Source organism: Cottoperca gobio, chromosome 4 (genome assembly GCF_900634415.1).
Source record: "Cottoperca gobio chromosome 4, fCotGob3.1, whole genome shotgun sequence".
In the NCBI taxonomy this organism is placed as follows: Eukaryota; Metazoa; Chordata; class Actinopteri; order Perciformes; family Bovichtidae; genus Cottoperca; species Cottoperca gobio.
In genome coordinates, this window is record NC_041358.1 from 24,692,287 (window position 1) to 24,757,882 (window position 65,596).

The following is a 65,596-nucleotide window of genomic DNA, read 5'->3' on the forward strand; positions in this document are numbered from 1 at the left end:
GAGGAGCGCTTCAAGCTTACTTGTGATGGAAGTCCTTGGCAGTCTGAAAAGCATCCTAGGCACTCTGATTGTAATGTAAAAACCTTTTATTAACACGTGGATAAAGACTTTGTATCCTGAAGAAGACTCGTTCGTCACCCATGTGTTAGTAAAGTTTTTTAACTCACAATCACAGTTCTTGCAAACCACGACCGAGGACTTTTATTAAAAGTCAGAAATCATTTTAACTATAAAATAATCTTGTATTCACTTGTACATCACCACATATGTCTCAATGTAGCCATCTGATTGTCTAAGTGCTTGTTTTCTTTTATTAAATATGTTTTCTCATAAACGAAAAACTAAACAAGTGAAGCATCACTGTACCTCGGTGCCACTCTGACGTGAAGCTGCTCTAATGTCCGCTCTCTGTCCTCGCGGCGGTCAGCAGAGGATATGAACTTCGACTGAACATCGTTTCATCCACGGAGAAAGTGCTGAGCCGGTCTTTACTGAGCGTGTGTTTGATGTCGTGGATCAGCTGCACGTCTCTTTTGTCTCCGTTGACGCTCGCGTTTGACGGTTTGAGTTGGATGTCTCCACGGTGGGACTCCTCCTGGCTCCCATCGTCCGACTTGGACGTCGTGAAATCAGTTATTTCCGTCACTTCTCGACTTTGTTCGGCACTTTGTTCCCATGTTTCTTCTGCGGAGAGCCCTTCTGGACTCGTCGAATGCTTGCGCTGCTCTTCTGTGTTGGATGAAGGTCGAAGATCTTTCTCCTCAGAGACACTGTCAGCTCTGCCGCTGGTTACTGAATGAGGAGTACCTGCAATGCTTTCCACTTCAGTTTTGGAAATGTCGGTTTGCTCAGAGTTCTCCTGCATTAAACCTTCTTGTCCTTCGTCCAGAGAGCCGCTGCTTCCTATGTGTTCCTCTGACCTCGTGTCTTGCCCTTTCACGGACTCTTTATCATTTTGTTCACTCTCTGGTTTTGCGATCAAGTCTTTCACCTCGGTCTCCTGCTCCGCTTGTGTGTCTTCCTCCTGCGCATCATCGGAGTGAGCTGAAGACGGAGCTTCCTCTTTGCTTTTGTCCTTTGCCTCACTTAAATCTCCCGGCTTGCGCTCTTGTTCTGCGTTTTCAGACATCTTAAGTGGACTCTCTGATCTCGGCAGCTCTGATTGTGCCGCTTCTTCGTTAGAGTCGGATACTTGAGCGTCTGAAGTCGGTTCCTTCAAGTCTTCTAAAGGTTCAACGAACGTCTCAAAGAACTTTGATGTTTGATGCATGTTTACCCAGTTTGTGACCAGATCTGTGTTGTCTTCTCTCACTAAGGCCTCTGGAGGTTCTTTGACTGCAGCGCTCTCTTCTGCGTTATCATTGTTGAGTGTGAGCTGTGTTTGGGGTTTGAGCAGCACGCTCGCTCCCTCCTCTGAGGCCTTGCTCGCCTCCTCCGTGTCTGCTTCGTTTTCTCCATCGGCACCAGAGAGCTCAGCCGCAGCATTGTCATCGGCGTGTCGGCGTTCGTCAGTCTTGGACTCGTCTAACTTGTGAGCTGTATCGTCTGAATCCGCAGCAGTAGGTGTCGGAGAAGCAGCCGTCACCTCGCTGACATTAATCTGCACGTTATCGCTCTTCTTCATCAAATCTGAATCTCTGTTGTCAGATAAGTTGCCACTTTCATCTTGTTTTGTTTCATCCCCGTCCCGTCTGTCATCTGATTTAGATTCCTCTTTCTTTCCGAGCTCAGTGGATTCATCTTGCTTTTCATCTCCTCCCTCGACCTCACTTTGTACCACATCAGCGTCGGGAGCCTCGTCGACTTTGTCATCTTCATGTTTTTCAGCACCGTCTTCAGTCTCAACAGTTACTTCTTTCATCTTTGTGCTCTCGTCTTCTGAAGGTGAAGGCTCCTCTGTGTTTCTCTCGTCTTCGCTTTTCGCTGCTGTTTTCACCTCATGTCCGCCCTCAGTTTGAACCTCTCTCTCAGCTCTGGTAGAAATCTCTCCGTTTTCAACATCAACTTCTCCCTTTTCACTGTTGTGACTTCCTTCTTCAGTTTCTTTCTTTACATCTTCAGCCTCCATCACGCTGTTTGGCGTCTCTTCCGCCGTTTCAGACTCATGTGCTACATTTTCTGCTTCACCGCCGGCGACTTCCTCATTTTCATCAGATACTTTCACATCATCTTCATCCAAGTCTGCTTCTGCACTTTTCTCAGATGCCTCTTTAATTTCAGAAGTGTCTTCTCCGTCTGCAGTCTTATCAGTTACAACTTTTCCCTCTTCAGATTCTTCATCAGCAGCTGTGTGTATATCTTCCCCCTCATTAGTTTTATCAGCTCCCTTTTCCTCAGATTCTTCCTCGACATTTTTATTCTTGACACATTCACGATCTTCGTCTCTCTCTGTGTCTTCTGAATCGTCTGCCTTCTCTTCATTTGCGACTTCATCTTCGTCACTGTGGGATTTCTCTGCTTGTTCTTTGTTTGCCTTCCCTTCAGTGTTTGAGTCACTTTTAGTCACATCTGAAATGTTTTCCTCATGTTCTCTCCTTTCTTCTGTCTTACTCTCATTATTCTCCTCTTCTTCTGTCTTACTCTCATTATTCTCCTCTTCTTCTATCTTACTCTCATTATTCTCCTCTTCTATCTTACTCTCATTACTCTCCTCTTCGTCTATCTTCCTCTTATTATTCTCCTCTTCTTCTGTCTTACTCTCAATATTCTCCTCTTCTTCTGTCTTACTCTCAATATTCTCCTCTTCTTCTGTCTTACTCTCATTATTCTCCTCTTCTTCTATCTTACTCTCATTATTCTCCTCTTCTTCTATCTTACTCTCATTATTCTCCTCTTCTATCTTACTCTCATTACTCTCCTCTTCGTCTATCTTCCTCTTATTATTCTCCTCTTCTTCTGTCTTACTCTCAATATTCTCCTCTTCTTCTGTCTTACTCTCAATATTCTCCTTTTCTTCTGTCTTACTCTCAATATTCTCCTCTTCTTCTATTTTACTCTCAATATTCTCCTCTTCTTCTATCTTACTCTCAATATTCTCCTCTTCTTCTGTCTTACTCTCAATATTCTCCTCTTCTTCTATCTTACTCTCATTATTCTCCTCTTCTTCTATCTTACTCTCATTATTCTCCTCTTCTTCTATCTTACTCTCAATATTCTCCTCTTCTTCTATCTTACTCTCAATATTCTCCTCTTCTTCTGTCTTACTCTCAATATTCTTCTCTTCTTCTGTCTTACTCTCATTATTCTTCTCTTCTTCTATCTTACTCTCAATATTCTCCTCTTCTTCTATCTTACTCTCAATATTCTCCTCTTCTTCTATCTTACTCTCAATATTCTCCTCTTCTTCTGTCTTACTCTCAATATTCTTCTCTTCTTCTGTCTTACTCTCATTATTCTTCTCTTCTTCTGTCTTACTCTCAATATTCTTCTCTTCTTCTGTCTTACTCTCAATATTCTCCTCTTCTTCTATCTTACTCTCATTATTCTCCTCTTCTATATTACTCTCAATATTCTCCTCTTCTTGTGTCTTACTCTCATTATTCTCCTTTTCACTTTCCTCTCTATTCTCTCCTCCAGTTATTTCATCTGGATGCGTTTGCTTTTCTTCCTCTTCACATTTCTCTTCTAACTTATCATCTATTTCCACGGATGATTTTTCTGTCTGCTTCTCTCCCAGATCAGCCGTTTCTTGTTGATCGTCATCCTTACTATCCTCTAGTACTGACACTTCCTCTTCTTTAATATCGTCTTTGCTGCTTTCATCTTTTGCGGCGTCTCCGCTCCGCTGTAACGAGCTGCTTGAATGCTCTGCTGTGACTTCTGTCTCTGACGCTGCGTCTCCGTCCTCGCTGTCTCCCTGCTGCCTCTTCTCTGTGTCGGTTACAGGCGCCTCTTCATAGCTGAGGGCCTCTCGCTCCTCTGAGGGCTCTGCTTTCATCTCCATTGTCTCGCTCGCTGTCATCGCCTCCGCCTCTGCATTATCTGCCGCGGCTGTCTCATCAGTCTTTTTATTTGGCTCTGATACTGATGACTCATCCTCCTCGCTGCTCTTTGCCCCCATCTCGTCGGCCTCCGCTGCACTTTTCTCCTTGTTTTCTTTGTCTTTCTCCGCAGCCTCGACATAAGCGGATTCAGCTTCAGCATCTTCTTGAGGTTCTGACGTCTTGTCGTCCTCAGCCATTTCCTCTTCAGATAAAGGAGGCCGACCTGTATCTTCTGTTTCCTCTGATTTATCATTCTCTGCTGTGTTTTTGTCTTCAACTGATGCAGCCTTTTCATCCTCCTCTTCTATTTTGACCTTTTCCCCTTTAGTACCATCACTGTTCTCGTGGGGCTCCTGTTCAGCTTCGTCCTCCTGTTGTTTCGGTTCAGACGTCTCTTGTGCAACTTCAGCTTCAACAACACCTTGCTCACATTTCATCTCCTCTACAATCTCTTTCTGTTCTGTGAATGTCACAGATTTCACTGCATCTGCAAATACAACAGGGAGATTGTTTAGGAAACAATGGATCGTGTAAAAGTGTAGCTTGCTGATTCATTTGAATTAAAATGTAATTCTGGTACCCGTCGCTGTCCCGTTGAGAGACTTTATCTGTGGACTCCTCCTCTTCCTCAGTGCTGGTGTCGCTCATTTCGGGCTCAGAGCTGCACTGGGACTCCTTCAGTATGGCCTCTGCCAGCTTCTCCTGCACAGATTTGGCTTGGGAGAGAAAACGGGACACATACGGTGATATAAAGTCACGTTTAAGAAAGCTAAGGATAAACCTTTGTGAGCCACTCATGGTGGCAAATGATGTCCTAAAGTTATAAGGCAATACATAAAGATATGTTTGAACAATGCAAATGAGAAAACTGAGCCAATGAAGAAACAAACAGCCATAAACAAAAGAATGTCTTTAATCTTTCCAGGTGCAAACATAACATGCAAAATGATAATACACATGCACAGAAACACAGAAACAAGCATGGTTCAGTACACAACCAAAATGAAAACACAATGTCTTAAAATACCTATTTTAAGATGTGAATTTGAAACTCCAGATCTTTTTTTTTAAAGAAACAAAGTCACTCAACTTTGGCACAAAAGTGTTTTGTGCAAACGGATGTAGAAAATCTACAATTCTGGTTTCAGTAACGTCACATTTTCTAAACATAGGTTAGATATTTACAGACATTAGGAAAAGAAAACGCTGCTAGCAATGTAAAAGTAGATTTGGTTTGGTACTCTATATTAATAGAGCCGCACATTTTTAAACTCTGGTACTTAAAGTGTGTACAGAATGAAAATATATGTATTATCATGTAGTGTCAGTGGCCGCTTCTCTGATTGCATTTGCACCCTCCGCAGGTTTCCCCCTTTGTTGTCCGAGCTATATTTTTGAAATGTTTACGTATTTCACATCATTTTTGCTTTAACAAAAACAACATAGTAAAGCTTCAAGACAAATGAATTGAGTAAAAACCAAAAACACATCTTGAAACTAATCTTGAATAAAACTGAACTTTGACATTAAAAAGTGGATCAGACAGAAAACCATCACACAAACACAAGAAGAGAACACACAAGTTATTTTTCCACTATCACATTTTCACACAAATGTCATAATGTTACTTTATATAACACAAAACGACAATACTGTGATAGTTATTGAGCTGTCGTCAGGGCTGGGTTACTGTATGTACAGGCCTGGCTGTGATAATAGTGGAAAAACCTCCATACAAGATGGACTGATCCATTTTCTCAATCATTTGTTGGTTTATACTCACCCCTCTCCTGTTCATCCTCCTGCCTGCTCTCATCTTTCTCCACCTCTTTGTCTCCTGAAGTGTCGTCACTCTGTTTATTCCCTGAAAGGACGCTGGTGTCACAGACTTCTACCTCTGTGCTGTCCCCCGCACTGTCCTGTATGTCCGAGTGTTTACGCGCAGCCGGCTCGGCCTCAGTTGCAGCGGCTTCTTCTGGATGCGGTTCATCTTTCTTTCCGTCTGGTAGAACAGCAGTTTCCTCGTGATCGACCTCTTTAGGTTGCTCTGCTTTCTCGTCCTCTCTGGTGGCTTCGGCATCACTCTCGTCCCGGTCGCTGCCTGAGGAGCTGGAGCCTGAACGAGACTTTATGTCCTCTGAGCAAGAAAGAGGAAGCATTTTAAATTCTTTAACAGAAAAGAAAAAGCAACTTCTAATTTATACTGTAAATAAATATAAGCAGCTGTTCCCCTTAAAGAAGAGAAATACATCTTTAAACCTTTCAAAAGATGGTCTGCTGGTTTATAGATGAAACATTGTAGTTTGCATGTATGAAGTTCAGCATTTCATTGAAATCCAGGCTCCATAGATCAGCAGGAATTCCTGTTTGAATGCCCTCTGAACATGACAGAGTTTTTCTGTTTTGCTTCTCATGCAGTTCTTGAAAGATGTGTTCAAACGAGAGTTTTCACCCACCGTCCTCGTCGTCTTCAGAGTCGGAGTCTCTCTCTTTAATCTGTCTTTCAGTTTCACCGGATGAAGAAGGGGATTTCTTTTCTTTTGCCTCTGCATCTTCTGCAGGGCCCTCATCATCTGCTTCAAAGTCTTCCTCATAATCTGAGGAAGATATGCAGAAGTTGATGCACACTGTATAGAAAAGATATGCGATGTCATGTTTAGATGTTTGCACTTAGATGTTTCAGCCACTATACCGTCTCTGACTTTGTCCTCCTCAGCTGCTGTTTCTTCTTTGACTTCAGTCTCCATGTCCTGAGGTCGGCTGGTTTCACACTCAGAGTGGGCTGCAGCGTCGTCTCCGGTCCTCTCTGTCTCCATCTCAGGAGCATCCTTTGGGCTGCTGACTGACTCCTCTCTCCCGCCATCCTCTTTCACCCTCTTCGGTGGAGGAGTGGGCTTCTTGTCCAAACCCATTGCTATAATGCACCTGAAACAATGAAAAGGATACACTGTATGAAGTCAGTTTAGAGGAATAAGTTGATATTTTGACTATCATCAAAGTAATATGTTGAGGTTGTAAGCCAACAGTTGGCGAGTAGACAAGGAGCAACATTAGGATTCATTTGTAGGGTGGGCACAGTAAAGTGTCGTCACTGTGAGGTCACTATGAAATATGCCGGCACATAACCCCCCGTTAATTAGTGAGCTCCAGAAGTGCCAGTATGTGGATTTTTGTTACTATTAGCACAGCCAGACTAGCACGTTTCAAGTGTTTGTGCTAAGCTAACTGCTGATGTATCAATCTTCTCATGTAACTCTTGACAAGAAAGTGAATAAGCGTATTTCGTCTTCATAAGAGTATAACATTGTCTGACTCGCAATGGTTTAGTTTTTTTTAGAAAAGCGCTCTTTTTTTAGTCAACACATTCTTCTTCCATGTCAAAATCTGGCGCCTACATTACCCACAATGCAACTCAACCGCTGAAAGTTCAGCCGGAGTTTTAGGTGTGTTTTATTAGTTGCGGCTCATGTAGCTTTGAGCTGCTCGCCTCAAGCAGAGCACGCTACAGAGGTCTGGTAAGATCACTTTTTCTCATTCTTTTTTTTTGGACTACAAAAAGCTTTACACAACTTTTTTCAGTAGTTCTCCACAAGAAGACAGTGGAGTTTGCTTTAAAGACACAGTATGTCTTTTAGAAGCAGACCTTACTTGTAGCAGGGAGAGGCTCCCTCTACACCGCAGAAACCAAAGTGTCCGTGCCGGCCGCCGAGTCTGGGGCCCTTCCTGTGTTTGAACTCGCAGCAGGAGCTCAGCCGCTCCACCTGCAGCCCGTTCAGGAAGAAGGTCAAGCTGAAGGGGAAACCTCTGTGTCGCCTTGAAATGAACTGGAAAGTCTCTGAGGGAAAGATTGAGGATGTAGATGAGAGGTAGGAACATTTGCAAGAAGGTGTTACAGACCCTAATCCATCTTAAATCCTGTGAGACTAAATTAAAGCTACATAAATAACTACATTTAAAGTTATTCTAAAAACTGTGTGACCCCTTAAGAGTTATTTTGTTTGCTCAAAGGCAGTTGTACGTTATCTACATGACCTCCCTCCCTTATCGAACAAACACACAGATCCTCACACTGACCTCCCTCGCAGAGCTTGCCCTTGTAAACACACAGGTTCTCTCCTCCACAGTGTTGCTGAAACACTTTGACCTCATCCCTCATGTCGCTCAGGTCGTGGGAGAGATGCACTGTTTTGCCAAAGTACATCATGTTCACACACACTCTGCTCTGGAGCACATAGCTCCTCAGCATGGGGGGTTCCTGGATGGGAAAAAAGGGGGTTATTTATGTTCTGGTCCCAAATGTGATGTGACTGATCACAGGTAGGTGTTATCTAGGGCTGGATTGAGTTTATTCTATCTCTTTAATGATAAATAAAAGCAATTTATGGACACGGTCGACAATTAAATGAATACTTTTGATTTGAGTTGATTTGTTAGAGATGAAGGAATATAAAATGCTCTATTCTGTTCTGTAATTGCATTTATACAAAGTTTAGACATACAGATGAAAGACACACAAAATAACCTCTTGTTGGAAGGTCTTGTAAAAATCAATGCAACTCATTTTAATTGCTGTTCCTAATTAATCCAAAGGGGCTGCAACTTGTTGTGGAAGGTTTTGTTTGCCAGGGAATAACGAGAGATAAAGACCTCATTGACGTCAGCTGCGCTGGAGGCGGTGGTAGGACGCAGTCTGCGGCCTCTGAGCGTGCCGCTGGGAGTGACCTTTACCCCTCTCTCTTTCCTCTTTGTGGTTGGAGGCACTGGGGTGACAAAGTTGTTGATGACTGGGAGGCAGTAGGGTGAGATGCCACGGGAGGGCTCTGTTGTGGTCAGACGTCTCCGGGACTCCTTGTCCATCTGGGAGAGAAGTTAATGAAGTGAAAGGAGTTCAGTGTTTGCTGTTGTTGCAGCAGGTTAATGTCTGTGCATGTGCAACAGACACAAGCTTATTGGAGGCTACGTTCACACTGCAAACCTCCGTCAGCGCTCAATTCTGATTTTCTTTGTTTGGCTGTTCATTGTTTTTTTTTTAAATGTGGCCAATATCAGATTCCAGTGTGAACTGGTCCTGAACTGAGCTGCATGTGCAACAGACAAAAGACTGACAGACTGAGGTTGCATTGCAAAAAATTGACATATGAGCAACAAAAACAAATCTGATTTGCAGTGTGAACGCAGCCAAAACTGTTTTTAGAAGTAACATAATAAATGTAATTTTCATTATTAGTATTGACACATGAGTTTTGTATCAAAAATAAATATGCTTGTATCCGTCTAACTCCCCTGCACCCTCTCTATACAGGTAGGCACATGAATGGGTGAATGAATGGATGAGTCTCATGTGTCGCAGTCTCACAGTGCAGTTGAACGTCTGGTCGTTCTCATTGGAGGACTCGAGGGGTCTGTAAGGGGAGCTGCGTCTGAGCGAAGCGGTGGTGCTGTTACTGTGGATCGGCTTCAGACGCACCGGCCTCTGCATCTTCCCTGGAGCCGTGTTGGGTCGAGACGAGCCCGGCTGCAGCACCCGTAACACACACACACACACACACACACACACACACACACACACACACACACACACACACACACACACACACACACACACACACACACACACACACACACACACACACACACACACACACACACACACACACACAGTCAGCATTCTGCTAATTACAAACACTGTTTATGTATCGCTGTGGAAACCGGTAACATACAGTGTGTGTGTGTGTGTGTGTGTGTGTAGCAGTGAATACAAGGCTGTGAATTCAAGAAAGTCCTGAGAGAAAGAACTGTGTTTGATTTATTGGTTGAGCATAATACATATAATAAAAACATATATAAACATAATGTGAGGAACTGTTTCCTGACCTGATACATTTTCATAATATATGTATATTGGTTTTTGCACACCATCTCTGCGTGCTGCTTTATTCCCCTTTCTTTTATAAATCGTAAACTATTTCAACTCGTGAAAAATGACAATTGGATTTAGCAAATGCAAATTAGTGCCTTGACATTTCCCCCCCCCCCCAACTTTTCACTGTTGATTTATTTCAAACAAGCCTGTACCTGCGGAAGTGTGAGATGTTTGCAGACTAAAGACGAGAGAGATTTCACAGGGTGAACACAGAGATCAAGGGCAGGATTAACAACTCTATTTACTCTGGCATCCGAGGTCTGTGACTTTTCATGCTTCCAAGATAACACACTTCAAATCCCACTCCTTCATTTAAAACACTTTTGTCTGCGCGCACAATGATGTAGGATGAGAAGACCTTTACACACCGGGGACGTGACAAATCAAAAATACTCATATGAACTATTCATACCGGCAGCGATGCAAATTTGTGCAAGCAGAGGACCAACTTCCTTTTAACCCAGAGCAGCTTCTGGCCGTCTGTCTGAGGTGAAATGTCGTATAGCTTATACTACTGTAAGCTATATTATTGAGTAAACAGTTACACAGTAATGTTTAGGGCTTTTATTGTGAAAGGTAAGAACGGAAAGAGTTATTCCGCTGCCTTTTGTTGGAAGGAGTTATATGGACGTCGGCTGATTTTGTTACCTTGTTACAGGCGAACTGTGCTAACAGCTGTCCACTTTTAACCAAAGTTTGAAGCATGATGTATTTTGAAAAATGGTACTAATGAGGGCACTACAATTAAAATGAAAGCTCGTATTTCTATCTTGTAAAACACACACTTGATTGACCGATCCATCTTCAACTGATTGGCCTAATAAAGGTTTTTAATTAAAGGTTGAGGTCTTAAACATAATATCTCACACACCATGTCGTGGCATTTAAAAACCTTCTTTGCATGATGGAGATGCTATAATTAAAGGTCGAATTTCAAAGGCACTTGAATCGGTGCATGCACCAGAGGTTTATGTTGCTCCTGATTGGTCACAGAGGTGCCTGTATCATTCACAGGTGACAACTTATTAAATGTGATGTTCCATCAATATCGACTCAATCTACTTGTGCACCAAGATGGATGTTTTGACTCACAGACTCGGACGACTCAGAGTGTTCCCCCTCTGGCCCAGAGTGCTGTTTTCGGATGACCCTGGCACCCGTGGGTGGGCGTGGAGACAGGATACGAATAATATCTTCTTCATATCTTTTCGAGCGATCCACCTTCCAAACAAGACCATCCATTAATATTATTACCATATTTTTGTGTGCTATATATTAAATGTAAACTATCATCTACTAATTATGCTACATGCTAATAATGTTATCATTAGATTACAACATAGGGCAGCAAAGCAGCGTTTAAATGTGAATCATTTACTTTGATCTTATGCACTCTTTCCCTCCGTGCAAACTCCTCCAGTTTCCTTTTGATCTCTATTTGATGGACACGCTGTATGGGAGGGGCCGAAACAAACGAGCGTCATTTATTATTCAAGGAGAAGCACAAATCATCTGACAGTGTTTTGACTATTTTGTCTCTACACTGTGTTCCTCCCACCTCCATCTCCAGCACCTTGTGGAAAATAGCCTGGGCCAGACATTCTCGGACGTGCCTCTGGTGGGCTCTCTGGATCACCTTGTGTCTGTACTCCTTGTCTGGGACAATACGCCCACTTCTGGTGATCTGAAAACAACAATAATCTCAGCAGGGTTCAGGCTACAATTTGGATTCTGGAAGAAAATGAACGTTATGGTCACCAACAGATTGTATTTTCTCAGCTTCAGTAATGAAATCCAAACACTAAAGCGTTTAAGGTTTCAGCACTTGGTTGGAAAAGGTAATGTCATGTACTTCAGGACTTAATTACTTAAGATTTCAAGTGTTTAACGTGTTTAAATCTGCCAGGTAAGTACATTTCCTTGCAGCTTTTACACAATGTTTTATGCAGCTTTCATGTGAGTGATGGCAACTACATAATAGCCAATACTTATTCAAATATGACAACACATACCCTGTGATTACAGGCTGTGAAATGACGCACACTGTTGGAAGTATGGATATCTTAAATGATAAATCGGTAGCTCTCAGAAGTAGGATAGACCAACTTAATGGCCAGTTTTCACTGTATCATCATCATTAAGATCAAAGTCATGGCCAGGATTTATACTTAATGAGGTCATACATCCTTATCAGCCATTCATTCATCTATTCAGTTGTATTTTATGTAAATGTAGTCTCCCTGAAAACTGCTTCAAATCTTTCACACTGCCAGGATATAATTATGTCGGGATGAATACTAAATCCCTTTTGATTAAATTCCAGATATTTTTAGTTGCCTATAAACTGTTCACATATTTATTGGCCTTAAAAGTGTCAGAATCATTCATCAAAACAACATTTCTCTGTTACTGTCGAAAGTAAATACTTCTTACGGTTGTTAACTTCCCAACAACAACAGTGAGGACATGTTGACGTACCAGTCCTGCTCTCTGCAGGTGTCTCCTGATCCGAGTGTTGCTGAAGTATCCAGCCAGATGTCTGTCTGTGAGACTGTTGTAGGCTGAAATAAGACTAAAAGAAACAAAAGAGACGTTTAATTAATCCCAGCCAAAGAAACTTCATTCTCAAATAAAGGCTTTAATAATAATAAATGACATTTGTATAGTGTTTTTCTAGAACTCTAAGTCATGTTACACTAGGGAGCGGTGGTGGGACAGACCACAAACAGCTCAGACACGCACGGATGAAGGGATGGGTCTTGAGGCGGGATTGAAAAATGCTCTAATGTCATGAAGCCTGGGAGCTGCCCTGGAGAAAGCTCTGTCCCCGAGGATGCAAAGGTTGGACTTAGGTGTGGAGAGAAGGGAGCCTGAGGGAGACCTGAGGGAGGGTTGGAGACAGTTGGTGATGTGCTTTGTCTCCACTGGGAGACAGGAAGCCAGTGGAGGTGTTCTTCTTCTAATTGTGTCTTCCACTGGAGTAACTCGAGAACACCAGAATCTCAATCAAGCGGTGTAGTAGTGGGGCACAACACCATGTTTGTTTGTCGGTTGTTGTCTCTTGTCCTCATTAATGTGACATCAGGTCGTCCGCAGCCGGCCCGTCTGAAAGTGTTTTTCCAACACAGATTTGATTTCCTCCAGCATTTGTGTGCGAGACAACAGGATCTAACTAAAGGGTCTGTTACCGGTGTCTGGTTACGGACAGGAATTAGAGGGGATGGTACACTTAACCCTGCCTGCCTCCTCTTTGTGCACATTGCTCGTTTGTCTTTGGCAGCAGATTTCTCTTTGAACCTCAACATGGTGGTTGAACTATTACATGTCATTATTTACATGACTTTCTCCGACCCAGTAATTATTTTAGGAGACATCTGGGATTATCTGGCATATTAGTACACTAGCCTATGATTAGCATGCTCATATATGTCAACAAAAAGTATTTAATTATGCCTCTGTAGTGACTATAATGCTAATGATTGTACTTCTAGTACATGTTTAGTAATATGTTTATTCCAGGGTTTCTAAACTAATCAAAAACACAATTAAACCTGGATTAAAAAAAGTAAAATAAGTGAACTTGTTGCTAAAAGAAATAAATAAAAATATTAAAGTAATTTAGTTTATTTCTACACGAGAATAATTCTCCATTACAAGCAAAAGTCCTGCATTAAAATGCACTTAAGAGTTAAGTATTAGCACCAAAATGAATTTAAAGCATCAGAAGTAAAAGTACTATTATACCCCCATCAGTGTATTATACTACTTTAATGTTGCAGTTCGAGTTGGAGCTCATTTTAACTACTTCATATAATAGAATAATATAATTTTTAATGTAATATGTAAAGGCACTATAGCTGTGAGAGTAAAAAGTGTCATTGAATTTGTATTTTCAGTGGAAGTATGAATACTAAAAACACCTCAAATGTTTTACTGAAGTAGCCTACTTGAGTAAATGTAAGTTACTTATCTACATTACACTCCTGGTAACAGAGTAAATGTATTTTAAAGTGTTTTCCTCACTCTCCATCTTTGTTTCTTCTTGTCTTGCTCAGTGTCATTTGTAGTTCATAGTTAAACACTGCAGTTTAAAACTTTTAAATAATAATTTACTAGCTTTTGGTGCACTTAATAGTACAGCAGGGCCTTAACCTTAAAGTAACATTAGTATATCCTAAAAGTAGTAACTTGTGTCTCACTGGTGACTTTGTAGCTAACATTGCACGCGCATACAATTGTGCAATAGTAGCTAAGAGTCGTTTTGTGACGCACTTAGCATTAGCATCATTTATATAGCATTTTAAAGTCAATTAAAAGTAGTTAATTCTCTGTAGTGACTATATTGCTTGACGTTTTACCCCTATAACATATATCTATTAATGAGTTCGTTAAATTGTTTTTAAGTACCTACAACAATAAGAAAGTCAACATTGAGTAAAACAAACATAACTAATCCCCAATCTTAAAAATAAAAACTGCACACCTACCCTGGGTTGAGGTGATTCATGGTTTTCAGCTCTCGCGGTGTCTTTAAAAATGTCCCCCCCCCCCCTCCCGCCCACCCACCAACCACAATAATATTTGAGATAAGAGGGGACGTGGTGTTCGCTGTAAGGCCGATGCAAAGTGAACTAATCCTGCAGAGATGTTGTGAAGTGTGTCAGTAAATGTTCAGTCGGAGCACCGCGAGCGGAACTGATGACACTCACCGGTTGCCATGGGAGAGCACGTGACGATGCTGCCAATGAGGATCCACTTACAGAGTCCCAGAACTTTATTATTTTACCAATGTATACATTACCTTACTTTCTGGATTGAAAGATTATATAAACTAATGTCAAAATTAATTGTGAAAAAGTAAATTCACATTTTGAACATGATATATTTAACATATACTGTGTACTTTTATTCTAATAATTTGTTTTATTGTTTTACCTATCAGCATTATGTATATTTATGTCAATTTTTTTTGTACATTTTAATGTTTTTAAAATAATAATAATAAATATATAAAAATAATAATATATATACAATTTATAGAGAGTCTCACAAACATTTAACCACGATAACACACCCTAGTACACACTGAAGTACTTGTTTTTTGACGGCTTGCTTCATTGTATTTCTAATCACCTGAGCCTATACTAACCTGTCAACATATTTTAGATTCACTTGTGCAATAAAATGCCATAAATCTAGTAAACAGTGGTGGAAGAAGTCGACAACTCAGATCCTTCGCGTCGGTAAAAGTACGAGTACAATGTAAAAAATACTTACTTACTACAAAAACATTGTTATTAACAACGCCTATTTTACTTCCATAACTTGTCTTCTTTCAGACTCGTGGAAAGAAAACATTCACATTACACATGTATATTTCTACATTCACCAAAAGTCAGCATTAGATAATGCCTCATTTTCATATTTAATCATAATATTTCTTGTAGTTTTAAGTTTTATGGTGTTATCTATTAGCTAAATGTTTACCCTATTCACCTGTAGTATCAAAAGTACAAATAAGTATTATCAGCAAAGTGTACTCAGAGTAAAAGTACTTGATCTGAAGAATAATGGTCCCTGTCAGTGATATATTATTATGACATAAGAGGAAAAATCTTAGCTTGAACTGCTAACAACTCATAGATATCTGAACCGTGACAAAGTTTTTTAAATATTAAACTTAATCTGTAAAATAACTACTAACTACAGCTGTCAGATACATTTAGTGGAGTAAAAAGCACAATTATCCATCTGAAATACATTGTAGTAGAAGTATAAAGTAGTAAATGGAAATTAACTCAAAATTGTACTTATATATGCTAATAGTAAAAACTAGAAAAAACAATAACTTTATCCTCATAATCATATATCTATATTTATATATTACAAAAATGAAAACAATAATTATTAGTCATGTCTTAGATATTGTAAGCGACCGTAGTTAAAAGCAAAATCAGAACGGTGACTGCTATAATATCCCAAGAGATCTGTAATGACAGGTGCACAGTAGTGTTGATTAATGCAATCGCAAATGTGTGTGTGAGTGTGTGTGAGTGTGTGCTTTTGGTAAACTAACTGTGTGGGAGTACTAATAGAGATGTTGGTGCCATATATTGTCACTGTATTAAACTAGAGGGTCTTGACAAAACAAATGGTGCATTTAAAAACATATATAGTTTCACTGACTGCACTAAGAATCACATCAAATCACTGCTGCAGCCGCTGATTTGAAAGATGATGAAGTGCGAGCCATGGACCAGCCTGCACAATGACAACACATCTTCACATTCACAGTTCAGCAGGTTGAGCTAAAGCTGCAGGTCCTCTGAGGCCATCTTGTGGAAATGTGGAGAATTATTTTTGCAACATACATTTTCTTTTAGTGTGTGGAGATTATACGCAAACCAGCATTTTAATGTGAAACTAATTAGAGCTACATTAACATACAATAATAATCATGAACGGTATATCTGATCAAATGGTTATCTTATAATTGTGTTGGCTTTTCATGCATGCCGTCTATCTTCCTGCGTCTCACTGCCTTGTGTTTAGATATCACATTATGTCCGACACAGTGTTTGAATTTCGTCGTGTAATCTTTTAATTTTCATTATCAATTGAAATGTTTTGTCAGTACCAGAGCTGACCAGTGAGAGGAGCCATGTTTCTGTCTCAGCGTGGGACAAAGCTTAAGACTCTCCACTTGAGGATCACTGATAAATACAGAAGAAGAAGAAGAAGAAGAAGAAGAAGAAGAAGAAGAAGAAGAAGAAGAAGAAGAAGAAGAAGAGAAGGAGAGAAGAAAAGAAGAATAAGAAAAGAAGGAGGAGGAGAAGGAGAAGAAGAAGAAGAAAGAAGGAGAGGAATGAGAAGAGAAGAAGAAGAAAAAGAAGAAAGAAGAAGAGAAGGAGAAGAAGAAAAAGAAGAAGAAAGAGAAGAAGAAGAGGAAGAAGAAGAAGAAGAAGTAGAAGGAGAAGAAGAAGACTGTCTCCCTCCTCCTCCTCCTCCTCCTCCTTCTCCTCTCCTCCTCCGTCTCTCTCCTTCCCTCTCGTCCTCCTACTCCTCTCCTCCTTCTCCTCCCGCCTCTCCTCGCTCCTCCTTCTCCTCTCTTCCTTCTTCTTCTCCTCTCCTCCTCCTCCTCCTCCTCCTCCGCCTTCTACCTCATCCCCTCTCCTCCTCCTCCTCCTCCTCTCGCTCCGTCCTACCTCCGCCTCGCTAAAATAGTCCTAAGAGGAGGAAATTGTTCTGAGCTTTTGTCTTTCAGTGGACATCCTGGTCACATGATGCAACAGGAGAGACATATATTTGATAAAATATGAAACTTAAATGGAAGTCAGAGGTTAGATTGGGCAGATTTATATTTCCCCTCCAGCTGTTTGGGGTCGAGGGTGTTTCTCAGGACCACTTGAGCGTGCTGCTGGAGGGGGGAACTCAGGGTCTCTACTGAACTTTTGGGGATAATCAACATTTCATTTCAAAACCATGAAATAACCAGCACTTACATTCTCATATTGTAATTTAGTTGAACTTTCAACACTGATTGGATTTTGAACAGTGGAGTGAACGGCATGTAAACAGCGATACAGTCGACTGTTGTGATAATAAAAATAATAATAATTAGAGAGATTTGTTAATGCTACCCTATTTCAAGGTTACAATCATCTTCCCCCCCCCCCCCCCCCCAAGCATATATTGAATAGAAAAACAAATATAAGCAAAGGAAAGAAACAGTTTAATTTACCATAATTGATATATCTTTCACCAGTTTCTTTGTTCTCTTCTGACCGGTCCACCATGCCGAGCTTTGCATGGTGGACTCTGTTGTTGCTCATTTCCACGCATCGGTATCTTTGCATCGCTCCGTCTCCTCTTGTTTCACACCAGGATGCCAACACACACACACACACACACACACACACCTGTGGATGTTTGAGACAGACAGGCGGCACAACAAGGAGGAAAAGAGAAGAAGAGAGAGTGTGAGATGGGAACGGTAGAAAAGGAAAAGATGAGAGTGAATCCATGAGCCTGTTTCTTTGTGCAGCCACAAAGGTTTTTAGTTATAAGACATTTTACGGTTTAAGTCAGTATTATTCTTCGTATTAAGTAGAATAGGCAAAGTACAAATGAATAAGCTATTTCAGTTTCCTTATATGAGCAATAAACAAATATATTAAGGTCATTAATTATTGATCCCTTGGTGGAATTCACAAGCTACCTGCCAGTATATATAGTAAAACACTGTGGCATTACACTTGAGTAAAACAACTGAGCACTTCGCCCACCTGTAGTCTTTTATTTAGAACATCTTATTAAAGCACAGACGGAAACTAAAATTGGTATTGCATGTCAGAGTGTTTCAATAATAACCCGAGCTGCAACATGCTCTGCAGAGATGCATCCCTTCTAACCCTCACATGTACAGATGTGCACTGCAGCAGGTCTCCCTCACACTCAGCGGTGGACACGAGGAGGAACAGACAGGTAGATAAACATTCTCTACCTGTCAAGCAGGTGGAATTGAGATGGATATGCCTCCAATGCTTTGCAATAAACACAGCAATCAAGGCAGACATTTCACCAGCACTAAATGCCTAATACACAACCTAAGCCTTAAAATAACAATTAGCGTAGAAATGGAAGAGGGGTGATTATAAATTCCATTCAGGAAAGGGTCTTGGCTGTAAGCTGGGAGGTGGCAAGGAGATGTCGGGGAGTCATGCGGCTCTGAGATGGGGGGGCAGCAGTTTTTGCAATCAGCGTTAAATAGAGCAGTTTTGTGCCTGTGTGATTGTCAAGTGGGCCATTACTCGTTGATAAGAGCACTTTTTCCTTATGTCGCTCTGATTGGGCTGAGCATGCTGCTCCCTCTCGCATGCTGTCCCAATGCAATCAGGCCCCTCTTTCACCGCACTGCCATTTTTTTTTTACTGCTGTGATTTCCACCCAATCCCCCATCGGCCCCCAAAGCCAACGCAGCTCCCCCACCCCCTTCTGCCAGCGCCACCCCTCCCATCCCTCCTCCAGCACCCCCGACCTTCCCCTTCAGATTCGATGAGTACCCATTTACAGCAAGGAGAAAAGGTCATGCCAAACTCGTTGTGTCAATTGTAAACCACCCCAATTCTGACTGATTTCAATGAATGAGGTGCAGCTCAGAGAAAGCAAAGGTTCATGTGGAAGTAGCAAATTAGGAGATTTTTGCAGAGGCTAACTGGGGCCAAACGCTCACCGCTTCTCTGCCACATTCCTCGTTCTTCCTGCATTTGGGCAGCCTATAGATCTTTGTTAATGAAACTTTCTAAAAGAAAAAGTATTTATCATTTTGCATGTAGAAACAAGGCAATGTGTGTTTCCTCGCCATGTCTTGTTTGGAGATGTAGAAATATTGGTAGAAGCTTTGAGAGTAATTGTGTCAAACAAACACGGGGCTCTGCTTATTCAATGTTAATAAGGCTTCTTTTTTTTGGGGGGGGGGGGGGGGCCTCGCAGACTCCACTACTGTATGTGTGAAAATATATATAATCATATTTATTTTCCTTTTTTTATTTCCGTCTGACCTTTTTAAAACCCAAAAATTATGCCAAAAAAGGGAAATATTACACATTTTATATATTATACGCGTGTCCTTCACAGACAAGATGTACAGTCTGTTATCTTGCATTGAGATTTTACTTGTGCTTCGTGGTCATTTAGACCCGAGAGACGTCTGACGGCTCATTTTCTGTTGCGAGATTCTGAAACTGTTCAGTTCAAAATAATGTTTATAAGCAATTCTTATAAAAAAGTAATTATTTTTAACATATCATTCCTATATTCACCAGCTCTCTCAGAAGCCTTCAAATAAAGGAAAACAATTATGAATAAAATTCCCAGTTAAAGCAGCTTTTGCTAAACGTAGCACAATGTAACAATAAGCTCTCAGTTGCATCATTTTCAAAGGCTTTGACCGCATTTTGGAACCATGACACATCGCCATTGTCTTGCACGCCATCGTAATCACTGACTTACCTTTTCGGAGGAGTATATTTGGATCATATTGTGAAGCCACACACAGCCTGAAGTAAAGCAGCAGAGCAGTAGAGCAAGTTTGTAAGCATTGTTGAGAGATGAGACGTTGTTTTTGTCGTGCAAAACATTTAGGAAGTGATCCGTGCGATGTGGAGTATTAACACGTGCAACTGTTACACGCTCAGATGTTCATCTTTCCCAACATCTGTGCTCGTATCAGGTATTCTACAGATAAAGGCTTTCATGTCTCAGAAAGGATTAGTCTTTTCATGATAAAATGCTTTCCAGGTAGGTCGGCTATAACTTGTTTTGATATTATACTTATTATAACTTCTTGCAGGCGTCGCGTCTCTCCTCTCACCTTTGACCTCGTCACGAAGGCCAAAAATAAAGCCGTTTTTTTTTTTGCAGGACTTTTTTTTTGCAGCTTGAAGTGTGCAGCAATAATAAGGATTAGAGGAGCAGTGTTTGTCTCACAGGCTTCAGTGAACTGTCTGCTCTGCAATGTTTGAGATGTGTTATCTGATAAAGAGCATTCATCTCCACCAGGTGGAACAGGACACATCTCGATGGAGGCACGCTAACTCCTTTATCCCCTCTGCGATGGTGCGATACGGATGCAGACTCATGCCGGTGCAGGTTGGACTGTTATCCCATCTGAACAGCCGAGGACAGAAAATATCCTTTTTGTTGTGTGTGTGTGTGTGTGTGTGTGTGTGTGTGTGTGTGGAGGGGGTGATGATGGGTGGGATTGCGTGAGCGACTCGGTTGAATGAGTGAGTGGAAAAAGATAAAAAGAGTAAGCAACTGTGTGTTTTCTTTCAAGTAACCCAAAGAGTTTGTTTATGAGACTCCTGTCACTCCTGAATCCTTATAAAGTGTCTGTATCACCCCTTAAATGTAACGTATGCCACTGCTGGGAGGTAGATTAACACCAGACATGATTTGCATACAGACTTAAAGCAGGTGGGCGGCCTGATTTTCTATTTTGTGTTGCAGCTGAAGATGCAAAATCACTTGGAGGGCCAAAGAGCAGTGGTGGAAAGTACTTAAGTACATTTACTCAAGTACACTTAACCCTTGTGTTTAGTTGGCTTTACTTCCTTATTGTTTTGGTTCCCACAGACCACACTGCTGTATGTGTAAAATAATAATAATAATAATAATAATAATAATTGCAAAATCAACATTTAAACCTCTCTTCTTTAGATCTTAAAACACAATATGTGTTTGCACATTTTGATAAGGAAAGCAGAAATAAAACATATTTATGCATTTTCCCTCTTCTTTTGAATCAACAAGGGGAGGTTGCAAGTAAACATTGCTCCGTTTTTAAGGGGCCACAGGCCAATTAGATTAGGGGAATCTGGCCATGGTCTCAAACTGTAAATAATTGTAAATGACATATATGAAATGTTAGGAGCCTGGAGGTCAGTGACATTCAGTTAGAGCAAACTGGAAGACTTGCAGCCTTCAATAAACATATCACATGTTGCTCAAAGATACATGATAAGGGCCGATTAGCAGTAGTGGACGAAGTATTCCTGCATTCAAAGATGTAATGTAAGCTCAGAAGTATTATCAGCAACATGCACACAAAAGGAAAAGTACTTGTGATGCATAATGACGTCTTTCAGAGTTTTATATTATTATATATTTCATATTACTGGATCATTATTGTTGATGAGCATGTACAGGACTGAGCATGTTATTACTGGTTGTGATGGAGCTTCTTTGTTATATACTGTCGTGCAGATGATTGTATAAAAATGCATCATATTGTATTAGATGATCACGTTTTGTTTGCCCGTGTAAGATCTTAATGTGAAGAGTAACTGAAGCTGTCAGATAATAAAAGTGCATCTTTGCCCTCCATAGAAGTAAAGCCTGCAACAAAGGTACAAGTACCTCAAATGTACATTTCCTTAGACTACAGTACTTGAGTAAATACATTAAAATAAAGTCTTTTCAGGAGTTACATGAAGGCAAATATAAAATTTACAATGTACAAAATGATGTATACGTTAGGTTAGATGTGACAATTAATGTATCATCATCTGTTAATTATATCCTATGAATTGATTGAACATTTTCTCTGTTTTGTTGATGTTTTTATCTTTATTTTATTTTGTATGCCCGGTAACCATATCATTTTCAAAAAAAAATAAACAATAAATTAAATATCTATAGGAATATAACTGTACAGACTGGATTTTTCCATCCCTCAAATCTCACATAAAACCCACACAATACGTTTTATTTCCAAATGGAGGCGCGGCCACAGAGGACAGGGAAATATGAATTATGATCCGCCCTCTGGAAACAGTGCAGGGCAACAGAAGCAACAGAGGAATCCTGGAGGAGAAAGAAAGAATAACAGCACTTTTACTTTGAAACTGGGGAAGCTTTACACTTCTGGACACAGACATGCGCTGGAAAAGTGAAATCAAAGTAGAGTGTTGCGTTAAACACGAGACTGAAGACGGATCCTTGTTGTCCAACGATGAGGTGAGTAAAGCCAATTAAAGACAGAGGTAAGTTATATATCAGCAGGCTGAGGTGTGACTCACTGTATACCCGATAGACCGCGGCGGAGATTAAATATTAGTCCAAATTGCTTTACCAATTAAATCAAAGTGGGCTTCAGTCTGTCATTAAAAGCCGGCCTTCCACGCGCTGACAGCTCAGTATTTTCACAATTTGAAGAAATGTCGGAAGAAAATTACCCCTCCCTGAATTCTGCAATTAAAAACTCAAGTAGTTAATGAGACCTCTTCACCTTTTGCTTCACCGTTTGTGGCGAACTTAGTCTTTTTTAATTGCTGTTATTAAAAAAATCAATCCCCCTTTCCCTGAGACCTCGCGCTGTTTTTTGTTGTGTTTTTGATTGACACGTGAAATTGGCGTGTTGTGGTGTTTAACCACAGCACGCGCGCAGGGGGAGCGAGCACTGGGCTGAATCACAAATGCAGATCTCAAGAACATAATGCACATAGGATAAGTATTAGCTCAAGTGTTGTCTGTTTATGTACGTAATGACTATCCTTCTCTTTTAAAAGTCATTTTGGTAAACGCCGGCGTTGTCATGGTGAAAAGTGAAAGGCATGATATTTATGGGATGGAGCAGGGGGCATTTAAGGCAGCTGCGACAGTCTGACAGACCTGCATCCTCTCCCCGCCGTAGCTTCTCGTCATGTGTGAAGATTGCAAAGGAGACGAAGAGCTGTTAGGCAAATGCACTGAGGACGGGAGAGACATTATGGTAGGAGTTAAATGTTGCAGCTAAAGCTTCCTTTATTCTGCAAAAACAGCTTGAGAATCAACGATTTTTGACGGATAAAGTTTGAAATATTCATGAATTTGAGAAACATAAATAAGAATATCTATGCTGCATGTGGGCCTTCTTCCAATTAGCGTGTAAAGTTAGCTTACTTTGTTTTAGCTAATTAGGCAATGAGTGAGATTTCACTTTGATTTTGTTTTTAAAATGGCCATTTTGGATACTTATATTATTCTGTAAATTGTCTTTATGTTTAAATATATTGACAACAATATTTAAGTTGAGCCAGAAAAACTAGAATCTGAGAATAGTTACTATAATTATAATGTAGTTTATTACAGTTTGTTTACGAGGTTGTAGACAGTAAACGGGTGGTGTTGAGTTCAAACATGTTATGTAGCCCATGCTGTAGGCTACAGTCGGTACGGCGTGGATGCGCCACTGTGAGTCACTTTCTAACCGCAGGTCTGATCCCTTCAGGGCGCACCGGTGGAAGTTTTGGATGAGGACGCGTCGTCGCTGCAGTCCATGGCATCTGCACCTCTGTTAGGAAGAGCTGTGTGTGCGAGCTGCAACGAGGACATTGTGGATAAATATTTATTAAAGGTGAAAACTTTTTGGTGTGAAAGTTCATTGTTGTATATATTTTTTTGAGCACTTTTTTCCCCATTTAATTTTGGATTACGGCCTTTTTCTCGTTTGCATTTGGATTTCTGTGTTTTTTTTTTTTTTTAAAGCTCACGCGGGTATTCTTGCGTGTATACATCGAGTTTACCATGATTGACTTATGCCAATTTATCCTATCCCTGCTGTAGGTTAACGACTTGTGCTGGCATGTGCGCTGTCTCTCCTGCAGCGTGTGCCAAACTTCACTTGGCAGCCACACGAGCTGCTACATCAAAGAAAAAGAAGTTTTCTGTAAACTGGATTACTTTAGGTATGTGCATCGATTTGTATTAGTGCAAGTCAAACGACAATCGAGGCTACCAAAACGAAATGATGGAATGCACCGCTTAATAATTAGGTTACATATTTTATTGCACATTTAGAAATATAATAATAATTATAGGACTTTATGATTCACCCTGCCATTGCTTGATATACTGTATATTTAACTATTTTTTTAGCCCCACACTCTTTTTATTTTATTTTTTATTTCCAAAGGATATTAAAGTAAAAAAAAAAAGAAAATCGGAATCAGCCTTTAAAATGCCGAAAAGAAAACTGTTCGGCGTTGAAGCCTTTAAATGGCCTCAGGCAGCGAACTGTATGCGGGTGTCTAATTTGCTCACCGTGACCTTCACCTGCAGAAGATACGGCACATGGTGCGCGTGCTGCGGCCGGAACATCCACTCCACAGACTGGGTCCGCCGGGCGAAGGGCAACGTGTACCACCTGGCCTGCTTCGCCTGCTTCTCCTGCAAGAGGCAGCTGTCCACCGGGGAGGAGTTCGCTCTGGTGGAGGAGAAGGTGCTCTGCAGGGTCCACTACGACTGCATGCTGGACAACCTCAAGCGGGCCGTGGAGAAGGGTGAGCCGGCCGGCCCGGGTTCTCTGGAAGACTCGGTTCTTATCTTGACTTTAAGTCTACAAAGCAGTGCCGAGAAGCCGGAACAGAACTTCAATTTCAAGACTTGTTACTGTTTTATCATTAACTCATTAGGTCTGCTGTAATTAGAAATGACTAAAAACCTAGATTGAATTTATAATATCATGTCCCGGGAATATTTATTTAATTTAAAGTGATTTTAAATGGTTTTGAATATGGTTATTGCATGCTGCTCTTTTAATTGAACACGTATAACATTAGTACTGCCACCTCTTAGTCGACTAATTGGTCGTTTTAGTCTTAATTGACTAAGATTTATTTCTAGTCGATTTAAAAACAATATTTTTAGTGGAGAAACTCACATGTCGATTAAATCAACTAATGATTTGTTGACAAATATTTGGGGTTAGTCGACTAAGAATGTATTCTTTCAAGGCCAGCCTTATTTAAAATACTGCATTTCAAAAGTAATACAGACTTTATATTCTTTGCTTAATATTTCAAGATGTTTTAATATGAGAATCTGCTCTTGTTGCAGGAAACAGTGTTAACATGGAGGGGGCTGTGCCCACCGAACAGGAGATTAACCAGCCGAAACCTTCCAAGAGAGCCCGGACCAGCTTCACCGCCGACCAGCTGCAGGTTAACTTTCATCCTCACATTTAACAGACAGATAAATAAATAATACAAAATACAATTGTGCTGAGAAAACACTGAATTCTTACATGTTTGGCCGAAATAACTGAACCTAAAAACATTGGGCTCGTCCTGTTGTGTGATGACAGTTTAGCTACAAGGTTTTTCAATTTTAATAAACCTTGCGTATTAATAATAATAATAATAATAATAATAATAATAATAATACAAATAAATTATTATTAATAATAATGTTGCATTCAGGGCACTATAATCGAATCCCTAATTACCCTGTTATTTTTTAATTCACATTTGTGTGTATGTGTATTTGACAGTCTTTACTCTAAAACCATGATTTGTTAAAAGCAGTGCGTCATCTGAGGGTGAACAAGGTTTATCTGCACATAACGTGTATGAACTATATGACACTATCAAACCAATTCCAACCAATGTTGACATATCACATGCTGCACACTAGGTAGTGAAGTTAACACTATTTTAAGGTCTATCTGACATTTCCCCTCCTGGAAATTGAAAATTGAACCCTCAACTGTATTTTAACATTTTAAAAACTCTAAAAATATTTACACAAGTTCCACGTGGCAAGAAACTTAATTTTTATATTTGCTAATAAATCTGATTTTTAAAGACTTTTTGTTAAACTACTAATGATCTTAACTTGAACTACTATCTAGATTACATATAAAACAGTTGGCAGCAAAACGTTTTGAATAAGTTCGTCCTGTGCTTAACATGATCACGTGATTAATTTCTCGCCCTGCTATTGGTTGTCAGCAGATAGACCTTTGTGATACTAAAATGATGCTTGAACATGTGTAGATCTCACTGACTCAGCAAATATCTACAAAATCTGCATAAATTAGTGATGCAGATAGACCCTGTTCACTTTAAAGCCGTTTGAGACATAGTCTTTGTCAGATAGACCTCGTTAACCCTCAGTGACAAACTGGTCAAATCTCCACACAGCACTTAAAGCTGCACTTCCTCAAACGACAACAAAGCAAACCTGTGTGTTATTGAACTGATTGTCTTTGACCTTTGCGAACATGCAGGTGATGCAGGGACAGTTTGCTCAGGACAACAACCCAGACGCCCAAACGCTGCAGAAACTGGCGGAGCAGACGGGCCTCAGTCGAAGAGTCATACAGGTCAGTGAAGGAGCGTCGCACGAGGGGACGATGGAGGATGGAATATACAGTATGATCCTACTTAGAGAGAAGAGTTCAAACACAGCCATTATCTGCTGGTGCAACATGTACAAAACCAAGAGAGAGAAACTACTTATTACTTATATGCTTTCAAATAATACCTGTTTGTGTTCAACTATACTGAATAAAGAAAAAGATAAAAGCTTATCCTGATTGGAGGCTTTCTCTGACTAATTTAAATGTTCCATACTATAAATATTTATTGTATTATTGGTTTATGATTATTGCTGTATTATTGTGCATTTAATGGTTATATTCTTCTGCACAGTTTAATCCATAACATTGCATTGTATTTCAATAGATGCTCATATGTTTTTAAATGTATGTAAAATATCAATCAACACAGTATGCAGTAACTGCAGTCGTTGTAGTAGTCTGTAATAAATAAATTACAGACTACTGCTCTCAGCCTGCAGTAGTCATGCATGTGAGAACCAGAACATTATTATACATATATAACGTATTATTAAGTCAAGGTAAACACAGTATGTAGTATAACTAAGGGCGAGCTGTGTAAAGGTAGTTAGCCGTGTTTCCAGTCACACAGCTTTAAATCACTGGTTGTGAGACTTAAACCCACTTTTAATAATTGTTTGATAATGACAGTAGTTTCAGTCACCAGGGGCAGAAGTGATAAAGCTTACGTCACCCCCCCCACAGTATTCACCTTTGTGTTTTGTGATGCTTCTTTCATGCTCCTGTTATTATGAAATGCCGCCCTGTAAAAGGTGTTTGTCCTGTAAACTGACAGGTCTGGTTCCAGAACTGCAGAGCCCGCCACAAGAAGCACGTGAGCCCCAACCACAACTCCAGCACCCCCATGACCTCGCTGCAGTCCAGCCGCCTCTCCCAGCCCACCCCGACCCCCGAGGAGCTGCAGTACACAGCTTACGGAGGCCCGGAGGGATCAATGCTCTCTGCACTACACTCCTTCATAGACAGTGAGCACCAGCCTTTTCATGATGTTAAGAGCGTTTACTGTGGTTCACTGCTTACCATAAAAAACTACATGTCAAATTCATATTTTAACATTTGAAATATTATATTGTTCTGGTTTATTTAAATGGGACTTTTTCTAACACAAAGAAAGATGGACAATTATCTCCTTTTTTTAAGTTGCATTATTGATTGATCCTTTGGCTCCAGAAATGTCACAGAAAGAAGTGAGTGGCAAACATATAGCTACGTTAAATAAATAAAAAAGGAAGGAGAGCATAGAGAATAAAAAAAACAAAACATCTGAATATAAGATGAACATCAAAAAGAAAGACGAGATTTTAAAGTTGCATTATACGATCAGGGGAAAGATTGCATTTTATATTTGATTAATTCATAATTAAATATTGAAACCATATTATCCCTATACTTTCCTTCGTTCATTCGTACAGTGGGTTTCACGGCTCATGTCTTTATTCCAACAATCCCATGTTGCTGCTTTCTGTATATTTATGTAAAGCCCTACGAGTCACCATAAGTTTTAAGAAAATATAAACTGCTTACAAAAAGTGGTCATAACCACGGCTGTGTAGAAAATGCACATTTATTTTTGGCTATTTTTCTAAGGCAACATTCAAATAATCAGGATTTTTATATTGCTGTGAATCATCTATAAACAATATCCATCAAACGATTGAAATAAGGCAAAAGAAGCTTAAAGACGACACTAAAGCTTTTACTAATGTCTTAAATTAAATTCTATACATAGACTTTTTATATAATTTATGGAAACTGTAATGACTGCAGTGCTCTCTGTGTGTGCCCGCAGTACACTCCCCTCCATCCATGTTTCAACCGCTGCTGCCAGCCCACGCCATGACCTCCCTGCCTGTGTCTCACGCCTGAGCTGCTCGCACACACACACACACACACACACACACACACACACACACACACACAGTCATCCACCAGCGCTCGTCTGTCAATAGCTGCCGCAGTATTCAGATCTCCGTGGTAAATATATTTTCATTTGAAAAGTGAACCATCAAACTTTTCCTTTCCTTGAACTGAAGTGATTGATTACCTGTCGACATCCTTTGAAAACACTTAATTCACTGTTGAGCATATTATGGATGACTATAATTTATTTGTACTGTATAATGTTGAAATGGAAGGTGACCAGACCCCCAACATGTCAAATCATTATGAAGGTGAACTTGAAATTGTTTGTACAGTAGTGTTTGAATATTGCAATTTAATTTATTTATTGTACGTGAAGTCTGTTTTGAAAATAAATGTCTAATTTCACAAACCCGGGATGAATGAATGAAAAGAGATCTTTTCATGGTCATATCCAGTCACAGTGTTGACGGTGGAAAGACCCGAATGTGCATATTAAGAATCTGGGAAGAAAGTAAATGCATAGTAGAAAAACTATTTATTGATATAAAACAGAAACATCTATATTTGAATACAATATATTCGGTTAAAAAACACATGCAACATTTACTGTATAAATAAATAGAAGACAGAGGATTCCGTACTGTGAGCTTTCTGCACAATAAATAAAACCGTTTGGAGCTTTGACAGGTTTGAGCACTGCATCTTCAGTTTGACTTTTAAGAGTTTGCGGTGAGAAAAGTGACGCACATAATGAAGAGAGCATTTTACCTGTGTCTACTTGTTGACTGTGGTTGACCAAAAGAATCTAATTTCCAGACATGCGAGGGATGGGGGGAGGCATATAAAAACACTCTTTATACTTCACTTATCAGATCTTTCGGTATTCACCCTCATGGGAATGAAACTACACCTGAGTTGCGTGAACATAACGATATACAATTCAACTGGGAGTATAGCAGTTATTCAGTATAAAGAATAGATAACTGCACACGTAATATCCCACACTCAACACTACATGCATCATTTCTCCCCTTTCAGATTCCCAAGCAGAGTTGTTTTGCTTTAACTGAATGGTTACGTTGTTCGTGTCCCAGCGTGTTCAGCTCAAACTGCGGCAGAAGGTGTGTGAGCCTGGCGGTGCTGTCTTTCTGAGGAACCATGAGGGCAGGTTCTCACGTTGGACACACACACACACACACACACACACACACACGATTCAAAGACTCACAAACATGAGTCAACATCTCAAAGATCTAAAAGGTGAGCATCATTTCAAGTGATGCTTGAATCCATTTAGGAACTTTACCAACAACCTGGTGAAACCCAAACCTGCAGAGAAAACTCGTTTTGCAGAGAAGTTCATCAAGCATGACGGAGATTCTGATTCAACTAATCCAAAATTCCCAACGGACTGCATCTTCCACATTACTGGCTCACCAGTAATACAAACAGTCATGCACAACTGAGTTTGACAGCTGTTTCACAACAGCAAGCTTTGTCTGATTCCAGTGCTTCCAAACTTCCAAAAGCAACAAATGTACAATGAAAGGTAAGTTTGTTATTCTTTTTTAAATTGATTAACAAAATAAGTTGTTTGACTTATACCTTAGTATAACTTAGTAATACTATGAGGGACGAGCCCCACCAACCATACGGACACAAAGATTGAACACGGTTTCAAATAAAGTTCATAACAGTATTATGCTTTGTTCAATAATCATCAGAATTAAGGTGACACGCTACCCTGCTCTATTTTGATCGTAGAACATATGGAAGGTTAACCCCTAAAAGCTTTCCAGCAGCTTAGACACACTTCTCTGCTCTCCATCTGTGTGTTCAGCATATTTAGTCATATTTTGGTTAAACATACAAAGCACACAAGCGGACAGCAGAGAAGTATTTATTAATTATACTGCAGGTGTATATTTAATCTGTAGAAATGTTGCAGTTTTGGAGTGCAATGTAATTGACCACAGCCACTGTTCTCTGTAAACGAAGCTGCTTTTTTAGAGCCACCTTTAAAAAGGGGTGAGCCTGTAGTACTACTAATATACATTTTATGAGATTACACATTGTAAACTCATGTGTAACAAGTCAAGGCTCTGCGTTCTCGCCTGGTTGGACACGGGACGCAGCCGATAATAAACCTGTGACTTTATGGTGAAGTGAAATGCTTCCAAACCACCAAACAGAACAATCCTTCTACTTCACTTCATTCCCATCTCTAACATCTGGAAAAGACAAGCACTTCCATCACTGGTGGGGAAAAAAGTTATTTAAAAAATGTCAGAAAAGCATCCTAAAATGTTATTTATGTAGCTGCAGGATGCAATTAGACACTAAATGTGGCAATTTTAAGAAAAAGGCACTTAAAGAACGAAGTACTTTGAACTGCTGTGACATTATGTCCTTGACAGTTCAATATGACAACAGAGGACACTGTTTCTCAATATGAGACAATTTGAGGTAAAAAATCTGTGATAACACAATACACAGGTGAGCTGACGTTTGACCATTTCATGGAAAAACTAGTTCAATCAGCAGCGCGTTCACACCTCAACAACAGTACACATCGTAACGTGTGAATGACTGGCGCCATCACGTGGTGGGAACTGGCCACTACAAGAGATTAAGAGCAAAAACTGCTGCCGTGAACCACAATCTAAATAAAGAAATAAATAGGAACTTACTGTGGAGTTAGACTGTGGCTGTAAAAAGCATACTGATATATATCAGTTATAACTATGACATTTAAAAAATACATATTTACAAAAACTTGGTGTGACGTTGTAAACTGAAACTGACTTCTGGAGTAAACACCAACAAACCATCAAGTCGATAATTAGCATGTGGGTGAATCTAATTTTAGAGTTGCTACAGTTTTGTCCATTTTAGTGTACAGTTGCAACTTGTGTACACTTACAGTAAATTACATTTGGCAAAATGCGTATTGCCACATAAACCTGTACCATGCTTTGGCAAATGACCTCGAGTCTTTCTCCTTCCCCCACCTTTCGTCTTTTTTTCTATTTGGTGCCCTTCGTCTTGACGTTTTACTTGTTGAGAATGCACTTCAAGCTTTTGTTCATGTAGTAAGGTCGGGTTTCAGAGCCGTCGTTCACCTCCAGATCCCACACTAGGAGTCAGCAACAGCAACATGTTAAAAACTGAGATGGAAATTGCACTGGAAAATACTTAAACCATTTATGTTTATTCAAAAACAAATTATTCACATTTTCATTGAGTTTCATTGATAAAAAAAATTCTCCTATACAAAAAGAACACTGAATAACCTCCAGATAGATGCGTGTATTATACTTAGTATTAAAACAGCAATACATCTGAACCATCCAATACAAAATTTACCAAAAATGGCTTTGACATCCTTTATAAACTGTATCGCAAAAGGTTCCTGGTGTTAGGTCTAAAACCACATAATAAGAGGAACATTTGATTTTTTTTCACAACTAGGCACATAAACTAGTGGCTGCATTCAGAAGTTTCCTGAAAACTGTCAGGTTCTGTTCAAATTTAAACCATAATATGTCTTTTGAAGTCTTGACCTCCCACAAAGTCTCCGTCTGGTTTACGGAACATCTATGAGCATAATGGAAACTTTGAAATGATTGCGACCTTTTTCTTAAATTATGTAAAATAAGAGAAACTTGTTTTGCTTAGTGCAGAATTACACACTATTTTTGGATCTGTGTGTTTGTGTTAGTATAAATACGGTGGATCAAAGCAACCTATAAAACCAAACATCAACAGCCAGCAAAATAATCATGCTTGACAGAGGAAATAAATCACATGGTTCTTTTCCCATATGTGAAAGTGCATACAAAACATGATTTTACACTAGAAGACCAAAGTGCGACAAGAGGGTGTCCCATAACTCCACCACTATGTCCTGGTGAAGCCTTATGCCGTAGTCCATCGGTGGCATCTGTACATCTTAAGGTCCTTATGTTTGTCTAAAAATGTTCGTATCATATTCATCTCAGCCTATGCGTAAGTCCTGCGAGTTAACATGTACCCTCTCGGTAAGGCGGAGGTCAGCAGAGAATACAGAGAGGAAAAAAGGAAATAAGCGTGGCAGAAAAAAAGGCAAGCATCTGAGTTGGCTCAAGAGAAGAAGTAAACTGGTCTTTTCTAGTCCCCCGTGTCTGTTCTGGGTGGAACTGAAGTAAATATCATGTCCTTTCATGTCCAGGCCATCCCTGACCGAGCTGGGATGCATCCAGTTTTGATGTTTTAGCCCTACAGTACTTGCTCTCAAACGTCCAGACCCCCACACATACGGTAGATATGGAGAAGTGAGTGAGAGAGTCGACAGTTCAGTAAAAATGGACGCGCATCGTTCAGGAGGCAACGCATAATTTGTCCCCCTCCACTCCTTTGCGCAGAATCTTGTGCAGGCCGGGAGACATGTAGTAGGGCCTGAAGGAAGAACCATCATTCCTCTCCAGGTCTTCACCTGAGACCAGGTCCGAGCACAGGACAGGGCAGGAGGAGCAGAAATAGCAGACAGAGTGACAGCCAGAAAGAGAAAGCAAAGACTTAGTAGATAGAAATATACAGACAGGTCACGCAGGAATGAGAGAGCTGAATGAGCAGGAATCAGTTGTCAATAAGAGCCCGTTTTAAAAGAGGGAAAGAGTTATATTCAGGCTACTTGACATTTAATCTTTAACCATCATAGTATCAGTACAAGTAGTCATATTCTCACACTGTGCCACGTAAAGTTCTGTCAAAGAAAAACCTGGCATACTTACAAAAGCACAGGAACAACGTGTCCACACACATGGCATAGACGCTAAAAAAGCCGTGTGCAATCATGTAGGATCCAAATATCACCGTCTGAAAGAATCAACAGGTCCAAGTCAGCGTGCTACATCGTCAACATTTATTCAGCAAGTGGGTTTTATTATGCGACAACAAAAACCCATCAAGAATGATGTGAAGCACCGACTCACAAACCCTAATGACCCTGTGCAACAGTGCAATCTGATCTGAAGAACTGAGATGGTGTTAAATGCAGTTTAATAACTTTCCACCACAAAGAGAAACATATGAAACCCAGTGTGCATTAATGCATGCCAAACATTTGCAAAAACCAAACTTCATCCGTCACGCTTTACACCAGAACGTGTGTTCTCTCTGAAGCGTGCTGTTGTGGATCCCACTGCCTAGGCTTGCCTACTGAATCACCAATAAACACACCTATAAGGCTGCATTATAAATGAGTTCTAATGTATTAAATGTCATCAGTACCACCCAGAGGCAAAAGATAATATATATAAATATTTTAGTTGTATATTCTATGAGAAAAGCGGAATCATTTTTATTATATGTATTCGTCAGACTAATGCTGCAGCTGCATTTTAAACCTTCTCGCTATTGTAACAAACAATACAAACACACCACAGCCTCCGGTATCAACTCGAGCCAGTCTCGGTTGTTATTGCTGGTACATCTACTCATTAAATAGGCAACATTTTAATTGCTTACCAGAAGGGGGACCCAGTAGTAATTTAGGGACGGCACCTCCTCTTGAATGACTGGTATTTTACGCGTGAAGAAGAAAAATGCAAGAACACCTGGAAGACATAGAAACGCATGGGAGTATAATTTCTTTATAAATCCTTTGAGACCAAACATAACAAGGACAAAACATGAGGGATTGCGGTCAACAAGCGGCACAAATTGGTTCAAAGTGGAAAAATGAAGCTCTTACAAACACACATTCTGGTTCTGGTACATTTAGATCAATACATCTTACATTAGGGAAACCTAAGGACAAATGGTACAATGTTTTTTCGTACAGGGATTCGTAAGGGTGACAGCTAGGACTCATTTGATTTAAATTAAGATCTCATAAATTGAATTGAATTTAAGGACTGCTAAAAATGAATGTCAGAGATTTATTTCTTTTCACAGACCGGCAGACGACCTTGTACAACAGTTAACTTCTACTTATGTGTGCAAACTAAGTGGAAATAGAGTATAGCAGAAATAACTGGGAGTGAGAGGATTTATAATCCACCTAATGCTCAGGAGGATACCTCATCCCGTCTGTCACAGACTGCGTGTGATGTGAAACTCACCAACACTTCCTGAAATGAGCAGTTTTCCCAAGAAGAGCAGAAAGTCTGTCACCTTGTCCAGCACGGCCACCCTTCAGAGGAGGCAGAGCAGAGAGTGGAGGAGACACACAGGCACCAGAGGAACAGAGAAGTCAATGTCACGCACTGACACACACAAAGTGCACACAGCATTAAATACATGATGTATTTGTAATGAGGAAAAATGTGTAACTGCTTGAAACACTGATTTCTTGATTCACTGACTTACATTTAGAAAATCCACCCAAATGAAAATATCTTTTTTTCCCCCCTTAGACGGATGTTAACTGTCTCCACAGCAAGTCATCTGTACTCTGACCTTTTGTTAGACACATGGATCTTACACAGACCTACAAGAAAGGTCTTACCGAACAATGTTCCTCATCAAAAGGAAGAAAGCGTCCTTGGAAGAGGTGCAGAAGTTCTTTCCATATATTGCTATCTGTTGGCGAGAGAAAGGTTGAGTAATGACGCATTGAGACAAGCTACTGTAACTGAAGTATTCAGAGTCCAAAGCAGATGCTTCTGAACTCACCATAATGTATGCGTTTCTGTTTATAAACTTGATGAAACGTTCCAGGCACCAGAAGCAGCATTTGAAGCAGCAAAGCACAAATCGAGCCCATGAATTTTGAGAACCTGGGAAAACATCAATCATCAACTTCCCATTCGACATGATCGTTCAACTGCGTAAGATCGGTGCTTTTAAGAGTTACAGCTTACCTTTCAGTTTGTGAAACATGTACTCGAGAACAATCCGGATCATCTGCACCGCAGCGAGGATCAGAGAACCGAAGGCAAGAGAACCTGTGTGGTAACTGTGACACCACAAACCAAATGCTATAATAGATATTTGAACATTTGCGTAATAATTGTAGATTTAATAGATGCTTGTATTGAGAAATCCTTTTTTCTTGTTGTTTATGTGATAAGCAGGCAAGTCCCAAATGTTACTTTAATTCAAACTTGACTTTTAATGGGTAAATATTTGTACAGCATCTTAACTTTGACATGAACCACAGTGACCTGCTGCAGCTCCTTACCGTATGGCTTGGCAAAAAGAGGAGTAGAGGGGGCAGGCAGGGATGTCGTTTGGCTTCTTCAGGGCCCAGTAGTATGATGCGAAGGCCCCGGCCAGGGTGCACTGGCCCAGCGCGATGGTAAAGTTGGCCAGCCAGAGGAACATGAACAGGTTACACAGATGGAGGACAAAGATGTAGCGGTGGTACACGCTTTCCCCACCGTAGAAGGCAAACAAGCATTGTGACCCGGGGCACACTTTGGTAATATTGGTCTGGCTGAAGGTCTGGAAAGGAGAAAAGCAACATATTTGATCTTAATGTGTAGTCGGACAAGAGTAATGTGATTTAATATTTGCTTAAATGTTTTAGGAACTGAACTTCTGCTTCACATGTTAATGAATCATTTGCTACTGAATGTCTTTGAGGTAATCCTGCATTTATTAAAGCGTGTGTGACCGACTAGCATATAAATGTGTTTAGACTCTCACATTACCTCACACAAACCGGGGGGGGGGGACAGGCAGGCTGATGAATAACATTTGTCAAATAGTCGTTCATAGCTGTCAGCGACTAATGTGAACTCCATTTACATTGGAGCGTTAGAGATTGATTCTACCAGCTCTCTGCCAGCTATCAGATTTCACTTGTAGGCGATAAGAAGAAGCTATTACATTTTCTTTGATCGATTACAGTCTGACCAGGAAATATTTCAAGTGGCAGAGAAATTACACATAAAGAAAAAAAAAAGTTTTTCTCCATTAAATGGTCTTCATTGTGTAAGAGGGTGGGGGACTCACCTTTGGACTGCATGTGAGGTTGCCATACGTGCATTTATCGTCAGCAGAGGTGACCTTGTAGACTGCATGGCCAGATGATGCTAAGAAGCTGAGGGCAAACTAGTTAAGGGCAACACAAAAGAACATTTCATCCACCCAGCGATCCCTGATATATTGTTTTTAACTGATTCCCTGAGACACAAGATTGTTCCGATTTGTCTCTTGCTTTTAAAAACATAAAACACCAGGTGAAAGAAGAACCATCTACTCTCTATAACTATTACAGTAGTGCAAGGTGTGTTCACTGATACATATTTATATATACGATCTTGTGGATAATGAACTTGATGTAGTGTTTCTACAATAAAACAATGGCAGACTGTGTGAGCGCAGCAGAATTCTCTAAATGAAACAGTTCATCAACGTGGCAACAGTTTAGAAGGATACACGGCTGTGACGGCCCAGTAAGCGATGCAGATGGCCAGAAGGAAAAAGGTGATGATGGGGTAGAAGAGAGTGGACATGATGTAGCTGATGGCCCTAGTAACAAGAAAGATGTACGTATGAAAAAAAGAATCGAACACACTATTTAACTTTCGAGGAGTCTTCAGAGCTTTTATCCAGACTTACTTGCTTCCCTCCTTCAGCAATGCAATAGCGATGCGCAGCCTCGACCTCAGAAATATCAGTATGACCACAATGATGGCCTCAATCACAGAAAGTGAGATCACTATAAAACAAAGGACATTATTACACATAATACACATACCAAGTTTGAGCGCAGACACACTGCCCTATGATAAATCTCTTAAGTACAGACAGAGGAGGGGAAGAGGACAAGCTAACATTGTTATGGGACAAACAGAACACTGAGAACACCTCTGATAAACTCCAGCCTGTCCATAGACTAAAGTTTGGATCATATCCAGCACTGTTATGCAAACCTGCATTCAAATCTAGATCAAGGGAGCAAACCTAATGACCACCAGGGGGCACTACAGCACTCTGTTATTTGACACCCAACATAGCAGGTGACTGGATGTTTTGAGGTAGATATAAGCCACAAAACAGTCGTATTAATGTGTTCTAATTCATGTCCACTGTTGCAGGTGGAGGGAACAAGGAGCAGATTGTTCCTGATGATGAAGGAGGGTTAGTCTACACAACGCTACTGGCTACAGCGGAGGCAAAGTAAAAAAAAAAACTCAAATCATTTTAGAGACACAAATATGTTTTAAGATGCCACTTTAACATTTAAAAAAGATTTACCAAAGTTAGTAAAAATACTGATTTAAAACTGATTATGGTTGAGCAAAACTTAGTGGGATGAGCGTTGCACTGCGGCTATAAGGGTTTGGGTTCACATAATAAAATCCAAAGTGTGACGTAAATGCATGGTGTTGGACGACAACATACTGAAGATGAGCCAAGTTTGGCTCAGCTGAAGGTAAATGCTGAAGTCTGTGTGGAAGCCGATATCAGAGATGGCGACATCAGCACCTGGCTTCCCGGTCAGAGTGCTGTACTCCCAGTAGCAGTGCCAGATACCTGAGAGACACGGAGAGAAAGAATGAAAGCCAAGAAAGGATGCAACAAAGTGAGATCAATCTAAATCGGCCACAGTTTGCCATGACAACAGAACTGCTCATGGCAAGATGAAGTCACTGAATACTCACCAAAGCCGACCGCAGTGATGACACCAAAGATAATGAGCCACAGGAGCACGCCAGCTGTGTAACGCAGCAGCAGGATGAAGACCAGACTGACTACCATGGTTATCACCAGACCACTGCAACAACAACAACAACAACATATGTAATACTTAATGGGAATTAAGTTAATTCATTCATTTAGACTTTAAAACATATTTAATAAGATGTTCTGTTAATAGGAACTTATCAGGTGCTATTTCAAATTCCAAGCAGTAGGAATTATTTCAACGTAAAAGTTACAGGTTAAAAATGTTAATAGGTTTCATAATGTATTTCACTGATGATCATTTTCTCCACCCACAAAAAGGAGCACATAATCCATAAAGAGAAGTGAAAACAAGAAAATCAACAAGAGCCACAGCACATTCTTACACGAGGATCCAGTCCCAGGAATTTGCATAATCTTCAAAGACCTTCATGCCAACTTCATTGGCATTGAGCAGATTGGCGATCCCTCTGTGATGGAGCAACACGGTGAGATGGCAAGGAGTGGGAAAGAGAAGAGGTGACACACAAAGGATTTAATAAGGACAGAGAGAGAGGGATTGTGGCAGGTTTGTGTTACTGCCTCTAATAAGTTATTTCTTAAGGTTTCTCAAGAACATTTTGACACTTTATTTATCTTTAATGCTCTTACTATGAAACAAAGATAAATACAGTTTCAAAATGCTCTGGATTTTCTCAGCTTTAAGACCTACGTATTGGGTCATGAGGGTCTGGAGAAAATATTGTAAGTTTCATATCAAAGAGCCACTAAACAGCATTAGTGTTACTGAAGCACTACGGAGCAGTAATGCCTTCAGTAAGGCGGTAAATGGTAAAGCAGCATGTTATTGGATGTTATACAGAGGAGCAGCTAGTGGAAGAGCACGTCTTAATGCGTCACATCAAGAACACATTCATTTCTGTTCACAGTCAAGTGTTTGATAACCAATGAAAACAAAATAAGAGCTTCAAATACTCAACATAACAGTCTCAATATAAATGAGGTTGTTTGTTGATATGTTTTACTTGTCACCTAAATAAATCCATATTAAAATACCTCAAATTACTTGATCTTGAAAACTTCACTTAAACTTTCCATGGGCGAAGAAAAAATCCCACTTAAAGACAAATAATTCTGCATAAAATCAAACATATTTATTGTCCAATTCTATCCGTGTATTCCTAGAACTCTGGTAGTGGAAATCAGAAACACACTTTGATGTTGAGAACTCTACAGGGAAAATATAACTACAAGACTCAATGTCAGAACATGACTGCTGAAAAGTTTGACTGCAGACACACTGCCCTCTGACTCAAATGAGTCTCCAAAGACAGACAGAGGAGGGGAAGAGGACACGCTAACATTGCTACGGGACAAACAGAACACTGAAAGCGTTTCTGAATCCAACTATATATTGACGTGATATAATTCATCTCCCCAAAGGTCATTGCAACCCCGTGTATAGACAACACTTTGGATCATATCCAGCACTGTTACCAAACCTGCAGTCAATACCTAGATTAAGGGAGCAAACCTAATGTCCACCAGGGGGCACTACAGCACTCTCTATCTTATTTGACACACAAAGTAGTAGATGACTGGATGTTTTGAGGTACATACAGTATATGCCACAAAACAGTGTCATATTAATCCGTCTTAATTTCTACCCACTAATGCAGGTGGAGGGAACAAGGAGCAGATTGTTCATGATGAACAAGGGGGGTTAGTCCACACAAAGCTACTGGCTACAGCGGAGGCAAAGTTAAAAAGCTGAAATAAATCAGACCTTTCCACTCCGTGTTGCATGGCAGTTACTTGGCTACAAAAAGAAAAGCATGAAAGCACGTTATCTTTCAAGGTCAAACTAAAGTTGATCACAGCAAACACAGAATGGTGTGCGTTTATAATATCAGCTCAGTGGATTAAATAAAAGGATTTCTCTGCTTATCTATACGGTAAAGCTCGTCTCAGCACATTAGCATGTTGATAGCGTAGATTTACAAAGCAGCTGTTGTAAGCTTGTACCCTGTAAGTTCAAGAGTAGAACTTTGCGGGTAAGCTGCATTTTCATGCAATAAACATGCAAATGACTCTGAATGTGGTTGGACACATTCCTGGCCATGCCCACTTGTCCTACCCTGTAATATCTGTCCAGAGCTCTCTGGGTGCAGAGCTGGCAGCCCTATTGACAGTATAACAGTTTTAAAACATTTTATTTTACAGGGTAAATTATTTATGCATATTCTTTTACTACAGCAAGAAAGCCAATTCTCAATATAATATAGGTGACTTTTTCTATTTACATAACTTAACTGGTTGAATAACTAGGATAAAGATTTCCGCTGCAGGGAAGCAGATCTTACTTGGCAGCATCTTTGAGGTCGTTGACACTTCTGTTGTTATTGTCACCGTCTTTGAAGATGTTCTGATTGGCTACAGTTAAAGTTCCATTTCTTGTAAGGAAATCAGGGAAGCACCGTTGAAGAACTGAAAACACATTTGTTGTTTTTTAGTGACTTGGCAAACAAATAGTGAGCCATTTGCGAGTCACAGTATTTGCAGTAGTTCAGATTCACTTACAAGGTCTGCTTGGCACGATCATAGATGGGCAGTCTTCATCTCGTATGACTTCTGCAACTGACTGAAAGTGAAACAAAGGTAGACGACACAACAATTGAAAATAAGAGATTTGCCATGGTATTTATCATAGTTAGAGACGAAGAGGAAGACCTTTTCCATTCAAATAACAAATCCTTTTATGCTGTTCTGTTGTATCTGAATCCGTCCTGTAGGCATGGCTGCACTTTATCATTTGCATGAGGTAAAACAATTATTTTAATTCACACTTAATAATAGGTTCACTTAAGTTCTTATACTGTATTACATTTTGATTTCTTACTTAAAAAGTAACATAAATTCACATTTTAGTCTAGTGAACAAAAATGATATTTACTCACATGTATAACACCAGCATGTTTTCCAAAAAAAATAAAAATAAATCCTATTATTAGAATAAAAGCAATCTCCCTTACATATCTTACTTTAGCAACTTTCAATTTTTTCAATAATTGCAGTGTTAGTATTATTAATATTAGTACTCCTGAAGACAAAACAAGGTTGGATTGAATCCTGTCTGATGTAACACTGTCATACTTGGGATGATGTGGGAAGGGAAATCGATGATTTAATTGACAGACAGTACGACTGATCTGTTAGGCGCTCCCACACACCACCTCACTTTCTGGTTCTTACACAGCATTGTATCAACGTCACGTCACTGACTGCTGCCAACCGACAGAACGGAGCTGTGATGTGCATCACGGGCTGCTAGCTCACTTCTCTCAAAGCACATTTAATTTAGCTTTTCATTATAACCACTGTACAGATTAAAAGTCATGAAATCTATGAAATCTATTTTTTGCACTTGTAATTAAGTAACCCTTTCTACAATTATGCACATGTTCAGCGCCTGCCAAATGTAAGTGACACACTGGGATACACACATACCTGGCTGTCAAGCATAACAGCGAGTGAGCATTGCATACAGAAGGGGCATGGGGTTCAATAAATATATTTTCATTTAGTTTGCAAAATAGACGAAACGGTCCACTAACCACTGTCTCTCACCTTACTGCTAATCTGGAAGCCCGGCTTGCAGAATTGCTTGTAATACTCCCATTTGTTGGTATTCCACGCATCCAGGAGAGTTGCAAATCTGTCAGGGCACTTGGAGACACAGAGCTAGAGGACGCAACACATGCTTTTAATGAGAAAGCCCATCAATCTTGCATAATCAAGCGTGGAGGAAAGGTTGGCGAGTAACATAAAGCAAAGCAAAAATGTGCTGCTAGAAGGGGTTTCATTCAGTCTCTTACCTGGGTTGTAGGGCACTGGAGGTTAATCAAAACTGCAGGATTGGCACATTTCAACATGTTGAAGTAGAATAATTTGGTTTTGTTTCTGTGGAGACAAATGATGAAGATAAAGAGAGGAGTCTGATTAGAAGGATTCAAAAGACTGAGAAATGACTGCAACGTCTTATCAGCAAGCATTTAAACATGCACACAACACACACACACGCACACACACCTACACACAGAGGGAGAGAGTGTGCTGTGCAGTAAAGCCTGCCATAATTAATCACAAACCATAACCATGTATTGTGGTCAAATCCTTTTGTGAGTGTAAAGATAACGATTGAGAGCTGACAGACAATTTGGGGAACATAATTATTCCAGTGTACAATCATTTAAGAAAGATATTTTTCTACTCACGCATTGGAGGTGTTCTGGTGGCCACAGAACTGACCATGGCTGTCGGTTGGATAGACGACCTTCCTGGGGTCGCCATGGATCCAGGCTGGAAACAAAGCACAACAGTTTTTTGTTTAAACTGCATGGATTTTAATATGTGTAACCACACTAGACACACACTTCTGAAACGGGCAGTCGTACTGACCCACCGAGGCAAACAAGGTCAACACATTACCCTCCTTTTCAGAATAAATGACACATGCCACCAGTCTTGGAGTGTCAGACAGCTTGTGTGTGTTTTTTTATTTAACAGAGAAAATGATAAGCTAACCTAAAGACATGCATTGTATTATTATTAAAGTACAGCAGGATCAAAGAAGGTCCTATAATAATCAACAGGGATCAAATCCTCAAACATATGAGTTCAGTATCAGTCCAATGCTGAGTGTGTCCGTGTGTATTCACCAAGGATAGAATAATAAGCATCACATTTAACAAGACAGCAATGGAAATATATTTGGAGGATGTGAGCATGTTAACTAAACCCAAAACAAATCAATCCACTTAAATGTGTTTTCTTCGGTTTCTCAAGATAGGAGGAGCAGTAACCCTGAAATTCAATTTACTAAGAAATTCTTGTGTTTCATTTGTTTGCCCAACCTGAACAACAGCAGGTCTTTTACCTTGCCAGTCAATGAAGGATCGTGCAGAACGCGATGCCGCAAAACAAAGGCAGTGCACAAGTCTTTGACACAACAAGGATGATGAAACTTAAAACATTACAAAGAAAAAACACTGAGTTCTTCAGTTGATTGCAGACATGTCAGTGTGCATTTAAAGTGACATCCATTGTCATGGCTCCTGCTCTATTTAAATGGTTGGGAAGCAGTAAGTCCTTCTCATGCCCAGATTGACACGTGACTCCGCTGACAACGAGCTGGCAAGAGACGGCAATTTGGTGACAGCATTGGAATTTCATTTTCCCCTCATTTGTAATGTATATCATGCGTGTGTGTGTGTGTGAGTGTGTGTGTGTGTGTGTGTGTGTGAGAGTGTGTGTGTGTGTAGAAAGAGGGAGGAAATACATGTGCAGTCAGGTATGCAGGATAAAACAGTATATGTGTTTTTGTATGGAGAAAGGGGCAAAATGAGAGAGAGAAATAAAAGTAGAAAGAGAGAAAGGAAGGATAATTAAATTGGAAAAAGGAAAACCTGAGGAAAGACAGAGAGAAAAGGAGCTCTGATGGGAGGATTCATAAGTCTGCATGGCCTCAGTCGGTTCGCAAGCAAAGTGGACATCCTGTCACACTCAAGTGAGCCTAACAGCTTTTACTAAATTTGAATGAAATGAGAGCCGGAGGGAATCACTGGTCATCCAGTACAAAAAAGCTCGACAGAGACATCAAAACACTTTTACTCGCACGATCACCTCAAGTCAAGACTGGCTGAGCGAGCCATACAAGCTGCATGTTGTGGTGAAAGTCCCGTGTATTAAAAGACTAGCCCATTCTCTTGGGGAGCCGCATTTCTCAACTCCCCCGCAATTTTAACAATCAGACATTTTGTTGAATAGCCAACCATGAAATTATGAAACATAGAAAAAAACTGCTTAATTCAAATTAAATGATTATTTTGTATTATTTAAATTAGGATTTAGTCAATTTATTGTCGTACGCAGACACTGTTCACTTCACGACCAGACCAGAACATATCACATCCTGTCTGCGACTGTGGCTGTGTGTGAAACTTGTAATCAGCAGCAATGTGTCAAACTCACCCATGGTACCGAGAGCGATGTAGCCGAGGATGACAACGATGAAGATAACGCAGCAAACCACATCAGTGCAGCTCCTGGAGGGGAAAATGTGCAACAACAAATAAGAGATGTGTGACACAGGGAAGATTACAAGAGAAAAATGTGGTTATTTATGAATGGTTGGTTGTTGAATGCCTTTGACAAATCAGTATCATGACAAAAATACAAGCACTAATGCGTCCCCAGAAGGAACTGGGAGTTTGCTTCATCTCAAGGAAAAGTAAATGTGTTTAACAATTAACCAATTTTGTATTGTTTTTTTGTGGGTTATCATGACAGAGCCGATGTATGGCAAGCGAGTTTGAGTTTTATATCAGCGTGCAGCACTTGCTACCAGGTATAACAAGGTGTCATCTGTATACTGTGTTTTCAGAGAAACTGTAGTGAAGGTCTGCTGACTTTCTAATGAGATGCTGAATCCCCCCCAGAGTTAACTGTCCCACAGGCACAGATACAGCTATTTGAAGATTGCCTCTCTCTCCACAGTATCCTCAGTCTGCTAGTTTAAGCAGCTTCCTGGTCTCTCTCTCTCTCTCTCTCTCTCTTCTTCACTGTCTCTCTACCACAACAAGTTTTCTTCCCCTCCTTTCCTCCATGAGAGAAGCTGTCAGTCCAGCCCCTTCTTAGCCCTCTTTCAATACTATTCAGACTATTGAGCCCAGCCTTGAATAAAGCCAAGTTCAATCCACTGTGCCCAGTAGTACCATACAAGGGACATACGCTACACAAATTGACTGAAGACCCTCATCTCCTCCAGCTTTCAACCCTTCTCCTCTTTCATCCAGAGGAGAGAAGCCAATGTCAAAAGGAGGCCTGAGCTCAGAGATGTGACAGTGTTTCCTCTGTGTAGTTCTTTGAAGAGTGGATTGTCCTTGTTTTGTATGCAGCATGGTTACATAGTTCTATACAGGCGGCTCTTCAGCCTCCAAATACAATTTCATGATTAAGTAGCAGACAGTGAAGAGAGATTAGAGCACGGATGCGCACAGAGGATATCAGCTGACGATCAACCCAAACAAAGAGGGATAAAATAGCTTAAATAGACACTAATACATTTACATTAAGACGCAAACAAGAAACCAACATAACTATTTAAACTGTGTGCTCAGTGTAGCCTCTAAGATTTAAGGTCAGCTATGCATTATCCAAGACTGTTTGCAAGTCAACTAAGAGCTTTTTATTGTCCTGTATTAATAACTGCAGTAAAGTTTGCAGTCTATGTTAACAGGCTGCTCTGGTAGATTGGTTTGCTGAATTTAGCAATATAGAGGATTGAGAATGTTTTCTGTCCCAGCAGGGCTGCGTATTCTCTTTGTGTCTTACTTCAGAATAAGATGACTCTATTATCATCATCCTTATCTGAATTACTTTAAGACTGTAGATACCTGCACATTCAAAATGTGATATCTCCACTCAGACGTTCCGCCCTGTATTCTCAGGCAGAAATTCGACATCAGACACTGACCCTGTATGACAAAAGACTGAAAGAGCAATTGGTGGCTATAAGAAATATGGCTTAGGGACTTGGTGTAAACCATTTTTTCCCCGAAAGCACAGCAATTATTTTTGGGAAATAATAGTTTTGCAGTGACAGTGAATATGAGGGCTATAAAGACAACCTGCCACACTTCCAGCAAAGCTGCTGCTGATATTGTGCAAATTATTAACAAGGGGAGACAAGGGAGTACTATTTAATTTCATTCAAAAAAGAACGAGGGGAAGGGCTGTCAGGGTTGCCATGGCAATGGTTGGATTCCTCGTCTTTGAATCCCTCTCCATAATTTAGCTGTGGGATAAGTTAGCTATCACTCAACAACACATCATAGATGATTAAAGGGAAGATCTGAGGGGTGGGGGTCTAAAGCCGACCTTGACTCTCCTCCTTCGTAAAGTGTTACTGTAGATCCCTCTTGTTTCCCAACTCCCTCATATTGACAAGACTGCATTATTAAGACAAAGTGCACACACAGCACCACAGTGCTAATACAAAGTCACCTTTGAAGCATGCAAAGGTGAGTGTTGAAGTGAAGCTGACAAAGTAAAGGGGGAGTGAAAACAATTCTGCTTCTCTCTCTTATCTCAGAAGAAGCTCTGTCTGTGCAATTAGACACTTTTGTGTTATTTGAGCCAAGGTGAAGATGGCAGCAGTGCCACAGCATAGCATGGGTGACATTGTGGTGTGAATCTGCCAGCCTGTCCCGGCTTTGTAACAAACATTAACACGAGGGTCAGATTTACACACTACATGGATATTTCTCATGGTCCTGAAAGCCAAGAGGGACTTTGGTTCAAGTGAGCAACTTTTCTGACAAATACGAGGCTCTCTTTGGGTAAGTTGTCAAACACGCCATCATGGCAGCGAGCAACTGATTTGTAGTTACATTGGCTTGAGAGTGCACATTTAACAGGACACTATGAAATGCAGGTACTACTTTGCAATGTGGTCGTGCAGTTGTAAACGCTAATCTGCGTTTTTCTTTACACAGATTATATCTGTGTATTATTGTTTAGAACTGGAGGCAGTTTCACCAGTGTCCACTTCTGTATGTCATTTAGAGGACTACTCGAACACCACAGAGACAGTCACTACGTTTAGGCACCGAGCTTGCATGAAAACAAGACGACCACAGAGACAGTTCTCTCCCAGTTCTCATTAAGAAAAAGCCTCTGAGCCACAGAAACATCAAAGTATCCTTGGTGCCTTCACCCAGCTGTAGCAGTGAAATGGGCTGGAGAGGGTGGGATAAAGAGGCACAGGAAGACTGAAACATGCATTCACAGCAGCCTGCCAAACTGACATTGAACATAAAAGAGATAAGAGCAGACATTACCTCAGAAAATGACTAAATAATAAAATAAAGCCTGCGGTGACATCCTCGAAGGTTTTTTGCTTTATTGCAAAATTCTGCTCTTCTTTGTGCTAAAGAAATCTGGTGGTCTTAAAATGTAGACTTCATTTTAAATATCTAATATATATTTATTTTTGGAGGGAAACTCGTCAACCTCAACCTGTTACGCGCCATCATTTTTTACATCAGGGTTTTTCAATCATTTTTGGCATGTGAACTCACTTTTAAGTCCCCAAATTATCATTTAAATTGACAATTTCAAGTGCTACTATGCAGCTGGTTGAAAAACTGGAGACATCTTCCTTCAATAGCCGCGATAATGTGTGAAGTACATCTGTTTGGGTGTATCTGGCTGGTTAATAGTGTGTGTCATTGGGCTAACTCCAGCCACCAGCTTGACTTATGACCATTGATCTGTGTGGTGGAGTGGAGAGAGCTGCCAGCACTCGGCCTCGATCTTTATTAACGTGTCATGACAAATGATCAATCTATCAGCGCTCCGACTTTGGTGAGTGCCAAAAAAAATTATACAATGGGCAAAATCTATAAACAAGAAAGAATCAGATGTTGGAAGGTAGTGAGTACTAGTTAAACGGTCAGTTCGCCAGAATAAATACACAACAAATGTTCTTACAAAGTCTTAGTGGTATTTAAATGTACATATAGTTTTGAATTCATCTAAGTTTTGAGATATCCATCTCTGAGATTTCCGTCTCCATTGTAATATAACGCAGGAGAATGGATTTGCATTTCAAGTGTTGTAATGCTGTGACTTAAATGTACATTTTATTTGAGTACATTTTAAATAGTTCCCAACATTATCAGATGCAACAACTATAAAGCAAAAAGCTGGTGGTATTGATTAGTGTCATACCTGTTGGGTACAGGCCCTCTGAAGTCTGGGTCAAACTTGCGTGGCTCACCTGTAAGACAAGCAGAGTACGGTGAGATTAGAGTCAAATAGAACACAACTATACAATTCACTGACTGAGTGTAATACAGAACATATACGACAGGACAGCAAAGTATAATGACTAATGTATGGTTCCCAACAAAAGGATAAAAGAGTGCCTGTAAAGTCAACCTGCAGTGCAAGACACATTTACGAGTCCTTTTCACAGTGCAGGTCTCCTTGCAGGACTGGGATAAAGAGGGAAGATCCCGCTAAAATAAAGCAGAAAACAATGTAGCTAACACAGAAATATGATAAATCATTTTAACAACTCTTAATCCAAACGGCCTATCTGGGTCACAGTGAGGATTCCCCATTTGACCCAGCAGAGTGAATACTGAACCACGGCAGCAAGCACCATCAGTTACCCGAGGGGCGAACTCAGACTGTGTGCGCTTGTAGGTGTGAGGAAGCATTTGCATTCATCCCTGGATGCTACTTTGGTCCCCCTTCTACTAAATATGACGTGTTCCTGAGGACCTATTAATCACTACTCATGGAGCGTAATATCTCCAAGCAGCTGGGGCAGACTTAGGGGCAGCATGAGTGGGCTGATCTCCCATCTGCCCATTCCCCAAATTGATCCTGTCGAGAGATGTACAGGCCAACCTGGTTTCTAAAGGTGTGAGGCATGAGTACACTGTATTACGTACATGCAAATTATGTTCCGAATGTACTATAAAATGTGTGAATATAACAAGCACAAAACCCTTTTTATTTTTATCAGCAAATCAAATGGAAAAACACCAAAACAAGCAGCAAATCTATCTTAATAACAAGCATTGGCTGTGACTGATATAGGCCGAGGTTATGCCTCCATCCCATAGAGCTCAGCGATCATCCAAAGACTATTAAAAACACATTAAAAAGCCATACTGTTGCACTGGATGATATCATCTTTTATTACAATGAACATGGCCAGTGTAGTTTATTCTGGAACAACTCAACAACTGCATTTGTTTTTATCTCTGGAGAGTCACTAAGTGTTGTGAAGATCAGGAAGCGTGCTCACTAACACAGTTCTGTGTGCTGCGGTTGTAAAACGCTGAATACATTTCTTTGGAGCATCACAGACCCTCCAAAATGACTCTTTTAATTATGAGACATTTATCCTTTTGGTCTAATAACATTTAAAGAATACAGAATGATTACATGATCTAACCCATTCATGTGTGCGGGGAGCAAACAAGAAGTCAGCCAGCCTATCTTATTTTGCATTTAACACACTATATTGTAAACATTCACTGTGTCACCCAATCATTGACAATGACATAGTGAATAGCAAGTGATATCCATCTGTGTGTAATAAAATAACTGAATTATTGTATATATATATATATATATATATATATATATATATATATATATATATAAATTGTTATCTGCAATGGAGTAAAGAAAGTGCACCTCAGGAAATAGTCCCTTCTGTCTAAAACAAGTTTCAGTTGAGATCATGAGACATGTTGACGTTTGTACATAGTATATGCTATCTTGGTGGTCATAATATAATGCTTACAACAACACACAGTTGCAAGATGAAAAATCTTATAATACAACACGTACGTACAGTATATGCTAAAACACAAACAAAGAACTCTCTGCCTAAAATAACTGACTCAGCACAGTACTGCCTGGCAGCTGCTCCTCACAAACCACCAGCTACACATCCCATAGTGACTGAGGGCGCTCCCACAATTGTCTGGTCATGGTGGAATTCCTTCATGTTGTAGCTAAAAAGGTTTCTAAAGCCAATATTTCTGCATGAAGATAAGGTATGAAAGCCACGATGTTACACACATACGTTCTTGCTCGCTTTCCCCCGCTGGATTTCTCTACCAGCCTCCCTACAGCAGTGGTAATCTGAAGGATAGACATCCCAAATTGCTGGGCCAACAGTAAAATAATATCAGAGAAAAGTGACTGAGCAATAATTTTGCTCACCAATAACCCTGGAGTCCTTAAGCTGCTGAGTCAGCATAAAAAAAAGAAAAATGCACTGGACCGGAAATGTACTCAAGGTGAGTTGTCATTGTCACATAGGTTGGTTTTTTTGTATATTGGAGATGGGCAAGAATTATGACAGATGGAGAGCTGCATGTGTAAAAGGACACAGTGGGCTGGTCACATGACCACATGGAGTTACTGCACGTGCCGCTACTAGATTATGAGGAAATTCCTTACATGCACTGTAGGTGTGATTATGACCCTTTTCAGCTCATTGTAACCGAAGCAGTGTGACCTGCTAATCTATTTTTTAAAGATAAGCTATTTGATACAAGAGGCTCCATGTCGCTTTTTATTTTGTCCTTGCCGTTTAAAAACCCTATTTTACAGCCATCTGTTTGGCTGTCACTGAAAGCCACTCACTTGAGTTGTGTTTCAGGTCTAAAAATGGGAGATGTTCTGGGTTAAGTGTGTGAATTCCTCAGCCAAGGACACAATGTCACCGGACCAGGTGCTCACTGCAGCATTTGCAGAGCAATAGCACTGAATATAAAAGGATGCTACGCTGTATTTCAAGCGATCTACAATGCTGAGAGCTCTAACCTAAAAACAGCTCCATACCACTCAGATTTTAATTTGGGCCCTTCAAATTTAGCAACTGTGCATGATTCACTGACAGAGTGAACTATTCCTCCATGTTGTGCCTGAAGTTGCTTCAAATTGCTTTTATATCCCAGTAGTTGTTGCTACACCCACTTGCCAGGGCCAGCAGGCTGCATCACATTAACTTACATCAGAGCTAATTAGAGGTACAGCTGCTGGGGGTAAACAAAACACGTAGATAGCTAGACTGGGCCAAATGTAAGATGAATTTAAAAAATAATGTCATTAATCCTCCTAGGTTGTGTTAATATTCAAAACATATGCAGGTCTCCACAGTGCAGGAGGAATTGTGACACAAACAGGTTAGTCCATATGGTGAGTGCAAGTTGAATCACACGGAGATCAAGGAGAGCAAGTGGTGATATGACAGATTGTGGTGCAGTGAGTGTCAGGGAGCAGAGCTTTTTTCAGTCATGTCAGTGGTTTCTAGATCAGCCTGCCAGTATGTCCAGTAAAAGGATCAGCAGGCAGCACGGTCCCCCGCCAACTGACGGAAAATTAGGGCAGTCGTTACGTTGATCAAAACCCAGAATACAAAACTGTCAATACAGTATGACGGCAGTAACTAAAACAAAAACATGTGATCGCATACTCACAAATTGCAAAAACCATGTTATAATATAGTGTGGACAGCATGCTTAAGTATTCTGGAGGATAACAAACCCCTTCGTTCTTACACAATAACATTCAGGTGACAGAGCATGTGCTAATTCAGCAAAGCTAAATTTAGCTGCTGTTCTACTCACTACATCAGCTCGACTACTTCTACAGGGCTGGTGTACTTTCCGCTGTCCCACAAAACAGATTCCAATGAAGGGTTAAAAGAGAGTGGTGAAAATCATCAGTGATGCCTGGATACCAGCAGACTCTGCATTAGATGACTGCTGTTTAGACTGCACTGCAGTCTGCCAGTGCAGGAGATATGGGTGGTGGACTGGATGCGAGCTGCTGGCTTTAGTCATGCTGAAAGAGGGGTCTGTAGTCAACAACATACGGAAAAAGCCTGGCAGGCATGCTACCCTGGGACAGTTTAAGTCACTGTTAGCTCTACTAACTGCAAGTCTCCTCTATTGACATAGTGTTGGATAATGGCACCGTGTCCTGCTGTGACTGAAAGATTTACGCATAACACTACATTCATGGTGGTAATCAAGGCTCTTAGGCAATGAGGCTGGACAGGGTGAGGAATTACACATCATGATCAGACAAAGGCTTTGGCAGTAATCTTTGCTCCCAAATCCCATTTTAATTTGCAGCAAGTCTTCCATAGCAACATGATCTATGGATCCGTTTACAGTGGTGAGAACTCTATAAACTAAATCGATGACACATAAAAATGTTGTGATCAAAATTCTTTCTTCCAATAAAGGTTTAATAAAAGCTCTTAAAAAAGATTGAAAGGCAGTGCGACAAAGCCTCAATTTGAAGTCTGTCCCTCCTGTCCTGATTCTGAAGTATTGCTGAGATTGACTGCTGAGAATCAACTTCTAAGTGCTTCTGCAGGAAGAGAGCCAGATGTCACAACCCAGCCTGAAGTGATAAAGTTTCAGGGGAAAGTCACAGAAGAAGTTAATCACCTTGTATTTTACAATCTGGACTCATTTATCATAAAGGTTAGACTGCTCAGAGATTATGTGCACAATTATTGAGTCACATATACATACTTCTCACTATATATATATATATATATATATATATATATATATATATATATATATATATATATATATATATATATATATATATATATATATATATATATATATATATATAGTGAGAAATGTCACTGCAGATACTCTGAGATTTATTAATGTGAGAACAAAGATAACCAACTAATGAAATGATATCAACCTATAGTAAATATAGAAATCTTAAAAACCAAAATGTCATAAACTAAAGGAATACTTTACCCACAAAATTAACATTTTTATATCAATAACTCACCCTGTGTTACCTTGAATGTGTGAAGAAAATTCAGTTTTTCTCACATGCCTCCATGGTGAAGAAAGGATAAAAAAGAAAAACCCAAATTCTTGGGGAGGCATGCAAGAAAAACAGTTTTCTTCAACAATTCAAGGTAATAAGTGGTGACGTATTGATCATTTTGTGGGTGATGTATTCCCTTAGTACATAAAGCACACAATTGTGAAATATAAAATGTGTATAATGTTAATCATACAGTACAGTGTTGTCATTACACCCTCCAGAGTAAAACTTTCTTCACTTTCTCTATCCCGTTTCCACAGCACCTCCTCCCAGCGTTTCTCAGCTCGTGTCCGTAAACACATCCAGTACACCGACACGTCAACACGGGCAGACACAGGCACCAGTGTGCCCAGGCACCACTGTTCAACACAGGCCTCTTTCATACTGTGGTCAGGCAAACAGCTCGAACACTGCAGGTGCTCTACATGGGCTGGGTCAGAGGGGCCCTTAGGAAAGGACTTTTTTGTTGTTTTCACTCTGCTGATTCATAAACATTTCCAAGACGTAGGGCGGGTGGAGTGCTCTAAGATCGCACTCCTGTCAAAGCTATGTTGGGCTTAGATCCAGTTTAGATCCAGCTACAAATAAACAAGAAAGAAAAAATAGAAATGTTAAAAATTCAGCATAATGATGTTATTCAGCAGGGTAGGCACAGCCAGGGAGTCTGAATGCTGTATACAGTATGTTCATTCATATTTGATAAAAGCAACGGCTTTCGACCGTCCAGAGAGGAAAGCAACATCAGTAGCATGGCTTTGGGGCTTTGAGTTTGCCTCTAGTCTGTATTTCAAAATGAGCAGTGTTAATGTTTCTCCTGCAACATTAGTGTTGGGCACTTGGCACAATAGTAGCAAAGCTGTATGGATGTATCACTGTCATAAAAATAAAAAGGGGCCAGTAATGCTGTGATAGGATAAGAGACTGGGAGAAGGTCATGGGGTAGTCTGTAGGTTAGAGATTCACTGTCAGTGTTCACAGTTCAACACACACACACACACACACACACACACACACACACACACACACACACACACACACACACACACACACACACACACACACACACACACACACACACACACACACACACACACGAGAGGGTCATGGGAAGCAGATATTAACTGGCAAGGTTTCACTTGAGTCAGGCAACACTTATGATCACAGAAGTCTCCCACACTCACCAGAAAGAAAATTACAGCTGAGATTTGTAGTCCCTCTCTGAAACAATCAAAGCAGTTAAAAAGTTCCAGATGGCTCCCCTTTTTAATATTAAAAATGTGAAGAGATAATGAACACAAACACTTCATGTAACACCAGTACTCTTGTTTTCTCTGATTTTCTTCTATCACTACTCTTCTGTATCCAAACCCCCCCCCCCCCAGCTCCCCGGACAACAGTATAACCTTTAAAGTGCTTATTGAGACAAGACAACAACATCCAGATCTCTGGTTGAGGTTTACTTTGCAGCGCCTCTTAAGATCCTCTCAACTATTAGCAGATGCTCAGGGACTGAGTACTTGGCATATATGGTTTGGGTGCCCACTGGGTTAACTCCTATCAGTGCATGAACAGTGTTTACTGTGCATATTTTCAGAGGGAAGCAAAGACACAGTGCTAACTGACATCCCCTCAAATGCCGAGAATAGTGAGATCCGGGTTGGGATTCGACCCCCAAGAGGAGAGTTAGCATCTGAGTGTGTCAAACGCTGACAGCTAGCCTGCTGCTCCGAGCGGAGAAGTGGCAGTATTGTGGCTGGGGCTTTGTGACCTTGGTTACTTCTGTGGGAGCCTCCAGGCATGTCAGTGGCAGCCCTGTGTTGTGAAACGAGGCTCACTACTACTACTGTAGATCAGTGACAGGATCAACCGGCTTTGGCCTGGATTATCAAACATAAGAGGATATACTACATCTTGATTTTCAAATATGCAATTCACACACCAAGGTGAAGAAACACACTTCAATTTGTACGCATCTACAGACCAAATGAACACACAATAGCTCTTATTCTCATACTCAGTAGTCAAGACTTGTCTTGATACTTCCACAATTAATTCCTCTTTTTCTCTTATACAACGGCACATGTCATGGCAAATGAGCTCACGATCACAACCATGTTCTTTGATCAATTGCATACTTTCAAACTGTGTGCACTTTGCACTGACAAGAAACATGCAAATACTTGAAGGTTATGTAAAGTAACACTTCACACAAGATAAGATAAGATAAGATAAGATAGAAAAGTTCTATATAAGTGCATATGTGTGCATCACAGCACAGCACAGCACATTCCAAATTCAAATCTTGATTCTTTGGTTGCTCGAAGTAGCAAGAAATGTGTACAGTGTATGTATATAACCCTCAGGTTATAGAGACAAACTGTACTCCTATGGGCCAATGTCTTGATTTGGTCCATATATTAACATCACTTCACTGTCTGCGTTTTTAACCCCTGACTTTTAGTAGTCGGCACACATCAAATTCAGATCAGCGTCAAAGACACCAAAACCCTGATATATCTATGCAAACCTTCAAGGTGTAATGCAAGGCCCTCATCTGATCAAAAAAAGCATGTTTACAACGTCAGAACACCATGTCTCTTCTGTTTTCTTTGGATAATGATTCATTTGTTTTGATCAAGCTAGCTGCATCATTTAACACATTAAACCACATTAAAGTAATTTTAAGTCTCACTGTGCACTCGAGACTCAAAACCTGCGTGTCTAACATGAACATATCTGTATTTCTCACTCTTTTTCCAGTGCATCTCTGGCTTGTGTTTCATAAATCACTGTCAATGTCACTTAGCCCTCTAGTTATAAACAAACACCAACTATATTTGTACTGCAAATTGGAAATTTAAAGTCTCCTTGCTGTCGCCTAGAAAGCCTCTTCACAGCTTCTCACTTTCACAGACTTGAACAAATCACCATCCAGTGCTGTGCAGAAGTGTATCTGAAGTTATTTACTGACTCACCCAATCATTAGTGTGAATAATATACTTCAAACTTCCAGGCACTGACATAGCTATCTCTTGAGAAAAGACACCTGAAATTAGTAGCAAAAGAACATAACCTTGTTAAAAAATAATGAGCAGATATGCCATAAATACTAATAAAATGTGTAGGAGCACTACGGAGTGGGGATCAGTCTTCATTTGAGATGAGTATTTTAAGAGGACAGGGACACTTTAACAGCCCATAATAGCACTTAGTCCTGGGTGCAAAATCGGCCATTTGAGCCACAACCTTCTGATTGCAATTTCACAGGAAGAGGCTGTGAATGTTTGATTCTAAACCATGGCTTTCAGCTTTCTGTCATGACTCCGCATTGACTCAGTATAAAATGCACCGTTTAGGGAAGCTGCCCATGCGAGAAATTTATTAATTAACAGTGGGCCCGACTCAACACTTTCTGTGGTGAATGGATCTCATATCTAAATTGTTACTTACAAACCTGTCACAGAACGATTATGAGCTATTTTGCTACCTTTTTCTATTACTTTTTTTCTGATCGATTTAGAATATTAGCAGTACAGTATAAGACCACTGATGATGATGGGGTGGCAGGTAGTTCGACCAGCTATTAAAACATGGCTCACTTATGAAAGATCACATGTTTTTTGCTTCCTTTATGAGGGCACATGCAATTTATGTTCATTAAAAGAAAAATCTAACTTTATATTAGGGCTATTTCAATGTTAACGTGGAATGGCATCATGACAGTCTCTAATCCTGCCCTATTTTCCTGTCCTATTAGTTATTTCCTACATAACTAATAAAATAAATAATTTTCCAGAAATATATACTTAGGAGGGTTTCCTGTTGAAAAAAAAGGTGAGACAAGATCTATTCAACGAGCTGACTGGAAATTATATTCTGGACAGAATCATAGACTTTTGGATAAGAGAAATAAACCACTAAAGAAAGCCAGAAATGTTGGGTGCATCACCAGCAACAGAAAATATGATTTATGTTACTAAGCACTCCACATTTATACAAATACAGTGATTGAAACATTAGTTGCAAATGTAATTTGACTACACTACGGGGTAGAGTTTACAGATGTAAAATGTGTCTTGTTGTTCTCTGCTTTGCTCTTTTGCCAAGCTAGCTGATGGAACAAAAGCACCGGGGAGCCCACAGCATAAAGCAGCTGACCTAAACATAGGGAGGCCCCACAGCTCCATCTTATGCTCCACTAGCTAGGTCGTTGGATGCTTAGGCAAAATGATGTTCCTTAATAAAACTGTCTTAATATATTTCATGTAAATCTCTGGAGAGTAGAGCTTGAGTTGAAGCAAAAGAAGATAATGCAGGTATATGTTAGCCTTTGTAAGGATGCACAACATCTAGGAAATGTATATAATAATAATAATAATAATAATAATAATAATAATAATAATAATAATAATAATAATAATAATAATAATAATAATTATTATTATTATTATAATAATAATAATAATAATAATGACACACTACTTTACTACTTCCAATAAATATGTTTAACTCCAAACCTGCACAAAGCTGCTTACTTACAATACTCTACACATAATCTCCAGTGTCAGGTTTATGGTAATAGTGTTTGAAGGCCCCAATGGTGAGCCGCATGTCTGCAGAGAGCAGTGAGAAGCACTACAGATGACAGGTTGCAGTCGTGATTGGCAGAGTGCTGTAGTCATGAGGTCTGAGGGACACATAGGGTCAGCATGTGGTAGACACAGTAGTTTTTTCCCCATCAAGAGCAGTCAGGAGCAGACTTGACAATGCCGTGTCAGTCTTAAACTGTACAGCCACTGTATCTGAAGATCAAGCCTCCCTGACAGTCATTTTGTTTGTAATTATTACACAAAACTTGGACAGAGTGAGGATTTTTGAAGGCTCCGCTGACACTAATAAGCATGACATGAAAACGTTAATAACTATATAACGTTCTGTGTTATAGTGTGGACTGAATAGCTGATCATGTCTTTGGTCTACCTTTGCTATTTGGTGAATATGAGATATTGGATCAGTGTAGATATGATTAAACTCACCCGTTAACAGCCACATAAAGGAATGTTTAATTGAAAGGAGACATTAATTGTCCTGTCAATGTGGTGGAATCTCTTAGTCTGGGTTTCAATAGCAAGTTAGTTTCCCGTGATAGTCTTGTAGTAGCCTGACAGCAGCTCTTACACTGACAGTAACAATACAGCTGTGAAATATATATATTTCAATGATTAAATGGAATATTAGTAAATATAGAGGAAAATATGTTTAGCTGTCAAAGTATTAATGCTGGCATTAAACCTCAAAAAGCCAATATAGTAAACAATCATCAGTGTGTGGCTCTTTGTTTCAGAGGAAAGATGCTGTGTGGCATCTGGCAGTGATAAAGGATTATATTGCTTTGAAAAACAACATGATTAACACAGCAGGCTAATGGACAGAAAAGCTGCACACATGTTAAATACTTTATATGCATGGATCGGTGAAAATGCCAATTCCAGAGAATACATCTTTTGTTATCAAAAAACATTCACAGAGGAGATTGATTTTAATCTTCACTACTAACTGCACTACCTGGACTGCAGTTGTTATAATGTTGTAATTATGTGGACGAGAAGAGAAGGAGGTAAGTGGAGATAAGAGTTGCTCTTAACAACCCACCCATCGAAATACAAGGCAAAAATCACATCACATGAGTTAACTAGCGATGGCTATTGATCAGTTTTGAGCCAGTGTAAGGTGGGTTGAAACATCCGTTTACAAAAAATACAGTTACTGCGGATTTGATGTCAACCTTAAAATAACCAACTGACTGAATGCTATGTTATAACGCTCCTGTAAACTACAGCAATGTATTCACGACAAAACACATTATAGACAAAACGATTTAGTCTATTAATCGATCATCAATAATTGATTATCAAAAAGAAATGTCGATTAAAGTGTTTTTACGGATAAGGATACAGATACATTTTGAGCCAGATTTTTAAAAAAACAAACCGTTAGGCTACTTTTTCAAAACGTTAAATAACCGTTTAAAACGTTACTCGTCCGTTACTGCGGTAAATAGTTGGATGTCAAATCAATGAATCATTTAAGTCTTCACGCTAAAAATGCCTCAATTCCAGGTATCAATGTTGAGGATAAATATAAGGAACCTGGTTTTTCTTTGTCTTAGATGGAATATATTCGGGTTTTGGTTCTGGTGTTAGAAGAAAACAAAGGAATCCTCTTTAGGAAATAGTGATGTGCATTTCCATTATACAGTATTCTGACAGTGTACAGCCAGACCAAACGATAAATACATAAAATAACCAGCAGACTAAACGACAAAGAAGATAAGGTTGACGTTACATTTAGTTGTCATGTCGTACAGTAACGTTACAGATTAAAAATATATATCTGCGTTTACAACAAAGACGAAGTGACGATGAGTGGAGGAGGAAAGTGATAGTGAGGACTTAGGTAACGTAAACAACACAAATGCTAAATATATTATATCACTGGAGTTAACTAGGTAAATTATTTAAGGATAAAGATACAGATAATTCCCAAGATAGATGAAAGAAACACACAAAAATAGACGTTAGGCTACTTATTCGAACGTAACGTTAGCTAAAATAGCCGTTTAAAACATGATTCTACCGTTACCGTTACTGCGTATTTGATGTCAACCGTTAAATAGCCGTTAAATAGTTAGCAACTGACAATGTAAGCTAAGTTAGCTAACGTCCCTGTAAATCACAGCCAGGGGGTTAAACACAATTCAGGTTAAAAAAACATACCGTTATGTCCTGTTGTCATAACGTTTACACATTACAGAGGAAAATATCTTGGCATTTCCAACAAAGACAACCGACTCACCATAGTAAGACGAGGGGGTGTCCGTATTTCTAGCCATGGCACTTAGTAGCACAAATGCAGCGTCGTCTTGGTTTTGGAGACCGCATATGAGAGTCGAGGTGAACCGCAGTTATTGTAGTGCCTTTCAACGGGTCCCGTCGAGAAATAAACACAGGAACCTGGAGAGGTCTTGGGGCTCTTGGAGGATGCTTCGGCCACGCAGCTGAGCGTCAGTCGTGTTTACAGCGCGACGTCATTAATTATTCCAAAACGGTCTTAAAGGGGACGTGCGCCGTGGCTGGTGCTGCTGAATGTCCTGTTTCCCTTTGTTAGGATGAGAACTAAAGCAAATCGTTTACGTGCAGTTTTTTCCACTGACATGAACACGTGTAGGATTTATATCAACGATGCAATATAACAGAGGGATTAATACAATGCCTATGTCTGCCAGAAGAGTGGTGATTTCCAGGATGCTTTTATTTTATTTTCCGGTTGATTAATAATACAGCCAATATTGCAGGTACTCTTTTTTGGGAAGCAGTGACGTCTCTGTCCACACTGAGGCGTTTGGTGGATGAACACTGACCTCAGCTGGGTATTCTGTGACATTGCAAAATAATGTTCTCTCCTTAATTTTAATAGTGGCATTAGTGTATGTTTGATCTCTTAATATGTTGCTGCTTGAATGGGTTTCCACTGACTGATTAGTGTGACGTTGGGGAAGCTATGCTGGTATCACATAAGGTCACCAAATTAACCAAACTTCTCCAACTATAACAGAAAGCTAACAGGTGGCAAGCGCAGTCTTTACTTGTGTATGTTGTCCATGGGTGTGCAGGGCCTTTAGGTGCAGGTAAAGAAAACAATACAATAGTGTGTGTATCTAAATCAATTATTACTTCATGTGTGACCATGTGTGTTTTGCATGTAAAACATTGTTCTGCAAAGTAATTGTACATACATGTAGTAGAGGAATGACTACATTTCCCTTTTGAAAGGGTGTAAAAGTATTGAGTCCCAGAAGACAACAACACTCAATAAAAGAATGAATCGAGCTTCAGTACAGTACTTTGTGTGCTTTCTATATTTGTATTGACACACAGACATTGCTTATGGGTTTTGAGAGTCCACTATAATGAGGATGACCAGGATATGGCAGCAGAGACTGGAAATTATTCATAAAAACTGGGGGATCCCAGAGCTGCAGGGGAAGATTTTCATACAGTATCAACTAAGTAAGATCAGGACAGAAGCATGTTTTGTCTGTGACAGTTGCAGCCAAAGGGATTCAACCTCAGTGTTACCTGAATAATAACTGCACATTGCCAAACATTATCCTTTTTTAATGACAGAATAACTAAAACGTTAATATTTCATACATTTCAATGTAATATTAGATCAGAAATTGGGCAGGTAATTTGTATTACACAGACATGTAGAAAGTGACGTCTCCCTTCGTGCTCAGGGGATGAAAGTAATTAGATCTCAGGCTGCCAAAGGCCAGTCATTAAGAAGGGATTGACTTTTCCGAGACAGATCATATGTTGATGTGGCAGGATCACTGCCACTAGCACACCGACAATCAGGATCACATTATTGCCAAGTGCAATGTGGTAAATGTAGAACAATTTCTCTTGGTTACACAGTATTAGGACGGTGGTTTTCAACCTTTCATCGCCTAGATCTAGACCCACTGGCGTGTCTGATATTGAAGGTTGTGTGACATTATATAATAGAAAGGATTTTTTCAAATCTATCTATCATTGTTCTTTTTACAACCAATTTCCTTTTTATTTTTTTTATAAATGTGGCTGAACTATACCGCCTTATGTTATCACATGTTACAAGGTCAATCCAAGTCCATGTGTTTATTGCCAGCCAGCAGTGGGAAGGACTTAACAAGGACAATGACACATTTTGTAGGTGAAATGTGTTGAATGACAGTATTTTCCAGAGTTGCCAGTCCATCTGCATGTCATTCAGTGAAAATGATGGATGCCAACAGCTTGCTAATTACATAATGGAGAAGGTACACAACAGATGCAGTCACATTTTATTGTTGATTAAGGTTTGCATCCTTTCTCCACTTTCTGAAACAAAAGACATTTTCTTTCTCCGCAGCAGTTGTCCTTTTGTAGTTTGGATAGTGAGTGAGTTGTTTTTGTTATAATCAGGGACAGAAGGAGATGCTATCAACACAATCACCTGTTCTCTTTTTTATTCAGTGCTGACAATTGCTGCAGTTGCAATCAAGCCTGCTGTCCTTAAAATTGAAATCCCCCCCCCCCCCCGCAAGTCCCACCATTAAAGGAAGTGATTCAGTAACGTTGTATGGCAGTAGCATCACTGCATAGAACAAGCAACACGGACACAGACGGCTTTAGGTGGCTGGAGGTCTTTTTTTCCCTTCCATAAATTGGATCATCACAACACTTCTGAGATTGGGAACAGGAAATTGCATCTGTGATTGGTAGGGATGCCAGCCGATGAGTCAATGATCTGTCTGTAAGCGGAGACAATTTGCAAAAAGAATGAAGATGTTTTATCTCTTGGGCCTGAAAACGCAGGACATAAAGCTTATGGATCTTTCTCCTGTTGCTCTCTTTTTAAATATGTGTCACAGCGCAGCACAGTATTCGTCTGGACTGGAAGAGACAATGAAATTCACCACACCACCACCTCCGTCTTTGTTTTTTCTGCAGATGCATTAGAGATTTATATTGGTGATTGGTGCTGTTCATTAGGCTAATATTGCCCTTTTAATAAAAATAGGTCCAGTGGCTGCTCTCACATGAACTGAAAAGCCTTCTAAATACATGTATATTCACAGTGTAAGAGTCGTGTAATGGTCTAAATCATAGGTCTTCAACAGGGGCTCAAGTACTGCAGGGGGGGTCGCAAAATTGTTTCAAGATAAAGCACACTTTTATTTTATTTTAATTAAATTAAAACATTTTCAATAAAAAATAATTAGTTTTGCGCAATCACATTCCCTCCGAAATGCGAAGGGCTCCCGACACACACACCTACTGTCAGAGACATACCTCATCCAGACCACACAGCACCCCCCCCCCAATATATACAATAGGTTATACATATACAAAACGTTGCAGACCCCTGGTCTAAATATAGCCTGTCAATAAGATAATTATGTTGAAAAATATATATCATTTTGTAGCTTTTGCATGAAACTGAAAAGAGAGATGTCCCTATTGCTTTAATTAGTACAGTAGTTTATATTGTGTGAGCCAAAACGAACATCTGACAGGTACAGGCATGATCCAGTATAATATTGTTCCCAGTGTAACAGCACTTTAACGCAAACAGTTTAATAATTTGCGAACATACTCACAGTCCCTTGACTTTTAGTCTTAGTGTTTCTTTACTAACACCCAGAGGCATCTACTCTTTAAGCTGGGGACATTATAATGAGTAAAAAGAAACAGCTTTTGGCGAAGCAAACAGGTGCAAACAAAGCAGATTATTTCACACTTGTATTGTATTTGGCCCAGCAAAGGCAGACAGCCATCTGGATAGGAGGTTCGAGTTAATTAAAAAAAGGTTTTTGTTCCACAGACATTTGTCTTGCTCATGTGTGTGTGTGCATGTGTGTGCTGTGTGTGTGTGTGTGTGTGTTGTGTGTGTGCTCCCCAGAGTTGTGTTTGGAGATGCGTTCGAGACCTCAGGGACACATCTAATCAAACACACAGACTGCAAGCCACCTAATCCTCTGAATTCCCCAAACAGAGGTGCATTATGGGGCACTGCTCCTCAGTGACACACACAATTTGGTGATTCAAAATTGGTCTACCAATGATATGGATAATGTGAAAAGACATTAAGAAAGTGTGAATGTTCTGCATATGTTTTGGAAATAATGTTTCCAACATCATAGTTTCATAAGAAGATATACCCTAGCATAGAATTATTTATTAGCTATTCTATAATAGTAGAGACTAACACAAGATAAAAGAATGTCCATTTATTTGTAGGACTGAATTTAAAATGGTACTGATGGTATGTCAGCGCTGGTGTCCTCAGAAGCTTGGAGCAGGAGATACACTTTGACAGTTTTGGGCTAAATTAAAGACCAAAAGATGATCAAAGCATTATGGATGAGGCTCCCAGAAATGTCAACCAATTACACACATGTGTGTATACATTCCTCTTCCTCTTTCATATCATACCCCATTTATTTTATTTTTTATTTTGTGTTTACGATACTAAATGCAGTGGGCATCTAGGACTGCCGAACAGCCCTCTTTGTTTTGTCTTCCCGGGATGTGGCTTCAGGGGAAATGAAAGGAACTAACTAAAACTGCAGGGTACAGACGTCACATGCTTCTGTCTTTTATCTTCAGACCTTGGAGACGTGTCCCCCTCACCAATATCTTCACAAATCTATTGCTTAAATTATTTCTCTGCCTGTGCAGGCATGCAGTTGTCTTTGTATGTGTGTAATGCCAGTAAAGTAACATTGTGCAGCTTTATTTCTATTGATATTACCAAACCAAATTAGTCATTTGACATGGTGTATATGCTTTCTTATTAGACATCCTTTTATTCATCCTTTACAGGTGAGTAATAAGTCATTTCTAATCATTAGATTCTTCATTCAGTCCCTGGTAACTACTCACATGTCCCTTATTGTAAAGTGTTGCCCATCATATTGTATATGAATCCCTGTATGAGATAGAAAACTAATTGTTCTAGAAAGACAATTGTTTAAATCTGGGCCAAAAACATAAAAGGGAAGACGTGCCGTTCCCACTGTAGCTTTGAAGCTCATACGATTTTTCTTACAGCATCTGGTCAGGCTGCAATATTCTGTGTTGTTGTTTTTTTTTTAGATAAATTACTGATTAATTCCCACAAAGCCAAAAGATACATTTCAGTTTGTGAGACTTGCTGAGGAATGACAAGAACATGAAAGACACATTAGAACATGAACACAGTGATACCGGCTCGGAGGACGCCTATGAAAAGACTCGTTCCCCGTTTCTCAGCTCCTCCTGACTAGATTACAGCCTCCAGCTGATTTAACTCCCGTGAGGAAGCTGCTCAGTTTTCTGTCTCAAATGAGTGAAATAGTTCCCTGTCTCTAAATGGGATGTCCCCGAATCAGCTTGTGTGACATCAAATGCACCCGTAAAAGAAACTATAGTATGACCTTATCATAACTTTTAGCAGGATGCAATAAAATGACAAAACAAGAGCAATTCTAAAACATATTTCCTTAATATCTTTATGAAACACTGTCATCATTTTATACCGAGCAGCACATAGACTTCCTCTGACCTACAAAAGGCTGTCACTCACTCAAAACACTTGACATTTAAATATCAAGCAGTGAATCACCAAAGTGAACTGTCCTTGTATCATCGCGTCACTCAAGAGATTTAAGACACTGTGTCAGTGTGATACAAGCCACAGAAAGTCTGTTTCATTTCTTGTTACAAATATAATTATATATCAGAACACAGATTTTTAGTAAAGTCCAAGCAAATACACAATGAATGTCGTGGTTGCATTGCACAGCAAAGATGGAATTCATTCTTGTAATTTAGGAAAACTGTTAAATGAAAAACAAAAATGTCAAATCTCTTCATCTCCATCATTTCATCTACCCCAGTGTCTGATAGTTGTGATAAAGGAAACTGTCTGGTCATGACTCACGAGGATGATTATAAACCACCTCCATGAAGAACAGCAATCTTCAATTGGATTGAATAGGAGAAACTCCATTAAAAAAACATGTGCTATGAGATTTGAATAGACTTTGGATGTGAGGACTTACACAATGCACATTTTGATAAAGACATCTTGGAATAATACATTTCATTAGAAAAACACATTTTTATCACCTACACTGAATGCATCACTGGGCCATCGAAAATAACCTGTGATTATGAAAGCAATTAAAATACATTTACTGTTGTGGGAAAAAGAGCTATTTTACATTGTGTGTTGACAGTAATGACTATCATTTGGGTAAGAAAAAACTGTAAAGGAATAATTAAGTAAATGATATGGTGAGAAACGGAGATACAAATGTGTAAACATGTCATTATGAACACACATTTGAGAACCATGGAGCTCCCTTCATATGAAATAGGAAAATAACTGCGCATTGCACATTATCATATGGTTAAGTGTGTAATTATTACAATCTCATGAACCTGCAGTGAACCCTTAAACCTTCGGCAAGCTGCGAAAGAGAGTTGTTTAGGA

At 39.9% G+C, this 65,596-nt stretch overlaps 3 protein-coding genes across 8 annotated transcripts in view; 1 reads left to right on the forward strand and 2 right to left on the reverse strand.

Annotated features, from left to right (window-relative positions):
- erich3 (glutamate-rich 3) overlaps positions 1-14,442 on the reverse strand; it is a 15,181-nt gene extending 739 nt beyond the window's left edge. The window contains exons 1-15 of the mRNA XM_029430306.1: positions 14,394-14,442; positions 12,385-12,478; positions 11,465-11,590; positions 11,285-11,356; positions 10,999-11,127; positions 9,340-9,498; positions 8,631-8,840; positions 8,058-8,238; positions 7,632-7,818; positions 6,676-6,908; positions 6,440-6,580; positions 5,767-6,120; positions 4,567-4,699; positions 3,532-4,478; positions 1-2,571 (exon numbers count right to left, since the gene is read on the reverse strand). The exon at positions 1-2,571 is cut by the window's left edge and continues 739 nt beyond it. Coding sequence (XP_029286166.1) covers positions 395-2,571; positions 3,532-4,478; positions 4,567-4,699; positions 5,767-6,120; positions 6,440-6,580; positions 6,676-6,908; positions 7,632-7,818; positions 8,058-8,238; positions 8,631-8,840; positions 9,340-9,498; positions 10,999-11,127; positions 11,285-11,356; positions 11,465-11,590; positions 12,385-12,478; positions 14,394-14,413 — 5,163 coding nt within the window. The 5' untranslated portion in view covers positions 14,414-14,442 and the 3' untranslated portion in view covers positions 1-394. The remainder of the gene's footprint in view (positions 2,572-3,531; positions 4,479-4,566; positions 4,700-5,766; positions 6,121-6,439; positions 6,581-6,675; positions 6,909-7,631; positions 7,819-8,057; positions 8,239-8,630; positions 8,841-9,339; positions 9,499-10,998; positions 11,128-11,284; positions 11,357-11,464; positions 11,591-12,384; positions 12,479-14,393) is intronic.
- Positions 14,443-22,139: 7,697 nt separating this feature from the next.
- LOC115006860 (LIM/homeobox protein Lhx8) lies at positions 22,140-28,926 on the forward strand. Of its 4 annotated transcripts, XM_029429441.1 has the most exons (9): positions 22,140-22,425; positions 23,102-23,179; positions 23,678-23,803; positions 24,013-24,134; positions 24,508-24,728; positions 25,285-25,388; positions 26,456-26,551; positions 27,363-27,552; positions 28,377-28,851. In XM_029429441.1, the coding sequence occupies exons 1-9, from the start codon at positions 22,345-22,347 to the stop codon at positions 28,451-28,453; spliced, it is 1,095 nt and encodes a 364-aa protein (XP_029285301.1). In that variant the 5' UTR covers positions 22,140-22,344; the 3' UTR covers positions 28,454-28,851. The 4 variants fall into 4 exon arrangements, with proteins under 4 accessions (XP_029285301.1, XP_029285304.1, XP_029285300.1 ...); XM_029429444.1 differs by lacking the exon at positions 23,102-23,179 and having other exon boundaries at positions 28,377-28,926; XM_029429440.1 differs by lacking the exon at positions 28,377-28,851 and having other exon boundaries at positions 27,363-28,294.
- A 44-nt stretch (positions 28,927-28,970) lies between these two features.
- slc44a5b (solute carrier family 44 member 5b) lies at positions 28,971-59,553 on the reverse strand. Of its 3 annotated transcripts, none has more exons than XM_029429438.1 (23): positions 59,387-59,553; positions 47,861-47,909; positions 44,099-44,172; positions 42,343-42,427; positions 41,944-42,028; positions 41,696-41,809; positions 40,649-40,709; positions 40,432-40,555; positions 40,206-40,250; positions 38,455-38,538; positions 38,047-38,159; positions 37,787-37,918; positions 37,001-37,100; positions 36,818-36,910; positions 36,392-36,479; positions 35,616-35,878; positions 35,296-35,390; positions 35,108-35,211; positions 34,941-35,014; positions 34,555-34,625; positions 33,959-34,047; positions 33,223-33,307; positions 28,971-31,586 (listed from the first exon to the last, which is right to left on the reverse strand). In XM_029429438.1, the coding sequence occupies exons 1-23, from the start codon at positions 59,421-59,423 to the stop codon at positions 31,504-31,506; spliced, it is 2,148 nt and encodes a 715-aa protein (XP_029285298.1). In that variant the 5' UTR covers positions 59,424-59,553; the 3' UTR covers positions 28,971-31,503. The 3 variants fall into 3 exon arrangements, with proteins under 3 accessions (XP_029285298.1, XP_029285297.1, XP_029285299.1); XM_029429437.1 differs by lacking the exon at positions 28,971-31,586 and adding an exon at positions 31,646-32,924; XM_029429439.1 differs by lacking the exons at positions 28,971-31,586; positions 40,206-40,250 and adding an exon at positions 31,646-32,924.
- Positions 59,554-65,596: the final 6,043 nt, after the last annotated feature.

Excerpts from the sequence above, each read along its gene's own strand:
- LOC115006860 (XM_029429440.1), top strand. The coding sequence starts at position 22,345 with ATGCGCTGGAAAAGTGAAATCAAAGTAGAGTGTTGCGTTAAACACGAG. Across the intron at positions 23,180-23,677 it reads AGGACGGGAGAGACATTATG|GGCGCACCGGTGGAAGTTTT; the intron begins GTAGGAGTTAAA and ends TGATCCCTTCAG. Across the intron at positions 25,389-26,455 it reads TCACCGCCGACCAGCTGCAG|GTGATGCAGGGACAGTTTGC; the intron begins GTTAACTTTCAT and ends GCGAACATGCAG.
- slc44a5b (XM_029429437.1), bottom strand. The coding sequence starts at position 59,423 with ATGGCTAGAAATACGGACACCCCCTCGTCTTACTATG. Across the intron at positions 40,710-41,695 it reads GCTTCCAGATTAGCAGTAAG|TCAGTTGCAGAAGTCATACG; the intron begins GTGAGAGACAGT and ends TTTCACTTTCAG. Across the intron at positions 38,160-38,454 it reads TCCTGGGACTGGATCCTCGT|TGGTCTGGTGATAACCATGG; the intron begins GTAAGAATGTGC and ends TTGTTGTTGCAG.